Raw genomic sequence first — 71087 nt, 5'->3', positions numbered from 1 at the left:
ACTATGATCATGTGGGATTTATCCCAAGAATGCAAGGTTGGTACAGTATCTGCAAATCGATAAACGTGATATGCCACATAAAAAAAAATAAAGGATAAAAATCACATGATCCTATCAATAAATGCAGGAAAAGCATTTGGTAAAATTCAGCACCTATTTAGGTTAAAGACTCGGCAAAGTGGAAATGGAAGGAACATACCTCAACATAGTAAAGGCCGTATATGACAAACCCACAGCCAACATTGTATTCAATGGGCAAAAACTACATGCGTTTCCCTTAAGATTGGGAAAAAGACAGGGATGTCTGCTGTAACCACTCTTATTCAACATAACACTGGAAGTCTTAGCCACAGCAATCAGGGAGAAGAAATAAATGGCATCCAAATTGGAAAGGAAGAAGTAAAGCTGTCATTATTTGCAGATGACATGATATTGTATATAGGGCACGCTAAAGAGTCCACCAAAAAAACTACTAGAACTGATAAATGAATTCAGTAAAGTAGCAGAATACAAAGTAACTATCCAGAAGCCAGTCTCATTTTGATACACCAATAATGAACTATCAGAAAGGAAAACTAAGAAAACAATCCCATTCATAATTGCTTCAAAAAGAATAAAATACCTAGGAATAAATTTAACTAAGGATGTAAAAGACCTGTTCTTGGAAAATTATAAGATACTGAAGAAAGAAATCGAAGAAGATACAAATAAGTGGAAGCATATATCATGTTCGTTTACATGTCTGTACTACCCAAAATGATCTGTAGATTCAATGCAATTCCTATCAAGATATCCTCAGAGTTAACCATCCTAGGCCATAGACTTTATTTTATTTTAGAATCATGTAAACATGTTATGTAGTTATAAAAATCAAACTTAAAAATGAAAAAGTGATCCCCGAAGGTTGATTTCTGGCATGACAATGTAATGGTCCCACAGTGAAATTGGTAAAAATCTACTTAAAAAATTCAATTCTTTATAAATGGTCTGCAACAAATACTGCAATAAATACTGTTAATGAAGAAAACTTTATTCAAGAAAACCTACTAACACTCAGTGGGAACAGTGAGAGTCTGTGGCATCTGAACAACCCGCTCCCTTCCCCGTCCCCACTCAGAGGGACAGAAACCCCCCTACAGAGGAATGCAGCCAAAAACACAGGGCTGGCCCTGGCCGGTTGGCTCAGTGGTAGAGCGTCGGCCTGGCGTGCGGGAGTCCCAGGTTCGATTCCCGGCCAGGGCACACAGGAGAAGCGCCCATCTGCTTCCCCACCCCTCCCCCTCTCCTTCCTCTCTGTCTCTCTCTTCCCCTCCCGCAGCCAAGGCTCCATTGGAGCAAAGATGGCCCGGATGCTGGGGATGGCTCCTTGGCCTCTGCCCCAGGCGCTAGAGTGGCTCTGGTCGGGGCAGAGCAACGCCCCGGAGGGGCAGAGCGTCGCCCCCTGGTGGGCAGAGCATCGCCCCCTGGTGGGCAGAGCATCGCCCCTGGTGGGCGTGCCGGGTGGATCCTGGTCAGGCGCATGCGGGAGTCTGTCTGACTGTCTCTCCCCGTTTCCAGCTTCAGAAAAATACAAAAAAACAAAACAAAACACAGGGCTCCCGTCTTCCACCGGGCTCCTACTTGTGGGGCACAGGCTCCACCTTGGGTCTGGTACGCTGAGAATACTGAGATCTGATTCCCCTTATTATGGGGAATAAACATGCTATGCTACCGATTTACTGGCATTTGTTTGACTAGACATGAAATAGAGCTAAGTAAGAATATATTATATATATTATATATTATTTATATATCATATTAACAAAATATATATTATATATATATTAATATATATTAACAAAGTCGGTTTATAAAAGGACTCCTGTAAAACGTTAAATCCAGTTTGTTGCTCTTGCAACCATGACTCGATGTTACTAGTTTGGTAATCAGAGTTAGGTATTCTGTAACAAATCAATGGTATATAGTTCAGTGGTCCCCAACCTTTTTTGGGCCACGGATCGGTTTAATGTCAGAAAATATTTTTACGGACCAGCCTTTAGGGTGGGATGGATAAATGTATCACGTGACCGAGACAAGCATCAAGAGTGAGTCTTAGACGGATGTAACAGAGGGAATCTGGTCATTTTTAAAAAATAAAACATCGTTCAGACTTAAATATAAATAAAATGGAAATAATGTAAGTTATTTATTCTTTCTCTGCAGACCGGTACCAAATGGCCCACAGACTGGTACCGGTCCGTGGCCCAGGGGTTGGGGACCACTGATGTAATTAATCCTGTCCTTTCACCATAGGCTACGTTCTCCTTACAGTTGAAAACCTGCCCCTCTGGCTGATGCACAGCAAGGTGAACATCCGGCAGGAAGGATAAGCACAGGCTCCTGCCCGGATCCTCACTCCCACCACGCTGGGCTTGCAGCTCTGATTCTTACTTGCTCAAGGCCAAAAAGGGCAGCTTGACTGGGGGAATCTGTGGACACCTGTTCCATGAAACAAAAATTTTAATTTATAAGTCATTATTAGCTTCTGTTCCTGTAACGACCAAAGGGACGGACTCCAACATCCAGATATGCCAGCGCTGGAAGATGTGGGGCCTTCATCCATTAATCTGAACACATGGTGCTAAGTCCCCTCAGCAAAGAGCTCTCAACCCCCTCCTTTGGATTCCTTCGTTCTATTTTGTTAATTCCCTCCTCCTTCTCCCTCCTTATAAAAATCTCTGCCTGGCCTGACCTGTGGTGGCGCAGTGGATAAAGCGTCAACCTGGAAATGCTGAGGTCGCCAGTTTGAAATCCTGGGCTTACCCAGTCAAGGCACATATGGGAGTTGATGCTTCCAGCTCCTCCCCCCCTTCTCTCTCTCTCTCTCTCTCTCCTCTCTAAAAATGAATAAATAAAATTTAAAAAAAAATCTCTGCCTGCACCAAGACAAGGAGATGGGGGGGGGGGGGGTTTGTTTTGTATTTTTCTGAAGTAAGAAGCAGGGAGGCAGAGAGACAGACTCCTGCATGCACCCAACTGGGATCCACCCAGCATGCCCACCAGGGGGCGATGCTCGGCCCATCTGGGGCGTCGCTCTGCCACAATCAGAGCCATTCTAGCGCCTGAGGTGGAGGCCATGAAGCTGTCCTCAGCGCCTGGGCCAACTTTGCTCCAATGGAGCCTTGACTGTGGGAGGAGAAGAGAGAGACAGAGAGGAAGAAGAGGGGGAAGGGTGGAGAAGCAGATGGGCGCTTCTCCTGTATGCCCTGGCCAGGAATCGAACTGGGGATTCCCACATGCTAGGCTGATACTCTACCGCTGAGCCAACTGGCCAGGGCCGGAGATGGGGTTTTAAGGACAGGAGTTCCCCAGCCTTCTCAGGTGGCCAGCACTTGAATACAGTCTTTCCCTCTCTCTCCCCATCACCTGTGTCATGTAATTGGCTTTCATGGAAACAGGCAGCTGGAGCTGTGGGTCATTTTTCTGGTTTGACTTTCACCCAGATTCAGTCATAAAGCACAGGTTTCATGCTCAGACAAGCAGGCCAAGAATACCAATGCCTATAGAACAGATATTAAAGAAATAGAGAATAGAAAAACAGAAAATCAGTAAGCCCAAAAGTGGGTTCTTTGAAAAGAACAGCAAAGTTGACAAACCTTTAGCTAGATTAATAAGGAAAGGGAGAGAGAGAGAGAGAGAAGGCTCAAATGTAAGAAAGGACATTACTCCTCGCCTTACAAGAAACAAAAAGAATTATAAAGAAATATTATGAATACTTATATGCCAAGAAATTATATAACTTAGATAAAATGGACAAAATCTTTAAAAGATGCAAGCTCAATGAGTTGAGAAGAAATAACCAAATAGACCTAAACGAGGAGAGACTGAACTTGTAATTTAAAAAACTATTCACAAAGTTTATACCCCGCTGGTTTTGCTGATGAGTTTCCCCTCCAATTTTATAGAAATATAATTTAAATATAATATTGTATAATTTAAGGTATACAACATAATGATAGCGCATATGTACATACCGTGAAATGATTACCATTTTCTGGTGAATTTTACCAATCATTTAAAGAGGAATTAACACTAACTCTTCATAAACTCTTCCAGGATGTAAAAGAGGGGAAATGCTTCCCATTTTTTTCCCTCTAAAGTCAATATTATCCTGCTGCCAAAACCAGACAAATGCATTTTAAGAAATAAAAACTAACCTGCCCTGCGGCGACGCAGTGGAGAAAGCCTTGACCTGGGACACTAAGGTCACCAGATGGGAACCCCAGGCTTGACCGGTCAAGGCACACATGAGCAGCAACAACAACTACGAGTTGATGTTTCCTGTTCCACCCCATGCCTTTATCTGTCTCTATGCTTTCTCTAAAATCAACAAATAAAATTTTTTAAAAAGAAGAAGAAAAAGAAAAATTACACCAACACTCTTATCAGAGCGTCACTTTTCCGAAGTTAAGTGATAAAGGAAGCTTTCTTTGGCTCTGTTGGTGCACCGAATGAAGTCGGTATGGCGATGCAATATGCCAGTCACGGGAGAATCCAGTCGGACCGGGGTCTGATGCCTCTGGACATACAGTCTTGAGGGAAAGGTCAGAAAGAGCTCCTGACTCCGTGTTACAGTAAATGTCAGTCTGGGACTTTTGGACCTATAAACTCTATTTTGAATACAATTTATAGCTTCCTGTCTAAAACTTTCTTTTTTCTTTTTCCAAGTTGAGAGGAAGGGAGATAGAGAGACAGAGTCCAGCATGGGCCTGACTAGGATCCCTCCAGCAAGCCCAGTCTGGAGCTGATGCTCTCCCCATCTGGGGCCATACCCACAACCAAGCTATTTTTAGCACCTGAGGTAGAGGCTCCACAGAGCCATCCTCAGTGCCCAGGCTGATATGCTCAAACCAATCAAGCCATGGCTGCAGGAGGGGAAGAGAGAGAGAGAGAGAGACAGAGAGAGAGAGAGAGAGAGAGAAGGGGGAGGGGAGGAGGTGGAGAAGCACATGGTCACTTCTCCTGTGTGCTCTGACTGGGAATCGAACCCAGGACACCCACATGCCAGACCAACGCTCTACCGCTGAGAAAACCAACCAGGGCCTAAAATTTTCAAAGAAAGTTGTTTGGTAGTTTCAGATCAGTTCATTCATTTGGGAGGAGATGAAATGGCAACTGATTGTGGGGAGGCCACTCCAGAGAGCCAGGTTTTTCCAAGGAAGAAAGTCTTTGGCAAAGACTTCACAAAACTGAATCATTCTATGTTCAAAAGCATTCAGATGTCATTCCAACTGGAAAGAAGGGACCCATAGTCTGGCAAGAGGTTTCTTTTGATGATAACACGAGGCTTCAGCAAGGCACTGCAGTTCAAGTATGGAAACAGGAAGGAAGAGTGAACTGATGGACTAAGTGTGACCACAGCACCTGCTTCTCTGTGAGCCTTTCACTTGCTGGTTGATCGGATCCGTTAGGAACAAGATTAGATAGATGACTATACAATGCAACCTCTTGATTTTTAAAAAACACCTGCCGGTTTAAATTAATGCAATTAAATGTGTGTGTGTGTGTGTGTGTATACATATATATATACACATATGTATATGTATATATATGTGTGTGTATATATGTGTGTGTCTGTATATGTATATATATATATATATATGGATATACATGTATTCTGTTTGCAGTGGGTAATGAAATGGACCAAATCTTCTCCCTCCCACTTATAAATGTAGATGCAGAAACCCTCAGCGAAATACTAGCAAACCAAAATCTCTTCTTGAAAAAGGCACCTACATAAAACCCACAACTAACATTATCATACTTAGTGGTGACAAACCGAATGCCTTCCTCGTGAGATCATCTACTTAGGACACCCTCTTAAGATAGCCAAACTGCTGCCACTTGTAGTCAGTATGGTACTGAAGGTTCTATCTAGAGTAATTAGAAAAAAAACAAACAAACCAGAAATAAAAGACATTATTGGCCCAATGTGTGGACATCCAGGTTCAATCCCTGGTCACGGCACACATGAGAAGCAGCCATCTGCTATCTGCTTCTCTCTCCCTCCCTCTCCCCCTTCTTCCTCTCTTCCCCTCTCGTAGTCAGTGGCTCGACTGGTTAAAGTGTCGTCAGCCCCAGACAGATGGATCCCAGTTGGGGCGTATGCAGGAGTGTGTCTCTCTGTCTCCACTTCTCTCACTTAAAAAAAAAAAAAAAAAAGACATTCAGATTGTAAGAGAAAAAAATAAAATCATCTTTATTTGTGAATAACATAATTTTGTATGTTGAAAATTCTAAGGAACCCACTAAAACACTTAACTGAGCTCATTATGGTTGTAGGATACAAGGTCAATATGCAGAAATAAATATTTCTATATAGTAGCACTGAGCAAACAAAGAATGAAATTAAGAAAGTAATTCCATTTATGGTGAAATAAAATATAAAGTACTTAAGAAGAAATATAACAAAAGTGCAAAATGTGTACTCCAAAAACTCAAGACATTGTTCAAAGAAATGCAAGGAAACCAGAATAAATAAAAAGATACCCATGTTCCTGCATCAGGAGACGTAGGATCGTTAAAATGGCATTGTTCCCCAAATTGATCTACACATTCAACCCACCCCTCCCAGAACGGCAGCTGGCTTCTCTGTAGAAATTGACAAGCAGATCATAAAGTTCATGTGTAAACTCAAGAGACTCAGAATAGCTAAAATAATCTTGAAAAAGAAGAGCAAAGTTGGATGACTCACACCTTCTGATATCAAAACTTCCTATGGGGCCCTGGCCGGTTGGCTCAGCGGTAGAGCGTCGGCCTGGCGTGCGGGGGACCCGGGTTCGATTCCCGGCCAGGGCACATAGGAGAAGCGCCCATTTGCTCCTCCATCCCCCCCCCTCCTTCCTCTCTGTCTCTCTCTTCCCCTCCGCAGCCAAGGCTCCATTGGAGCAAAGATGGCCCGGGCGCTGGGGATGGCTCCTTGGCCTCTGCCCCAGACACTAGAGTGGCTCTGGGAGGGACAGAGCATCGCCCCTGGTGGGCGTACCGGGTGGATCCCGGTCGGGCACATGTGGGAGTCTGTCTGGCTGTCTCTCCCCGTTTCCAGCTTCAGAAAAATACAAAAAACAAACAAACAAAAAAAAAAAACAAAAAAAAAACTTCCTATGGGCCCTGGCTTGGTGTCTCAGTGGATAGAGTGTTATCCCTGTGCACTGAGGTCGCTGGTTCAATCCCTGGTCAGGCCAACGAGTTGATGCTTCTCTCTCTCCCGCTCTCTCTTCCCCCTTTCATCAGTGGAAAAATAAAAAAATAAAAAAACACTTACTACAAAGCAAGAGTAATCAAGACATAGTCCTACTAGCATAAAGCTAGACATGTTGGTCGATGGAAGGTCCAGTAATAAACCCATGTATATATGGTAAATTCAGTTTTTCAACAAGAGTGCCAACATAATTCAATGGGGAAACGATAGTCTTTTCAATGAATGGTGCTGAGACACTGGATAGCCACACACATAAAAATGAAATTGGATCCTTATCTCCTATCATACACAAAAATTAATTCAGAATTGACCAAAGACCTAAAATGTAAGAGCCCAAACTATAAAACCCTTAGAAGAAAACATCGGAGTAAATCTTCATGACCTTGAACTTGGCAATGGGTTCTTGGATATGGCACCAAAAACACAAGCAACAAAAGAGGTAGATAAATTGGACTTCATATAAATTTAATTAAAAAACATTTTCCCCTCCTCTCACTTGGAGAGGAGGGAAGATAAAGAGACAGACTCCCTCATGTGCCCCAACCAGGATCCACCTTGCAAACCCATCTGGGGCCAATACTCACAATCAAGCTATTGTTAGTGCCTGAGGCAGAGGCTCCACAGAGCCATTCTCAGTGCCCAGAGTGACGTATTCAAACCAGTTCAGCCAAGGCTGCAGGAAGAGAAGAGAGAGAGAGAGAGTGAGTGAGAAAGAGAAAGACTGAGAGAAAGAGGAGGAGGAGCAGTGTAAGAGCAGATCATCGCTTCTCCTGTGTTCCCTGATTGGGAATCGAACCCAGGACATCCACATACCATACCTACACTCCACCACTGAGCCAAACGGCCAGGACCAATTTAAAATTTTTGTGCTTCAAAAAACATTATCAAAAAAGTTGAAAAGGCAACCCATAGATGGGGAAAAAATATTTGCAAATCATATGTCTGGTAAAGGACTTATATCTAAAATCATATAAAGAGATCTTACAACTCAATAATAAATAACTCAATTTTTTAAGTGGACAGAAGAGATCTTATATTAAATGTTCTTACCAAAACAAAATAAAAATGAGCCGGGTGGATCCCGGTCGGGCGCATGCGGGAGTCTGTCTGACTGTCTCTCCCCGTTTCCAGCTTCAGAAAAATACAAAAAATAAAATAAAATAAAATAAAAACGAGTAAAGGGTCTGCAATCTTAGATACTTCATCAAATAAGATAGATGCGTGGCCAATGAGCACATGAAAGTCATTAGTCATCAGTGAAATGCAAATCAAAACCACAATGAGATACTAGTCTTTCACACCCAGTAGGATGACTAGAATCAAAAAGACAATCAGTAATAACAAATGTTGACAGGGGTGTAGAGAAAATAAAACCCTCATACACTGCCGGCAAGAATGTGTAAATTAGGCACAATTTGTATATTTAAAAAAAAAAATAGCATGAAGGCTACATTGGTAGCTTGGACTGGATACTGAACCAGGAAAAGGACATTAGTGAAAAAACCCGTGAAATCCAAATGAACTCCTAACTTAGTTCATGGTGTTGCTCCAACGCTAATCTCTCGGTGTTGACAAATGGACTGTGATTACGGAAGATGTTTACCTGAGGGATAGTAAAGCAATTTGCTGCACTGTCTTTGCAACTTGACTGTAGTCCTAAGCTTATCGTAGAAATGACAAGGTAGTAAATCAAACTTCATATATTTTCTCTAATTTTTGTTTGTTTTCTTTTCATGGAATTTAAAGCCTTTTCAAGGGCCAGGTCTATGGGCCTCTGTATTTACCCGGGTCTGCGGTGGCATTATCTGTGGGTGCTGTCACCACACTTCACCAGCGAGGCAGAGCTCCATGGGAAGTCGTGGAAGGGTGTCGCAAGGGCCCCGAGGCAGGGAGAGGCCCCTGTGGGCAGGCGGCCTTTGAGACTTATTTTCCATATGGAAATAATACAAGCACAAAGTCTTTTGTGTACTCACAACTCTCGGCCTGCTTTAACCCCAACCTACAGGTCTCCTGGTTTCTCTTCACTTTTCCAAGTACAACAACAGATTGTCCTTGAGAACCTGGGATATGCAAAGTATTCCATGGCCAGGGCTGATTAGCTGAATGTGATTAACAGGGCTACAAGTTCTGAGAAGCAAAACTTTGAAAAGGTAAAAGTACAGTTCAAAATGTATGAGTAGGTGATCCGAAGAAAGTTGGTGACATCCCGCCAAGTAAAATCTAGAGGCCACTGTTCCTTTTGTGCGTTCAGAGAGGAAGTCCTGTCACCCTGTCAGAGCTCTCCTTGTTCCTGCCCTTCAGAGTTCAGTGAATCTTATTTGCATCGAGTCTTTTTAAGTTTTCAATATGCTCTTACTTTCATTAGGTGTCCTACCAGCCGCAGTGACGTGAGAGGGTAGGTGCTTCCTGTCCGTCCTAGGAGAGGAGAATGGAGCCCTGGGGCCCCCTTGACCACTTTCCACGTTGGATTTGCATACAGTTCACCTGGGGATCCCCTGTCCATGAAAGTTGTGATTCAATGGCCTTGTGTGTGGGGCCTGAGATTCTGCTTTCCTACCGGGCTTCCAGGGTGTGGGTGGTCTTCTAGCCGCATGCTGAGTGATAGGAGATTACTCCTATAAGGCTTTGACCCAGGCTGGGGGTTCATCTCCACTGGTCCGCTTAACCCTGTGTGTACCTGGCAGCGCAGACGGGCTTTAAGTCATGTTTTAGCAAATGGAAGGGATCTCGCTTTGAAACGCACCCTGATGCTGTTCTCCATCAAGCGGGAATGACTCAAGATTTGGGGATGGTTTTCATTCCCGTGGCGTCCCCCTTCTTCGTGTAAACCACCTGTAATTGACGGGCGAAGAGGGCTGGAGGTAGGCAGAAACCGGCGCTGGGACTCCCGGTGCCTATCTTCACGATGCGGCTTTGGTTGGAAGTTGGGATCTAGCTCAATCCCAGATACATTTGAGCTTTGGCATCAGGTCCAAGGGCACTCCTGGGTGCCAGGAGCTGAGCACTCCTCTTCCCATGTCTGTGCAGATGGCATTTTCCCAGACAGGCCCTGGCAAACTCCCTTGCACAATGGATGAAATCCGGTTTGGTAATCCTGCCACATCCCAGATGTTAGTCAGTGTGGCGGGGCCTTAATGTGGAACACTCATTTCTGGAGAGAGAACAAGCTATCCCTTCCAGAGCCTAGACGCGGTGGCAGGACTACGGAGCCGTTCTGATTTCGGGGTCTGGTGCAGAGAAGGGCGCCCCGTGAGGCATGCTGGCCCTTTCCTGGGCCCTGGGTGACGCCTGGGGACAGAGGCCAGCTGACAGCCCCTAGGCCTCTGCTCTAAACAGCGAGTGTGGTTGTTTGCCTCTTCCCTGATAACCGGACGGACGGGCGCGGCGAGGTGTCAGCTTTCTTCCCAAGGCGCTTTCTGCTTTTCTTAGTGACGCTTATTATGAACGGTCCTCAAATACGACTAAAGGAGTAAATACCACTGTTGATCTATTTCTAAATGTCAGACCTATGCTGGAGCGCTGGTTTCACGGGCAGATTGAGTTCTGGTGCGAGCGCGGCCAGTACGCAGAGGTGGCCGGGACTGGAGGGAGTTGGGATAACTGTTCTATCAGGAGAGGGTGACTCTCCCGTCCTCAGTCCTCACTTTCCAGATTGTTCTGATATGAGGGGGCCTGCATCATTCTCTTTCACTTGATCACTCAGCTAGAATGGTGAGCTCCCTCAGCCTCGGGGGTGGGAGAGGCGATTTAAAAAAAAAAGACAGGCCTGACCTGTGGTGGCGCAGTGGATAAAGCATTGACCTGGAAATGCTGAGGTCGCCGGTTCAAAACCCGGGTTTGCCTGGTCGAGGCACATATGGGAGTTGATGCTTCCTGCTCCTCCCCCCCCTCTCCTCTAAAATGAATAAATAAATAAAAATAATTTAAAAAAATAAAAATAAATTTAAAAAAGAGTGAAACAGAAAACTATGGCATTTGTTCTTAAGGATTCCACACTCTGGCTGAAAAACGAAGAAGTAAAACTAGTAGACATGGCACGATAATAAAGGCTAACGAGTCGAGTCGTAGATCCCAAAGACAGTGTTTCTGATCACCGTGTCAAGGAAAAACTCACCGAGGAGGGGCAACTTGAGCTAGACTCGGAAGGATCGGTAGTATCGTGAGGAAGGGGCCATGAACCGAACGCTTGGAGGAAGGGCAGGGAGTCTCCACAGTGAAAGCAGACTCTCGGGCCTGGAACCGGCCTACAGGGAAGCTGCGGGGAGCCAGCCTGAAACGGTGGGCTGTCGCCGGGTTGCGAAACATCCTGAAAATCAAAGCTGAAGAGTCATTTCAGTCCCAGAGGCAGAGGGAAGCTGTAACTCTTCAGATTTGCCTTCAGAGAACACTCGTGGGGGTTCCTGAGATTATTATATCAGCTCTGGAAGTGAAAGACCTTCCTATATAATTCTTTGGCGCTCAAAACACGAAAGTGCCAGACTGGTCACCAGCAAACCAGTTTTCTAACCCTTGTCCTGCTACAGGCTCGTTGGTCCTGGGAAAGAGAAGTTCCGTAGGCCAGATTCTTCAAGTATAAAATAAAGAAATTAATCATTTCTTTTTTAAAATTGTTGTTTATTGATTTTAGAGAGGAAGGGGAACAAGAGAAATATTGATGTGTTGTTTCCACTTGTTGATGCATTTGTTGGTTGACTCTTGTATGTGCCCTGACCGGGGACAGAACCCACAACCTTGATGTAGTGGGACGATGCTCCCACCAGCTGAGCTACCCGACCAGGACCTAAGATCATTTCTAAAGTTCCTTCTAGCTCTGAAATCAATCATTCTCATTCTCCTGCTTGACTTCCTCCATAACACTGCAAAAAGAAGAAAACCCTGTTATAGACACAGTTTTAATTAACTTTGCAGATTTGTTCTAATTCTATCTGCACTGCAAAGTAGAAATTTGCATACTGGAAAAGCAGTCACACCTGATTTATCCACTGAGCCTTTGTTATAAAAGGCAGCTATGAAGGGCACAGAAAGGCATTTTTGACTCCTGGGTTATCAAATAAGTCTTATTTTTCAACAGGACAGATGAAAAAATTTTAGATGCAGTGAAATTATAGCAAAAATACTTTTCAAAAAGTGTACTCTTGAATGCTATAGCGGATTAGACTGGTGATTTGAGCATTGCTTTTCCGGGCTATACGGAATAGGCCAGTAGTAAATTTGTCACTTCAACTCATTTAAAAAAAAACTTGCATCCATAAAGGGACAAGTTTTATAATTTTTTTTCTCTTCCTTCTTTGAATTAACAGCATGAAAAAATATTGAGAGCTTTTCTAAAAACAGAAGCAAAGAGCTAATGAAACAGACATGTTGTGTGTGGTATTTTGCTGTCACTCCTGGGTTTCTTCTACGGGGTGGATTCAAAACACATTGTTTCTCGTTTCTACTCGACCTCAACCGGCTCTGTGAGGGCAGACACCCTTCATCTGGTTTACTTCTCCTTGGAAATACTTACCAAAATTATAGTCATTGTTCTTTCCCTGGCTCTACATTCGCAGCTCAGTCTCTGTACCCAGTACATGTTACCCAATAGTCATTGAATGAACTTTTTAATTTATCTATAAAGGGAGGCAGTTGGACAAAATTTCCCATGTCTTTTCATCTTTTTAAAAAAAATTTTTTTAAGCAAAGGAGAGAGAAAAAGACAGAGAGAGGGACAGACAGGAAGAGAGAGAGATGAGAAGCATCAACTCGTAGTCACAGCATCTTAGTTGTTCATTGATTGCTTTCTCATATGTGCCTTGACTGGGGGGCTCCAGCCAAGCCAGGACCCCTTGCTCAAGCCAGTGACCTTGGGCTCAAGCCAACGACCTTTGGGCTCAAGCCAGTGGCCATGGGGTCATGTCTATTATCTCACACTCAAGCCAGCGACCCCGTGCTGAAACTGGCTACCCCGCGCTCAAGCTGAGTGAGTTCATGCTCAGGCAACCTCGCGCTTTTGAACCTGGGTGCAGGGTCAACACTCTATCCACTGCGCCACTGCCTGGTCAGGCCCATCATTGATTCTAATATATATAAATTTACTTTGAGTTATCTAAGTCCAGATAGTTGAATTTTTCCATTCAGCTTAACTTGATAGCCTCTTATTGCACACTTATTTTTCCAAATAAGGATATTTTAATCTTTTTTTAAATTTTATTTTATTTTTTTGTATTTTTCTGAAGTTGGAAATGAGGAGGCAGACTCCTGCATGTGCCGGACTGGGATCCACCCGGAATGCCCACCAGGGGGCGATGCTCTGCCCATCTGGGGCATCCTCTGTTGCAACCAGAGCCATTCTAGCGCCTGAGGCAGGGGCCATAGAGCCATCCTCAGTGCTTGGGCCATCTTTGCTCTAATGGAGCCTTGGCTGCGGGAGGGGAAGAGAGAGACAGAGAAGGAGAGGGGGAGGGGTGGAGAAGCAGATGGGTGCTTCTCCTGTGTGTCCTGGACGGGAATCGAACCCGGGACTCCTGCACGCCAGGCTGACGCTCTACCACTGAGCCAACCAGCCAGGGCCGGATATTTTTATCTTAATTCAACTTGAAGATATAGCAGTACAAGCAGCTAGAGTAGGACTATGTTCAGACGAGGAAGAATTTTTTTTTGAGTGGTGTAGAATGTGTTGTTGAACCCAGCTCCTACTTCTTGAAGTTGTGGTTTGTGTCTGCAACAAATAATAAAAGTAACTAAAACGGTAGGTAGAGAAGAATGAGACTTCAGAAATTTTTTTTAGGCAAGAGGTAGAGAGATAGTGAGGTAGACTCCCACATGTACCCCAACCAGGATCCACCCTGCAACCTTGTCTTGGGCTGATGCTCAGTACCAAGCTATTTTTAGCACCTGAGGCTGCTGCATTCGGACCTGATCGAGCTATCCTCACTGCTTGGGGCCGTTCTTGAACCAACTGAGCCACTGGCTGCAGGACGGGTAGAGGGAGAGGAGGAAAGGGACGAGACGGGGGCGAGGGGGGGGGAGAAGCAGATAAGTGCTTCTCCTGTGTGCCCTGACTGGGAATCAAACCCAAGACATCCATAGGCCAGCCTGATGCTCTATCCACTGATCAACCAGCCAGGGCCCAAACAATTTCTAAGTATAAAATTTGTTCTAAATTTTAGATGCTAAAGCACAATAAAATTTTGTTGAACCTTCCAAGAACATAATCCAACAGTACGTGGTAATCTGTGCGACAGAACTCCAGCAGCCTCAGTGAGGAGAGAGAGCCCTGGCCCTGCAGTTGAGTGCACAGATTTTAAGTCAAAGGCCATCACAGTGCATCCTGTTACAATGAAAATCTTTTATTCTGGAAGCCCACTCAAATATTTTGAGGAACGTTATACACAACCCACCAGATACAATGAAATCCCAGGCAACCCTTTGAAATGTACTAAATTATAAAGAGTAATTCGATAATGTAATCTCAATAAAGCATTTATTCTCATACTGTGCAATATTAGATAACATATAAAATTCAGTTGGGAGCCCTGGCTGGATAGCTCAATTGGTAAGAGCACTGTCCCGAAGTACAGAGGCTGCTGGTTCGATCCCCGGTCAGAGCACTACAGGAACGGATCTGTGTTCCTGTCCCTCTCTCTCTCTCACTACCTTCTCTTTCTAAAATCAATATAAAGTTTTTAAAAATTCAACTTCAATTGGGAAAGGGAGGTCAAAAGAACTGTGCACCTGACCAGAGGTGGCATGGTGGATTGAGCGTTACCCTGGGATGCTACGGTCCCAGGTTTGAAACCCCAAGGTTGCCGACTTGAGCACAGGCTCACCAGTATGAACGTGGGCTCACTAGCGTGAACGCGGGGTCTGTGGCTTGAGCGTGGGTTCATAGACATGACCCCAAGGTCACTGGCTCGGCTGGAGCCTCTCGGTCAAGGCAAATATGAGAAGCCATCAGTGAACAAATAAAGTGCTGCAACGAGTTGATGCTTCTCATCTCTCTCCCTCCCTGTCCGTCTCTCTCGCTGAAAAACAAAAACAAAAAACTGTGCTCTTTCCTTGAACCAGACTGGATAAAACTGACATGTGGGTAACTCCTAGGTGGGGAAGTTCTTAATTCATTGCGCTTCACTCTGCTTTTATGTTTTCTTGCTATATATTGCCAGTTAAAAACTTAAATTTGTGTGTCTGGGTACTATTTATTTTATTTCAAGTACAACATAATATTAGGATTCTTTAAAATCATTTTCCATTAATTGTTAAAAAGTACACTCAGATAAGATTGCACAATCATTTTCTTATAGACAACATCAAATATTCAGGGAACTTTATTTTTAAAGAAAAAATCAAATAAGACAGTTTTCATTGACCCAAACATGCATAATCCATCCTTAATATAAAATGCACTCAATTGGAAAATCACATATGAAATACAAAGGGAATGCAATTTTACACATGTAAATGGTTGCTTGCTATAGCAAGTTAAGTCAAATTAATCAAGACATTGTACATTAAAAAGAAAAACCCACATCTTAAAGTCAATTATCTACAGTACACCAAGGGAAATTCTGATATGGAATGGTTTGACTCAAAGCAAAGAATAAGGCACCTGCTATAAATTTAGAATGATAATTTCATTTTTAATGTTACAACACAATCGAGTTAATCAAGACTTGTTGCAAAGAGGGAAACAAGTGTAGGGGTGGACTTCCTGGGTGACAAAAGCTGTAACAATGAAGATAAAAACCTGCTGGCCCAGGTCGGGTGACCCCTTCCCTATTCCAGAGCAGTCACATTCCCAGCAGCCCCCACCACCCCCTCCCCCACTCCGGGCGCCAGGAGCTCTTTGAGGTTCACGCTGTGTAGACTAGGTAGATTTCCCTTCTGTTCTTCTTAAAACAGCTTATTTTAAAAAGAAATATCCTGAGGCAATTAACAAAGCAAACGAGCAGCTTTCTGTCCAATGTATTAATACAGAGACACCTCCCAGGCTTTCTCATCACCTTACAGCTGGGTACTGAACTAGCCCACACCGGCAGTTTCAGCGGTACCAGAAAGCCCCGACCTGCCTCTCATTCCCCTCACCATGAGTAAAAAGAAAGTCCCATCAATCAGAACCCATGAGATCCTACAACAAAGGGAAAACTAAAGACTGCTTCATCTTTATCAGGAAATCCATTTCATTCCAGCCGATACATTAGTCTGATATATCTAGAACTCTAACAGAACTTAATTATAAACCTAGAAAAAGCATTTCCAAACCGAGTGTAACCTTTTAGTTGATGTGCCCTTTTGGTGTTAACAGTGCTAGTCACATGCTAAGATGTCTTCTGGCACATTGGACTCAGAGTATGCCCTCACAAGGCATCCATTTTTAGTAGTATTTTTCCCTAAAATGTTGTCTAGTATAGTAGACTGCTTTGATATATTAAAGTAAATCTGGTGAAATATAAGGTGACATAAACAAACCTTCCCTGACTTGACTCCACCATGACAGCTTTTAGTGAAACTGAAGTGACTGATATGTTACAAAACGCTCAATCAAGTTGTTTTCTTATGGCATCTAAGTTTAATATATTCATTCATGCAAATTCCAAGGTAGTGTAACAGAAATATTGTTAAAATAACATTGTGGCTAGAAGCATCTCCCTTTACATTGGGCATTTAGCTTTTAAAGTTTTCTAGGTGCTCAAGATTGTAGAAAAACTAGGCTAACTGTATAGCTATTCCATTAACAAGCACCTAATAACAGGAGTTTCATGACCCTGTATTCGGGAGTGTGCTTTCCAGATATTGTAATAAAGTGCCTAGCTATAAAAAAACGTAAGATTCCAAATTTTAAATTAAGCTAATTGCATTTTCACATTAGGGTTAACAAAATCTAGACCCTGCCTACATAGACTTAATCTAATTATCTATACTGTCTACTGTTTTAATAACCACATAAAGAAAAACTTATTCTTACATGACTGAATAAGCAGGGTCCACTACTGTAGCTTAACCATCAAATTTTATTGCTTTAATCATGTGGTGCTTTTGCAAGGCACTGTGGTATGGACTAGAAAACTTGGAATGACTTGTGAAGAAACCTTGGAATGACAGATGAATGATGATATGAAAACTCATTCTGAGGCAGGATGATTTACTGAATTGTTTTTAACCAGGGTATCAAACATCGGGAATGAGTTCAAGTTAAAATTCACAGGAGAATGGAAACATCGTAAGGTCAGTCACTTCACATGCCCATCCTGATACTTTGAATAATCTGGAAAATTGCTGAAAAGAGAAAGAGCAAATATTAAAACATGCTTTATACAAAATATGTCTGGCAAGGGGCAAATACTTATTAAGGTAGTTTGAGACCAAGAATACCCTTAAACAATTATTTGCAAATATTATGTAACTTCACTGTAATAAGAAATGAAGACAGGCCTACTGCAACAAACAATCGAATGCCCATATGTTATTTTTTTAAGTCTCAGCTTGAGTTTTATGTCCAAGTGTCCCAGAGTTTGAAAATAAGTGATCATTTTAGAAGGTACTTGCAAGTTCTAAAGCAAACAGGTTTTTCAAGCACAAAATTATTTTGGTTTATTGCTAAACATTAAGTGTCCTCTGAAGGCCTGACCTATATACTATATGCATGTTTGCTCTTTCTCACAAAGCTGAAGTTCAATAATCTTTAGGTTATATAAATATATAGTTTGGTTCTTGGCCACTTATCAGGAAAGCTTCTAATTAGTAAGTTTAGGAGACAGGGCAAATAAAATGTTTAAAAGAAACCTCAATAATTTTAGAATGTCAGAATATGAAAAGCAGAAACATGTACTTCAATTATCAACAGCTTATGTAAGATAACAAAGCGAAGAGGAAAGACATTCTGCAAACCATTTGCGGAGGCAGGAGTCTGTTACTCTTAGCAGCAGGCTGCCTGTAAACGAGTTTCTCTTACCATATGTCAAACCTTTATTAATCTAAAGACATTTGTCACATATCAAATTGCCACGTTTCTTCTATGATGAATCAATTCTTTGCACTAGCTTTGCCCTGTAAAATATACCCAGTTCTGATATAAAGATGTTAAGATTCTGGGACACGTTAAGTTCGACTAACCATATGGACATAACGTTCACGCGTTTCTTTTTTGTAAAGGAATTGATAATGAGATTGGCAAAACATTCTATCTCCTTTCGTGAGATGTTTCTGTTCTTTGTTTTGGTCTAAATTTTCTCCACCTTGACCATTACCAAGACCCTGACCTCCTTTTCGGATGTCCCGTGAGCACAAATCCAGCTGGGGGAAGTTTCTGGGGCACCCCCTCGGTGCATATGTGGGACAAGTACATCGGCTGAGATGAAACCTCTCAGTGGAGCTCCCGGCAGGTGGGTTGAGAGCTACGCGGTTAAGATTCACCACTGATGGGTCACCACGTCATCCCAAACCCGTCACCCAACCTCCAACCAACGGCAGCCCCCAACACTTACCAGAACCACAAACAACAAAAATGAAGAGAGCCAATAACCAGGGTCCTACGGACGCCTTCTCCTCGGGAGCATTTCTCTGCAAAAAGGAAAGCCCACCGTTTCCAATGCAGAAACCCAGCCCGGCCCGGGGCTGCCGGAGCCGCAGGCCGGGCCCAGTCCTTCCCCCCGGCGCCGGGCCGCCGCCCCGAGCCCCCCACGGCGCCCCGCAGCCCCGCTCCGCGGGGGGACCCCGCCGGGCCGCCCTCGCCTTACCGAGGTCTTGGCGACGTTGCCGCGCTGGGTGATGTTCTTGCTGTGCTTCTCGTTCGCCATGCGGATCCGCTGCTTGGCGACCATGTTCGCGGCGCCGCCACCTGCCCCAGGCGCTGCCGGGACTCGCTCGCTCGCTCGCTGCCCGTCGGCCGCTGCGGCGGCCCGCGCCCGGTGCCCGCGCCGCGGGAGGACGAGGCTCTCGGGCGGGCGCTGCCTCCGGCCCTGGGCCCGAGCGCGGCGGCTGCAGGCGCGGAGCGCGGGCGGGCGGGGGCCGCCGACCGACGGAGGGCGCCGCGCGGACCGGCTGGCGGGCGGGCGCGGGAGGAGGACAGCAGGCCGCCGGCACAGGCTCGCGCCGCCGCCGCCGGGAGCGTGGAGCCGAAGAGGAAGGAAGCGCAACGCAACAAGCAGACCTTGCAGCCCGTGCGCTCCGACTACTTGGGGCTCTGCTGCCAACGTCAGCACTGGGCGGACTCCGCCCCGCGGAAGTGCGGGCTCCGCCTGCCGAAGAAGGGGACGAGGGCGGGCGGGGGCGGGCGCGGGGACCCGAGCCCGGCCCTCCCAAGTTCTGCGGCGCGTGGCCCCAGAGCTGCGCGTGCGCGTCGGGGCTCCTTTTCTACGCCTCTCTCCAAACGGAAGTGAGTCGGCCCCGAGACCGGTGACCTCGGAAATACAAAATTGCTGTCTCCGCGTCTGAGTAGACGTGTAGCGGCAGGTTTTGGCCGTCGTGAACTCTGACCCGAAAGCTTGGGTTTCTCTTTCCGGGACAAGATGGCGCCGTCCACGCCGCTCCTAACAGGTGAGCTCTGAACGAGCAAAGACGGTTTCTTGAGAGCAGTTGTTTTGTGTGTCTTTGTCCATGGGGACGAGCTTAGAAGCCTTGAAGCCTGGCCGGCTTCTTCTTGTGGATTGCGGAAGAGTCGGAGGGCCTTTTGGGTTTCGTGCGGTAGCGTGGCACTCGGAAGTGAGGTCTCCCGCCCCTGGGCTTCTGCATTCCCCCTCCCATTTGCTCATCCATCATTCTTCCCGCTGCTTCGAGTTCTTCAGGAGTGGAGGAAGGAAGATAACAGAACGTGCTAGCTGAATTTGTTACCCTGGGTTTGCAGTACTCCTATTGCACGAACTTCTGTTGACAGACCTTTTTGACAGTGTGAAGCCATTTAGCTCTGTAATAAGGATAAAAGTACGAATACGTGACTCAGTCCGTGAGAATGACCATACTTTCTATTTAAGTAATAAAACCAAGTTTTGTACTCCTTGCTTGAATGAACTTTGTAGAACTGACTTGGAAGAGTGGAGCTGTGGAAGTATACTTTTTCACGGGATGAGAGTGTGGTCTGGGATGGTAGCAGTGAGCGTCCTAGAGACAATCCAGCAATGTTTGGTGTTGAAGTAGCTATGAGCATTTTAGAATTAGAATATGAGAGGATTGCTGAGATTGTGAAGCCGAGGCGGAGTGTATAATGTTGGAGACGGTATAAATAAACTTAGTCTTGGACAGTGTCAGGGAAGATTCTGGACTAGGATCATGGCTGGGAGTCCCTGTGAGTGTCAAGTAAGGAGCGGGGGAGTTGAGAAGGAAAAGAAGGCTTCGATTAAATACCCGACGACTTAACTCAAGTAGAAGGAAAAAGAAGTCATTAGGAGACAGGTCGTTTCCTTTGGTGGAAAGAGATTATTTGCCCCTGAGGCTAGAAAGGAAACTTCTTAGCTTTTGCAGTTTTTGCCATTCTGCATTTAAGATCTTTGTCATTACATACTGTGCTCACTCATATTCAGTCCATACCAGTTTATTCATCAGATATGTATCAAATACTGACTAAACTTTGTTAGAAAATATGCCAGGCAGATACTGTTAAAAGGCGTAATTGTGTAATTTGTAATGCATTTTTCTCTAGCTTAACAAGGGTAGCTTGTATACTATTCACAATGTTGACATACTAAATGCTTATTTGAACTCTAATTTTAAAAATTAGCACATTTTAAAAATCTGATAAATTTTCTTACTTTTTAAAAATATGAGCAGTGGTTCCTCACTGTTTACAGGGCAGATTTCATCCTGTTTGTGAGGTCGGTTCCTCGGTGGAAAATATCTTACACTGTTTAGTGTAGCATGTGGAATCCTTTATAACCTTTGAGTAGCTTTTGACATTTTGTTTCCTTGCCATTCCATCCTGGTTAGTGCTCCATCTCTACTGAACTGCTTATAAAACACTTGAACAACATTTCTGCAACCTAGGACTACCCTCTTTTTCTTTATTTGGCTAGCATCTTTTTATCTTTTAAGATTCACCTCAGACATTATTGCTTTGTGAAGCCTTTCCGTACTCTTCCCAGAAAGTCTTTCTTCAAGCTATCTTGTACCTCATATATACTTGAATTTCTTTTCTCACTTATCACATAGGATAACTAGTTAGTTAGCTGCTTTTCTCTCCTACAAAACATTGAACTCCTTGCCTGACCAGGAGGTGGCACAGTGGATAGAGTGTGGGACTGGGACGCGGAGGACCCAGGTTCGAGACCCTGAGGTCACTAGCTTGAGTGCGGGCTCATCGGGTTTGAGCAAGGCTCACCAGCTTGAGCCCAAGGTTGCTCCCTCGAGCAAGGGGTCACTTGGTCTGCTGTACCCCCCAGTCAAGGCACATATGAGAAATCAGTCAATGAACAACTAAGATGCCACAATGAATTGATGTTTCTCATCTCTCTCCCTTACTGTTTATCTGTCCCTCTCTCTGGCTCTCTCTGTCTCTGCCACACACACACACACACACACACAAAAACAAACCAAAAAAACCCTTTGAACTCCTTGATTGTAGGGGTAGAGTCTTATTCCTTTTTTTCAATACCGAGTACAGTGCCTGGTATACTCTAAAGCAGGGGTCCCCAAACTATGGCCCGTGGGCCACATGCGGCCCCCTGAGGCCATTTATCCGACCCCGCCGCACTTCCGGAAGGGGCACCTTTTTCATTGGTGGTCAGTGAGAGGAGCACATTGACCATCTCATTAGCCAAAAGCAGGCCCATAGTTCCCATTGAAATAATGGTCAGTTTGTTGATTTAAATTTACTTGTTCTTTAAATATTGTATTTGTTCCCGTTTTGTTTTTATACTTTAAAATAAGATATGTGCAGTATGCATAGGAATTTGTTCATAGTTTTTTTATAGTTCGGCCCTCCAACGGTCTGAGGGACAGTGACCTGGCCCCCTGTGTAAAAAGTTTGGGGACCCCTGCTCTAAAGGTTTAATGGAGGAATAAATTAATGAAAAATAAACACAGTATAGTCAAATTAACCAAGAATGACAACTTTTTTTTTTTTTTACAATGCTTAAAATCAAGAACTTTGTATGAGTTGAAAGGTTATGTAGTCAGCCTATGCCATCATTTTCTCATATTCATAGGAGCCCAGAGAGACTAAATGATTAAATTCTTTTGGCAATTGGTAGTCAGGATTATATTCAGTCATTCAACTTTATCGTCTTTTTTTTTTTTCCACTAAAACATACTGATTGTTGACAAAAGAAATGTTGAAACCTGTAGAGAATTTTTATAAGCATTTCAGCTGGACCTGGCCTGTGGCTCAGTGGATAGAGTGTCAGCCAGATGTATGGACGTCCCGGGTTCCATTCCCAGTTGGGGCACACTGGAGAAGCAGCCATCTGCTTCTCCCCCTTCCCTCTCCCCCTTCCCTCTCTCTTCTTCTCCCACGGCCAGTGGCTCAACTGGTTTGAGCATGGCCCCAGGTGCTAAAAATCTCAGTACTAGAGCATTGTCCCCCCGGATGGAGTTACTGGGTGGATGGATCCCGGTCTGGGAACATGCAGGAGTCTGCCTCACTATCTCCCCTCCTCTCACCTAAAAAAAAAAAAAAAAAGAGTTGGAGCCAAACTGACAACACATGCAGGGGAAGCAAGACCTCAAATGCTCCAGAGCAGAGGTTAGGAAACTTTTTGGCTGAGAGAGCCATGAACACCACATATTTTAAAATGTAATTCTGTGAGAGCCATACAACTACCCGTGTACGTTACGCATTATCCAATAAAAATTTGGTGTTGTCCCAGAGGACAGCTGTGATTGGCTCCAGCCACCCGCAACCATGAACATGAGCGGTAGGAAATGAATGGATTGTAATACATGAGAATGTTTTATATTTTTAACATTATTATTATTTTTATTAAAGATTTGTCTGCGAGCCAGATGCAGCCATCAAAAGAGCCACATCTGGCTCGCGAGCCATAGGTTCCCGACCCCTGCTCCAGAGACTAGTGTTGCAGCTTCTAGTATGCATTTGAAATTAAAGAAGGAGTTTAAGAAGGATTACTTGAAGGTGGGAGAAAGCAAGGTGGGGACTGGATTACAGGGTAGTTAACAAGGTTATCTGCTTCCTTAAGAGTGCTTATTCCAAAGCTGTGTTAACCTAGTTGCAGTGGACAGGGCTTGCTTAGGGCAAAGATGAACCTTGCACTGAAAACGAATAGACCTGGGAGGTGACTACCCACCATGACCTGCCCAGTTAGGAATTTATGATCGGATCACCCTCTGAGGTGACTTTCCATAGGACCGCTTATTTTTCGTCCACATGATTAATCTTTTAAACATTTTTATTATAGACATGTTAATTAGCAAATCGAATATTTTACTTCCAGAATATCTTTTAAACTTAGACCGTGGGATTTGGAGTTGTGAATAATTTGGAGATTACACAGTAAATTTTATTAGTCTCTACTTTTCAATGGAAATGGCAAAAAGCCAAAGCATGTGAAAAGATTAATTCAGAAAACTTGATGTAACCTCAAAGCTTCAGTATTGTCACATGTAGATACTTGAATGATTAAAAAAATCTGCTGTTTTTCATCCGGCACTCTTGACTTCTCCTTAATTAAAGTTGTCCTCAGGCTGACGTTCTGCACGGGAGCCGCAGGTGTGCGTGCGGCCGGTTCAGCAGCCCCGTGGGAAAGAGCACACTTCTGCCAGTCACAAGGCTGGACGTCTTTAGCGTGGCTTGGCCCTTGTTCATCTGTGAATCAGTCCATTTTTAATCAGATCACCGGGCCCAAATTACGTACTCACCCCTGGATGGTTCCAGTGGAGAATTAGAGTCACCTAGAAAGGGGGCCCTGGAAGCGAGGCACGGAAAACAGTAGTGGCCTTCCATGAAAACCATGACGTCATAATCAGCTTGCCTCGCTGAGGCCATTGAGTTCATTTATTAAAACCTGGGTCGTTTTCCTAAGTGGATAAATGTACTTCAGTGGGTGTAAAGGTTGGAAAGGGTATCTATTATCAATATAATAATCACCATATCCCCGGGATAGGGCCCATGTTTGTTGAAGCCTAGTCATTGTCTCATATTAACTCAGGCCTAGAGCAGGAAATTATATGTGAGTATCCTGGAAAGTTTTAAAAATATATTATGTATGTGCAATATTTAATATAATTACTGTTTTCAAACAGTTATTCTGTGTGAAACTCTGGCACTTAACTTGTTGCTTTAATGAAGGAACTGTTTGCATTATCTAGATGTTTCTTTCTAATAGAACAAACATATTGCCAGATTCCCTTTGACTAAAAAGAGAAATCATTAAAAACAAGAAATCATATTCAGTCTCAACGCACAGTCAAGCTGGCTCCACATTCTGGTCACTGTTCCACATTCAGTCACTGCGACTTAAGATCAATTCCTCATTGGAAAGTCCTATGTAGAAAAAAATTGTTTTAGTTATTGAAAGGAGTTTATTTTGAGTTTATGTTTATTTTTGCTTTCATGAACTTATAATACAGTTTGTCTTATGTTATGAACTCAGTTTTGTGTTTCTTCTCTTACGCTTTGTATATTTATTCAAATTTATACAAAAAGTTGCTCAAGCTGATTAAACCCAAAAAAGTATCTTTAGTGGTACCATGTCTTGTAGCACTTCCTCAGAGTTATGCTTCTATGAAGGGAGGTGTGAAGTAAAATATTTGTTTTAAATAGTCTTAGATGTTTGAGCTATAATGATTCGAGATATTTTTAGTGAATTCAGTTGATAATTAGTTCCCCTAAAATAGGCACATCTACAGTGTGTCTGTAAAGCCATGGTGCACTTTTGACCGGTCACAGGAAAGCAACAAAAGATGATAGAAATGTGAAATCTGCACCAAATAAAAGGAAAACTCTCCTAGTTTCATACCTATTCAGTGCAGTTCGATGTGGGCTCACGCACAGATGTTTTAGGGCTCCTTAGGTAGCTATCCCGTATAGCCTCTACAGACTCATCACTGACTGATGGCCTACCAGAACGGGGTTTCTCCACCAAACTGCCGGTTTCCTTCAACTGCTTATCCCACCGAGTAATGTTATTCCTATGTGGTGGCGCTTTGTTATAAACGCGCCAATATTCACGTTGCACTTTGGTCACGGATTCGAATTTAGCAAGCCACAGAACACACTGAACTTTCCTCTGTACCGTCCACATCTCGACTGGCATGGCCGTGGGCTGCTCCGCTGTATACACGGTGTTACATCGTCATCTGCGCATCCGCACATGCTGCCACATCATCCTACAGAAACTAGGAAGGTTTCCCTTTTATTTGATACAGATTTCACGTTTCTGTCATCTTTTGTTGCTTTCCTGTGACCGGTCAAAAGTGCCCCATGACTTTACGGACACACTGTATTATAAAGCAGCATGTAGCAAGAAGGTTGTCTAATATTAATGGATACTTTTGTCTCATAGAATATATTTTTTTACCTTAGTACAAAAATCTTGGTCTATTCAACTTTTGGTTTTAATTTATGTTGAAAAGCTTTCAAGTGGTTTAATTTCTTGCCGTTTTGTGAAGGAAGCATTACCCAGAACAATAGGCTTGTTAAAGGCCCTTTATTTTGCTATAATTAAGACTGTTGTGAAACCAGTAAAGAGTGTTTCCATGGACCCTTCTTCTAGCTTTCCGCAATGGTGTCTTATATAACCATTGTATATTATCATGACCAAGAAATTGGCACTGATACAGTAGTATTTGCTACACTGTAGTCCTTCTTAGGGTTTCACCAGTGTGTGTGTGTGTGTGTGTGTGTGTGTGTGTGTGTGTGCGCGCAGTTTAAGGAGATTTATCACGTGTAGATTCATGTAACTGTCGCTGTCAGAATATAAAACTGCTCCATTAACACAAGGAAGATACTGACCTTTGACTTGGTACCTTCTTCCAACTCTGCCCCTTGGCCACCGCTGATTTGTCCTCTGTCGTGGTGATTTTGTCATTTCAAGAGTGTTCTGTAAATGAAATCATAGAACATATAACGTTTGGGTTTTTGTTTTTAAAGTGTTCTTTATGTAGAATGTGAACATGTGCATGTAGAAAAGCAACCAATTGATTTGACTCCAGATCCTTCACTTCTCCGGGAACTGAAACCCGCGGGAGACTGCGCTCGAGCAGGAGAGACCTGACGTTGTGCACACTGACTTTTCTCTCAGGTGTTGCCTTTAGGATTTTGGGTCAGTCTACATGAAAGAGTGTGAGTTCAGTGGGGTTTCCCCCACTCCGGTCTGAGTTGGGACCGGGAGTCCAATCTCATTGCACTGGCAGGGGCAGTGTCTCGTGAGCACCGCTGCCCGGGACGGAGCTGCCCGGGACGGAGCTGCCCGGGTCCTAGACGGCTGTCAGTCCTCACCTGGCTCGGGGGCGGGGCTCTCCCTGCAGTCTCTCTTATAAAAGGCCTCACCTGCAAGTACCGTCAGTTGCATAAGACATTACATTTCAGCATATGGATTGGAGGGGTGGGGTACACAAACATTTAGTCGAGCAACGCCTTTGGGGACATCCACCTGTCTGAGTTTGGGATATGGGTATGAAATAGGAGTTTGGAAAAGGAGAGCCTTACACTGGTTGTTTCTCATACCCTGAGAGTTGCCAGGGCTGTGGCCAGAAGGCCAGCTCAGTGGGTTCAGAGGAACAGCTGCCACGTTAGTATAATGTCTGAAAACCGTGAGTGTTCCCGTAAGTTAGCATTGTGGTCCGTGATAACAGGAAACAGCAAGTCTGAGGACCGAGGTCACTGGTTCCAAGGGCCGTGGGAACACAGGCAGCTGACGGGGGAGAGCTTTATTTTTTCTGTTTTGTCGGCCACCTCAGGCACGTGTTCTTGGGCCGGTGGTGAAGTCAGTAGGATGGCGTGATCACGTCACCTGTGGCACACTCATTCCCCCCAGCTCTGTGGGGACGACACCGATGGTGTGCCCTTCTGTCTTCCTGAGCCTGCATGTGGCTTCCGAAAGCACTCCCAGGTGTCTCCAAGTGCCACTGCAGCCGGTGGGAGAGACTGCCAGACCGCTGCAGGGTGACAAAATGTTACGCAACCTAGGATTAAAGTGAGATCTGGTAACTGAGCTCCCGCATGTGGGAAATTCGTTTTTTTATTAATCCACCAAGTAAGTGTTTGTTAAAACCTTAATTACAGTATTAATAAAAGAATGGCCCGTATCATACGTGATATTGCAGAGAGGACTTGCTGATAAGAAATAGCACTGTTTTGCCTGTACAGTAAGAATAGTCACAAGGCTAAGAAGCGGTCGAGGATTTGGATGCTAAAGAATTGAACCTTGGCCCTGGCCAGTGGTGCAGTGGAGAGAGCGTGGTTCCAGAACCACGTTGGAGCCCAAGTCAGAACACGTGTGAGAATGAGAAGCAATCAGTGAGTGCACAGCGAAGCAGAACAAGTTGATGCTTCTCTCTTTCTCTCTCCCTCTCTCTCTGTCTTTCCCTCTCTGCCTTCCTCTCTTTCAAATCAACAGGGAAGAAAAGAATTGAACTTCACAGTTTTTAAATTTTCTAGGAAAACATTTTCTGGCACAAAACATTTTATAAACGTCGCTAGTTTTTAGGGTAGATATCTTTAATCTTTAGTGTTTCATGCAAGGTGTAGCAAGAGACGGCGGTTCTTTGAAATCGTCTTGAGTGCAATGATGGATTCATTTATTTAATTCCCTAATGCCTAGCACAGAAATCTATGCAGGGACCAGGTCATTAAGGACATTAGATTTTGATATATTGATATATACACAGAATACTTTGCTAGGCTCCATTTTATTCAAGGGCAAGCCACCCACAACAGTTTGACAGCTCATTCTAGTGTCCTGCCTACAGTATAAGGAGACATAGTAGCCAGTTGTATATTTGTGGATGTCTAACAAGAAACATGTGATTCATTTATGTGTTTACTTACTTTCCATCTCTCTACTGGAATGGAAGTTCCATGAGGATACAGTTTTATCTTGTTCATGAAGATAAAACAAGATGGTGTTTATCTTGTTTCATTCTAACTTTAAGTTATTGACTTTAGGAGGGTACGTTGTGTTACTTTTGATACCTGAAAATTGAGCCAATTAGTTCTCAGGTAGAACAGTAGCGATCTGAGAGGGTCCCTGGGGAAGGGAAGGGGAATGTGGGTTAAAGCAGGAGCCGGGAGCGGCCCCTCCCCAGGCTTTGCTTCTTCCGGGTCATCAGAAGAGCGTAAGGTTTGCAGACAGCTGGCAGAAAGGAAAGGGACCCGGCTGTAACTGGCTGTGCACCTCAGTGAAGCCTTTTCTTCATTTCAGCTTTTACGCTATTGCTGGTAACAAGAACTCTGGCTCATAAAAGAGTAACAGTCCGAAGTCCTGTCAGTTTTATATCTTACATCAGCGGTTCTCAACCTGTGGGTCGCAACCCGGCGACTGGGGTCGCGACCCACAGGTTGAGAACCGCTGTCTTACATATTGAACACTCCTTGTTTTCCGTTTGTGCTGCCCCAGCCCTAGTCCAAGTTTCCTTAATCTCTCTTGTGGAGCTACTTTAGAACCGTCTTGATTAGTCTCTTCACATCCACTCTTATCCCTTCCAGTTTATTCTCTAAACCAGCCTTTTCAAAACGCAGATCTGGCTTTGAAAGTCTGCTTAAACTCCCCCTGAAGTCTCGCACCGTTCTGCGGCTACAGACCAACACGGCCCGACCCAGGCCACGAGGTTCTGCTGGTCGGAGCCCTGTCTGTCCTCTGGCTCCAGCTCCTTCCAGCCACGCAGCTGTCCTTTCCCTCCCCGGATGCTCCGTCACCTCTCTTGCCGTGGAGGCATTGCTCGTGTTACTGTTCTCTTGGCTTTTGAACTGCTCTTCATTCGTCAGATCTCAGCACACAGATTGCTTCATCAAGGACATACGTGCTCCAGAATCTTTTTTGTTTTAAACCTTTTTTATTTTCAATTACGGTTGACATTATTTTATTAGTTTCAGGTGTACACCCCAGTGATTAGACATTATATAACTTACTAAGTGATCATCCCAATAAATCTCACACGCGCCTGACACCGTACATAATTATTAGAATATTTTTTATTATATTCCCTAGCTGTACTTTACATCCTTATGACTATTTGTAACTACCAGTTTGTACTTGTAAATCCTTTCACCTTTATTACCTAGCCCCACAATCCCCCACCATCCGGCAGCCATCAAAATGTTCTCTGGTCAGGTAGCGCAGTGGATAGAGTGTTGGCCTGGAACACAAAAGACCCAGGTTCAAAACCCCGAGGTCCCTGGCTTGAGTGTGGGCTCACCAACTTGAGTGCAGGGTCGTTGGCTTGAGCGTGGGATCATAGACATGACCCCATGGTCGCTGGCTTGAGCCCAAAGATCTCTGGCTTGAAGCCCAAGGTCACTGGCTTGGGTCCAAGGTCACTGGCTTGAGCAAGGGGTCACTCACTCTCCTGGATCTCCCCCCCCGCCCCCCGCCAGTCAAGGCACATATGAGAAAGTAATCAATGAACAACTAAGATGCCACAATGAATAATTGATGCTTCTCATCTCTCTCCTTTCCTGTCTGTCCCTCTCTTGCCTTCTCTCCCCCCCCCCCCCTTTCGCTAAAGGGAAAAAAATGTTCTCTGTATCTATCAGTATGTTTCTGTTCTGCTTGTTTGCTTATTTTGCTTTATAGATCAACTGTTGGTAGATATGTGTTTATTTCCATTTTATTATTCATTTTTTTATCTTTTCTTTTTTTTCTTCATCTTCTTAAAGAAGAGCCTTAACATCTCATTTACTACTAGCTTGGTGGTGATGAACTCCTTTAGTTTCTTCTTGTCTGGGGAGCTCTTTATCTGTCCTTTGATTCTAAATGACAGCTTTGCAGGGTAGAGTAATCTTGGCTTTAGGTCTTTGCTTTTCATCACTTTGAATATTTCTTGCCACTCCCTTCTGGCCTGCAAAGTTTCTGTTGAGACATCAGCTGATGGTCTTCTTGGAGCTTTCTTGTATTAACTAACTGCTTTTCTCTTGCTACTTTTAAAACTCTTTCTGTTATTAAGCATTTGCATTTAAATTATGATGAGTCTTGGTGTGGACCTCTCTGGGTTCATCTTGTTTGGGGCTCTCTACACTTCCTGATGTCTATTTCCTTCACCAGGTCAGGGCAGTTTGTCGTCCTTAGTTTTCAAGTAGGTTTTCAATTTCTTGTTCTTTCCCTTCTGGCCCCCGTGATGAGAATGTGGGTGTACTCGCAGTTGTTCCAGAGGCTCCCTACATTGTCCTCTTTTTTTTTGGCTGTTCTGATTGGATGATTCTTTGCTTCCTTTTCTTTCAGATAGCTGATTTGATTCTTGGCTCTATCTACTTGACTGTAGGGTCCCTGTAAATTATTCTTCATTTCAGTTAGTGAGTCCTTTATTACTGACTGGTTCTTTTTTATGTTGTTGAGGTTCTCGCTGAATTCACTGAGCATCCATATAACTCGTGTTTTGAACTCTGATCTAGTAGGTTGCTTCTCTCCATTTTGTTTGGATTTTTTTCTGGCATTTTGTCCTGTTCTTTCATTTAAGACATGTTGCGTTGTCTCTCATTTTAGCAGCCTCCCTGCGTTTGTTCTGTGGATTAGGCTGAGCTGCATCTCCCAGCTTGGTAGAGGGTCCAGGGGCACAGCCTCCGGGATCATCCAGGCTGGGGGCTCGAGGGGCACTCCCGGTGGGCTGTGTGCAGATGAGCCTTGTTGGCTGTTGGCATGTCGATGGGAAGGACCTGCCCCCAGTCCGATCAGCTACAAGGACTGGTGTGACCGCTGGCCTGCAACCACCATGGAGGCTCAGCTGTGCGGAATCCACCCCACAGAGCAGACTACTTCAGCAGGGCTCTGGTGCTGTTGAGTCCACCTCTTTTTTTTTTTTTTTTTTTCTTTTGGTGGCAGAGACAGAGTCAGAGAGAGGGACAGATACGGACAGACAGACAGGAAGGGAGGGAGATGAGAAACATCAGTTCTTCATTGCGGCTCCTTAGTTGTTCATTGATTGATTTCTCATACGTGATTTCTCGGGGGGCTACAGCAGACCAAGTGAGCCCTTGCTCGAGCCAGAGACCTTGGGCTCAAGCTAGTGAGCCTTGCTCAAATCAGGTGAGCCCACGCTCAAGCTGGCGACCTCAGGGTCTCGAACCTGGGTCCTCCACATCCCAGTCCGACGCTCTATCCACTGTGCCACTGCCTTGTCAGGCAAGTCCACCTCTTGAGTGTGTCACTGTGGGAGTGGTTGGGTGGTACTTTGACGTGGTCTAATGCTGTCCACTAGCAGTAGTAGCTCTGGGGCCTCCAGGGAGGTGCATACCAAGGTCAGCCACCACCTGTGTTCTGCCCCAGGCCACCTGGCATGAACTACAAAGCTATACACAGATGTCTGCTACTTTGCTGGGCTTGGAGGCGCCCAAGTGAGGCCAGGCTGTGAACCAACACCAGCTGCTGCTAGTGCCAGGCCTGGGCCACTTAGGAGAGGTGCAGGGCTCACTGAGGCCAGATGCTGCTTGTTTGAGAGGTTTTAGAAACATCTGAAGAATGAGCCAGGACAGGTTGTTCATATGGAAAAGCGACTGGAAACAGCATGGGTGGCCTGAAAGTTGGGTGGGGCAGGTCTCAGGATCAGCAGGGTGGGGCTCACAGTGTGGCCAGGTTGATGGAGATCGAAACATGGTGCCTGCCCGCCTGCTCTGTGGAGTGAGGGCTCAGCAAAGGAACAGTGGCCTCTGCCAGCACTTCTGTCTAGGAGGAAGCTGCCCTCGGCTTTTACTCAGCTGCAAGATAGTTCAGTTCCTCTTCTGTCCCCAGTGTTTTTCAAGCTGCTGTCCCAGCGCTGGAGCCCAGAGGGAGGGAGTCTGAGTAAGCCCATGTAGGGGGCCCTTTAAGAGGACCGCCTGCGACTCCAGCAGCCTCTCCCTCAGCCACAATCCCTGCTGGTTTTCACAGCCAGAAGTTATGGGAATGATTCTCTTCCTGGCTTTGGAACCCTAGGCTGGAGGAGCTGCTTTGGGGCCTTCACAGTGGAGATAGCCCTCCCGATTGTTATCTGCCGTGCCTGGGTGTGGGACCAGCCTGTTCCACATGTCCGCCCCTCTTACCGGTATCAGTGTGGCTGCTTCTTCATGTCCTTAGTTGTAGGACCTCCATTCAGCTAGGTGTCGGGTTGTTCTGTAGGTTAGTGTACTTCGATGTGTTTTAGAGGATGGGAGTACCACATTTACTTATGCCGCCATCTTGACCGGAAGTCATAACCTTCCATTTTTAAATCAGAACTCTTTTATTATTCACTCTATTTGTCCCTTGTATCTTTCCTTTGTAGCACTAAAAACAGTTAAAGAATTTCATGTGTGTGACTAATTATCTGGTTAATGAGGTCAGGGACAAGGCTGATTTTCCTTCCTGTTGTATCGCCAGTATTTCAGGGTAGAGTCTGGGAGGTCGTTTTTTCTCCCCCCACAATAAGAATTTATTTACTATTGAATGAATTTAGTCAGTTCAGCTTTAGATGCTTCTAATTCAGCCATTTGCGAAGAAGAATCTAGTTCTGTACTGTAGATATTTTTGCTTATTATATCGAATTTTGTTCACACAATATTTTAGGATATTGCTATCATTGGAGACTTCTGTCTAATCTCCCTTACCCTCTTAGTTTGAATAATTGTAAATATATTAAAAATGCCTTATGTTTTTAAGAACTTTGAATATATACTGTATGTTTGTTACTATTTTGTGTATATCACACAGCCACCCTCTGACCCAGTATTTTTACTTTTACAGATTAGGAAACAGATTAGAGGTGGCGATGTAGCCAGGGTTCCACAGCAAGGTCGGAGCAGACGTCTGCCTCTGAGTTCAGTCTTTTCTACTACAGCACAACTGCATTGTCACCAGTAGCAGTTAAAATTATTTTTATTTGCCCTGGCCGGTTGGCTCAGTGGTAGAGCGTCGGCCTGGCGTGCGGGGGACCTGGGTTCGATTCCCGGCCAGGGCACATAGGAGAAGTGCCCATTTGCTTCTCCACCCCCCCTCCTTCCTCTCTGTCTCTCTCTTCCCCTCCCGCAGCCGAGGCTCCATTGGAGCAAAGATGGCCCGGGCGCTGGGAATGGCTCCTTGGCCTCTGCCCCATGCGCTAGAGTGGCTCTGGTCGCAGCAGAGCGACGCCCTGGAGGGGCAGAGCATCGCCCCCTGGTGGGCAGAGCGTTGCCCCTGGTGGGCGTGCTGGGTGGATCCCGGTCGGGCGCATGCGGGAGTCTGTCTGACTGTCTCTCCCCGTTTCCAGCTTCAGAAAAATGCAAAAAAAAAAATAAATTATTTTTATTTGTAAAAAGTTACTTGGGAGAGTAAGCTGATACAAAGAAGATTGAATTTAGATTCAGCTTCTAATTCTGTGTCCAACACCCACACATTCCGAAGATGACATTAAAAAGGTGAAAAGATAATATCTCAGTGCACATGCTTACATTTCTTATAAAACAGAGGCCCTGGCCGGTTGGCTCAGCGGTAGAGCGTCGGCCTAGCGTGCGGAGGACCCGGGTTCGATTCCCGGCCAGGGCACACAGGAGAAGCGCCCATTTGCTTCTCCACCCCTCCGCCGCGCTTTCCTCTCTGTCTCTCTCTTCCCCTCCTGCAGCCAAGGCTCCATTGGAGCAAAGATGGCCCGGGCGCTGGGGATGGCTCCTTGGCCTCTGCCTCAGGCACTAGAGTGGCTCTGGTCGCAATATGGCGACGCCCAGGATGGGCAGAGCATCGCCCCCTGGTGGGCAGAGCGTCGCCCCTGGTGGGGCGCATGCGGGAGTCTGTCTGACTGTCTCTCCCCGTTTCCAGCTTCAGAAATGAAAAAAAACAAAAAACAAAAACAAAACAAACAAAAAAAAAAAACAGAGAAAAGTGGATTTACTGAAGTAGTCTCCTTAGAAACTAAATTGATATGTTTATAGGAAAAGGAATAAGAGAGGTATTTACCTGTCTTCACTTTGGGCTGCTTTAACAAACTAGGTAGATTGTAAACAATAGAAACGGATTTCTCATGGTTCTGGAGCGTGACGTCTGAGAGAAAGGTGCCAGCATGGGCTGGTGAGCACCCTTTTCCAGGGCACAGGCTGCCAACCTCTTATTGTGGCAGAGAGAGCGCTAGGCAGCTCTCTGGGCTCTTCTTAAAAGGGCACTAATCCTATTTATGAGAATTCCATCCTCATGATCTAATTACCTCGCAAAGGCCCCACCTTCAAAGATCAAATTGTGATTAGGGTTTCTTTCTTTCTTCCCCTGTCCCCCTTTAATATTTTATTTATTGGCCCTGGCTGATTGACTCGGTGGTAGAGCATTGGTCTGCTGGTGTGGATGTCCTGGGTTCAATTCCCAGTCAGGGCACACAGGAGAAAAGCAACCAAATGCTCCTCTGTCCCTCCCCCTCCCCTTCTCTCTCTCTCTCTCTCTCTCTCTCTTTCTCTCTCTCTCTTCCCCTCCTGCAACCATGGCTCGATTGGTTCAAGCACATTGGCCTGGATGCTGAGGATAGCTCTGTGAAGCCTCCACCCTAGGCACTAAAAATAGCTCGGTTGCAAACATGGCCCCCAGTGGGCAGAGGATCGGCCTCAGTGGGGTTGCTGGGTGGATCCCAGTCGGCACACATGCGGGAGTTTGTCTCTCTATCTCTCCTCCACTCATTTGGACAAGAAGAAAGAAAAAAAAAAAAAAGACTTCATTTATTCATTTTAGAGAGAGAAGGGGGGTAGCAGGAAGCATCGACTCATAGCTGCCTCCTGTGTGTACCTCAACCAGGCAGGCCTGGGGCTTCAAACCAACAGCCCCAGCATCCCAGGTTAACGCTCTGTCCACTGCACCACCACAGATCAGGCTGGGTTTAGAGTGTCAACTTGAGGACTTGGGGGCGGCACAAACATTCAGTCTATTGCATTACCTATTTATTCTCACCAGTTACATGATTTGATGCAGGAGGGTAAGAAAAATACCCTCTTTTAATGCTAACATTCTATAGTTCTAAGAGATTTTAATATTTTCATTAATATTTTGACTGGAAGCTTTTTGTTTTTTAAGATATTTGTGATAACTGAGTATTTATTAACAAAATCATGGTGGTTCTTTCTGTTTTCGTTTCTTTAGTCCGCGGATCAGAAGGACTGTACATGGTGAATGGACCACCACAGTTTACAGAAAGTACAGTGTTGCCAAGGTATGGTTTATTTTGTTGAGTGACATTAGTGGGAACTATATAATACATTCTACATTATTTTATCGTTATATTCTGAAAAAAGAGAAAGAACAAGCTAGTTTTGGGGACATATTGTATGTAGTGTTAAGAGAAGATGTAAAGAATGCATATACTCTATCAAGAAAAGTGATCTTTAGATGTGAAAATACTAGCTTAAGCATGTTTAAAAGAAAAAGCGTACACTGTAGTGTCATTGAGTTCAGGCTGCTAGCTTAGAAGAATTTTGTCTCAGGGAATGAAGAAAACTTCCACATGTGGTAGCCAGACCACTGCTCGTGATTTTCATGAAATTACAGCATAAAAAAGGTATAAAAAAAGGAAGGAAATATGAAAAAAATATACAAAATGTACAGCTAAATGAGTATAGATATATTTGTCTCAAAAAGAAACAATAACTGGGTAAACCAAACACAAATCATCTATAGCAGTGGTGGTCAACCTGGTCCCTACCGCCCACTAGGGGGCGTTCCAGCTTTCATGGTGGGTGGTAGCGGAGCAACCGAAGTATAAATAAAAAGATAGATTTAACTATAGTAAGTTGTTTTATAAAGATTTATTCTGCCAAACTTAGCGAAAATCCAACATAAAGTACTTGGTAAGTAATTATTATTATATGCTTTAACTTGCTGTAACTCTGCTTTATAAATTTTATAAAGTAAAGTTACTTCCCTACTTTATAAATCACCATTACTGTGGAACCGGTGGGCGGTTAGAAAATTTTACTAACAGAGATACAAAAGTGGGCGGTAGGTATAAAAAGGTTGACCACCCCTGATCCATAGGGTGAAACGGACATAGCACACAAGGGACATGTCTGTGAGTGAACTTGGGTATATATAGTTTTGACTTTGGACCATGTTACTGTTTTATATTTTAAAAAATTAAAATGGAAAACGGAAACAGGGAGCTTTGCTTTATATTAAGTTGGTGGCATAACCATATGATGACCTGAAAAAAATCTTAAATTCATTCGGTGGTTTTGTTTTTTTATTAATAAATAGATAACTGATACTATCATTTTAAATCTATTGTAGGATGAAACAAACAATGTCATTAGGAACCAAGATATTCAGCATAACAGTGAAGGGATAGACTTGTGTGTGTCAGTATAAACTCATGGTTTTTTTCTGCATAAAATCTCGTGTAATTCTTAGTTCTGTCTGCTATAAAGGTCTAGAAGCAGTGAATACTCCTGCTTCCCAGCTTGTGATTTCTAAATACCGTTCCTCACTAAAGGAGCCAGTTCCTTGGAGAAGTAGCTGACTCCAGGTCTAGGGCAGAAAACATACAAATCGAGCTAGAGACGTCTAGTGTCAGAAAGTAAGGAAAAGGTTAATGGAGTTTTGTTCAAGGGCTGCAGGAGTCAACCTGAAGGGGCTCATACCAGCCTAAGATGGGAACGTTTGAGCATTAAGAATTATGACTAACGGGATTAAGACATGTCAAATATATAAAGATGCCCCTCAGAATCCCCCTTTCTCCAAAACTTATTGGTCCACATTGGAGACTGATGTGTTCTTGCTCATTGCTTTAAAAGCTGATCAATGGAAAGGAATCGGCCTTACCTGTATAAACTTACCTTTCCTGTATAAACTTCTTCAGAGTAACCAAATTGGTGATAAGAAGAACTTCCTTCTGGAAGAATTCCAGTTAATGCAGAAGGAATGATGGGCTAGATAATCAGTGTTTTGTATTCTGAGGAAATCGCGGGGCAGTGCCGTTCTAAAGAGTCTCTGCACCAGTGGTTCCCAGCCGCAGCGCCGTTCTAGAGTCCCTGCGCCAGTGGTTCCCAGCCGCAGTGCCGTTCTAAAGAGTCCCTGTGCCAGTGGTTCCCACCCGCAGTGCCGTTCTAGAGTCCCTGCGCCAGTGGTTCCCAGCCGCAGTGCCGTTCTAGAGTCCCTGCGCCAGTGGTTCCCACCCGCAGTGCCGTTCTAGAGTCCCTGCGCCAGTGGTTCCCAGCCGCAGTGCTGTTCTAAAGAGTCCTTGCGCCAGTGGTTCCCAGCCGCAGTGCCGTTCTAAAGAGTCCCTGCGCCAGTGGTTCCCAGCCGCAGTGCCGTTCTAAAGAGTCCCTGCGCCAGTGGTTCCCACCCGCAGTGCCGTTCTAGAGTCCCTGCGCCAGTGGTTCCCTGCCGCAGTGCTGTTCTAAAGAGTCCCTGCGCCAGTGGTTCCCAGCCGCAGTGCCGTTCTAGAGTCCCTGCGCCAGTGGTTCCCTGCCGCAGTGCCGTTCTAAAGAGTCCCTGCGCCAGTGGTTCCCAGCCGCAGTGCCGTTCTAGAGTCCCTGCGCCAGTGGTTCCCTGCCGCAGTGCTGTTCTAAAGAGTCCCTGCGCCAGTGGTTCCCAGCCGCAGTGCAGTTCTAAGGAGTCCCTGCGCCAGTGGTTCCCAGCCGCAGTGCTGTTCTAAAGAGTCCCTGCGCCAGTGGTTCCCAGCCGCAGTGCTGTTCTAAAGAGTCCCTGCGCCAGTGGTTCCCAGCCGCAGTGCCGTTCTAAAGAGTCCCTGCGCCAGTGCTTCTCAGACTCCAGCGGGCATCAGATTGCCTGGAGAGCTGTTAAAGCACAGATTGCTCTTCTCTGCTCAGATTCTCTGGTTTATTAAATGTGAGGTGGGGACCAGGGAGTGGAATTTTTAACAAGTTCCCAGGTAATGCTAATGCTGCAGGTCTGGGGACCCCACTATGAGAAGCACCGATCTAGACAAATGATCATTAAAAGATGTCGAAAGTGGGGGATGAACTGTTGGTGAGGAATTGCATAATCAGCCTGACATCACCTGAATGTGTTGATCAGTTTTCATCAGACTCAGTTCTCTAGAATCTTGATACAGGCCGTACGGGCCCAAGACAAGCCCTGTGGGTATCACCTTGAACCCGCGCAGGATGGGGCGTCTCAGCTCCTGCCCAGCTCCCTGAGTCAGAATCTCTACTCTAACCAGACCTGTGGCTGATCTGTGTGCACATTAACGTGTGAAAAGCACTATAGAAAACAAGGATTGGCCCTGGCTGGTTGGCTCAGTGGTAGAGCATAGGCCTGGCATGTGGATGTCCCGAGTTTGAATCCCGGTTGGGGCACACAGGAGCGGTGACCATCTGCTTCTCCACCTCTCCCTCTCTCTCCATCTCTCTCCCTCTTTTTCCTTCCCTTCCTCTTCCTCCCTCTCCCTCCCTCTCTCACAACCATGTTTCAATTGGCACTGAGGATGGCTCCATGGAGCCTCCGGCTCAGGTGCTAAAAATATCTCAGTTGCAAGCATGGCCCCAGATGAGCAGAGCATCGGCCCCAGACGGGGGTTGCTGGTGGATCCTGGTCAGAGTGCATGTGGGAGTCTGTCTTTCTATCTCCACTCTTCTCACTGGGAAAAGAAGGGAAAAAAAGGAAGAAGAAAGAAAACAGGGGTCCATGCCAAAGCTTTTGTGCTGCACTCCGTTGCAGTCCACAATCCGAGGCATCAAGAATGGGAGGAAAGAAAATGAGTAAAGAAATGAAAGCAGATATAACGCGGCATGTGCTGAGCTGCCCGCAGACTCCCACAGTACACCAGGGCGCTTAGTCACGCGGAGTGTGTCCAGAGAGCTGTGCGGAGCCTCTTCGCCCCCAGTTGGTTGTGTGCAGAGGAAGGGTAGGGGATTATCTGCGGCCGCAGCTTCCCTTGGTCTGGTGGGGTTGGCTCTGCGAGCCCGAGCTCCTCTTCCTGTTACTGCAGTTGGCAGAATGGAAGCCGTGCTGAAATCCGGGCCTCCCTCCTGGCGAGGCTGAGACAAGCGCTTGGCGGTGTGAGATGTGGCCGCAGGGTCTCCTCACGGAAACGCTGCCACCCGGAGCGGGCACAGTCAGGTGACTCTGAGGAGGCTCTGAGTGAGTGAGTGCAGTCTCAGCATCGGAGAGGAGAACCAGGAGGCGTCGCCTGCCTTCGGGGGCTGGCAGTAGGAGCTACATGGTACTTACCTTCTTCGAAGGTAAAAATTTTAAATAAAGAAAACTGGCCTGACCAGGTGGTGGTGCAGTGGATAGAGCATTGACCTGGGATGCAGAGGACCCGGGTTCGAAACCCCAAGCACAGGCTCACCAGTTTGAGCATGGGGTCGCTAGCTTGAGCGTGGGATTGTAGCCATGTCCCCATGGACGCTGGTTTGAGCCCAAAGGTCGCTGGCTTGAAGCCCACAGTTGCTGGCTCGAGCAAGGGGTCACTCGGTCTGCTGTAGTCCCCCAATCAAGGCACATATGAGAAAGCAATCACTGAAAAACTAAGGTGCTGCAACTATGAGTTGATGCTTCTCATCTCTCTCCCTTCCTGTCTGTCCCTCTGTCTCTCTCTGTCTCTCTCTTTCTGTCCCTCTCTAAAAAACAAAAAAAAAAACAAAACTGGCTCTAGTCAAGCTTTCGGATAAATGGCTCTCAAATTTGGTTGCATATTAGAATGACCTGAGGAGCTTTTAAAAAACTGAGATACTCAAGTACTGGGTATTAAATGATAGTAAGGAATTGCTGTTAATTATGTAAGATGAAGTGGCATGGTGGTGATTATGTTTTTTAAAATGCCTCGCCTGACCAGGCAGTGGCGCAGTGGATAGAGCGTCGGACTGGGATGTGGAGGACCCAGGTTCGAGACCCCAAGGTCGCCAGCTTGAACGCAGGGTCATCTGGTTTGAGCAAAGCTCACCAGCTTGGACCCAAGGTCGCTGTCTTGAGCAAGGGGTTACTCAGTCTGCTGAAGGCCCACGGTCAAGGCACATATGAGAAAGCAATCAATGAACTACTAAAGTGTTGCAACGAAAAACTAATGATTGATGCTTCTCATCTCTCTCTGTTCCTGTCTGTCCCTATCTATCCCTCTCTCTGATTCTCTCTCTGTCTCTGTAAAAAATAAATAAATAAAAATGCCCTCATCAGTTAGTGATGTGTAGTGAAATACAGCAAAAAGTGATGTGAGATCTGGTTTTGCTTGAAAATATTCTGTCATTAAATATAAAAGTAGGGAGTAAATTAAACAAAACGGGCCGTGAGTTAATAATTATTTAAGCTCGGTAATAGGTACACGGGTGGGTTATTGTACTCTTTCTTTGTTTTTTTGTATATTTGAAGTTTTTCATTTAAAAGAGACAAAATTTCCTAATTGCTAGGATTGAGAAAGGAATTCAGTTCTGGATTACTACAGTTGCTTTCAACCTTAAACACAATCCTGGAATAAGTTATTAAAAGGACATCTTATAATCAGGATGTAAGGGGGAGATTATTAGAATCAAAGTGAGCTTGCTAAGAACAAATGGTTTTAAGCTTATCTCATTTCCTTTCTGAGTAGGATTTCTAGACACATCAGAGTAGACCCAAGAGCGTGCTTTTGGCAAAGGTCTGAGAAGTGATGCAGTCTTTTGGTTCGGTGATGATAAAGACAGTTGTCGTTGGTGCAGAGCTGTGAAATCAGCTGATTCATGAGTTGATTTTCGTTTGAAGGAAGGACTGTTGGTGAGCCGCAGGACCTTGTTCAGAGCTCATTTAGTGTTCTTAGCACTTAATTTAGATGATAGTTTAAGATGATGTTTTATGAGAAAGCTAGGAATAACTAAGAAAAGTCAAGGTGTCATTAGATCTCAGCAGGCTGGAACGTAGGCCCAAACCTGAATGAATTGAATGTGATAGTTGTGAAGTCCCACCTCCAGAGGCAGGAATGAGTTACACAATATAGGAGAGAGAACATCTTGGTCATAGCTGTTTAGTATAAGGGAGAAAAAATAATGTTTTGGTAACCACTGAGTATAAGCTGCTATTATTGTGTGATTGCAGAAACACAGATGTCATCTTCAGATGAATTAGTGCACAGACAGAAACCAATTCAAAAGGAAAGTATTTGTTAGTGCTCAGTGCACTGTTATTTAGTAATTCCAATATTTATTAGCCATGAAGTTCTAATGCTTTGACTACATGTGGACATGTCCCTGTATACACAGACACGTTTCCATTGGGTCTTTGCTGTCCCTGGGAAATGTAATCATAGTCACCATCTCCAATTGAAAGATACAGTACTTAGAATTTTGATCATTTGATAACATATTGCCAAGAAGTCTGTTTTCCACAGGTCTGTTTTTGTACAGAATCCTGCATCTGCATTTAATGTAAAGACCTGCATTTAATGTAATGTTTTAGTTCCTGTCTCTACACATGAGAAATTGATGGAAGGTATTTGTCCTTCAAATCCAGGGGCAGTTGGTCACTTGAGGATATTCTGTTCGCCACTGCGAGTGGTCTTGGGCCTTCTTCACAGCCTCCCTTTGGAAGTCCTTTGGCCTTCTCAGTTTCAGGGCTGACAGCTGGCAACCTCCGCTTACATTTTTAGGATTGTCGTACAAAGATATTCACCCAAAAGGGCTATTTTTCTTTCCTAATATTGACCTGTTGGTATAAACTCAGTTTCCAAATTATTTTACAGTGGTCGTTGGCACCGCATTTTAAGAAATAAAGTATTTTGTTAGACAAAAGCATTTTGGAATTATTTTCTAAAATTTACGTAACTTCTCAGCCATTAAATTATTAATGGTAAGATTGTGAATTTTTAATGTTTTTCTTTTTGAAAAGCATTAATGCTTATTAATTTGAACTTTTTTTTATTGTCCTTTTCAGGGAATCTGGGAAAAACTGCAAAGCCTACACATTTAGTAAGGATGGGACCTTGTTTGCCTGGGGCAACGGAGAAAAGTTAGTGCTGGTTTGTATATGGGGATGTGTGTCATGCATGTAAAGCATCACTGGCATTATTTGAGTAATGCGTATTTGGGTGTCATTAATAAAGTCCACTTTCAATGACATGATGAGGTTAAGCGTTATCTCCGACAAAACTTCCATGGAATACCTTCAAAGTTGTTGGGTTCTGTTTCTGTGCCAGGATTCATTTGAGTTATCCAGTTACTTCTAATTAAGAAGCAACCTGAAAAAGGGCAGTTAATTGAATGCTAATAACCTGAGAGGTTGTTTTAAACAGCGTTCCAGGTTATTGGTTAGGATTTCTTAAGTTCTGCACTAACTCAGAGAATAATTTTTTGCTTGTTAACCTTAGATTTAGATTCTTTTTATCTTTGCTGTTAAATAACATTGCAGTTATTGCTATTAGTGTTTTTATATGAAAGTATATGTTTTGTAAGTTACTCAAATATGTTTAATATAGTCTTATTCCATAAAACAGTAATATTTTTAAATTAGCGTTACAAAAAAATTTTTGATTAAATGCTCATAATTTTACTAAGAAAACCAGTTCTTTTAATTTTTTCCATAGACAGGATAACATTTCAGTTCACACAACCAGGAAAATGTCCATGTATTTGTTGTGTGGCATAAAGTTGTTTTTTGTTCGTTTGTTTTTAACCAGGTATCTTAGGTTTCTTTAAAGGGGAAAATACATTAGTTTCGAAAGTACATTTTAAATTATTTTTACAAGTGGTAATGTAGTCTGGTCTTTCAAATATCAGGTCAGATTGGACTAAACACATTTTTGAAAATTAATACTAAAAAATTCAACTATAAGCTGGCAGAATTAGGTTTTTTTTAGAATTAGTTTTTTTAAATGATAATGTTCATTTATTTTTTAATTTTATTATTGATTTTAGAAAGAGGAAGGGAGAGACAGAAAGAAAGAAAGAAAGACATTGATTTCTTATTCCACTTATGCATTCACTGGTTGATTCTTGTACATGCTCTAAAGGGGATAGAACCCACAACCTTGGCATTTTGGGATGATGCTCTAACCAATGGAGCTACCTGGCAAGGGCAGAATTAGCTTTTATAATTTAAAATATTGCTCAGTTTTTATACTTTTTAAAATATTAAATCCAACCAATGAACTACTACTCTCAAATTCTTAAGTGTGAGATCATGTTGACTCTTATCTCCAGTGTTGACAGTTTCAATCTCAGCCTCAATGAAAGGCTGTATTCCCAAATTTTCTTCTTTTATTACTATTTATTTTATTTTGGTGAGCTGATTTTGGGTATTTGGCTTTTTTTTTTTTAATTCACATTTCAGTTTATAATATTTGAGTGACAGGTTAATAGAAATGTACTATCTAATGCCGTGATGGCGAACCTTTTTCTAAAAACCGCCCACTTTTGCAGTGCTGGTCAACCTGGTTCCTCCAGCCCACTAGTGGGCTTTCCAACTTTCATGGTGGGCTGTAGCGGAGCAACCAAACAGCTCAGCGATTGCCCACCATGAAAGCTGGACCACCCACTAGTGGGCCAGAGGGACCAGGTTGACCAGCACTGCAAAAGTGGGCGGGATTTTTTTGGGGTTTTTTTTTTTTTGTATTTTTCTGAAGTTGGAAACGGGGAGGCAGTCAGACAGACTCTCGCATGCACCCGACCTGGATCCACCTGGCACTCCCACCAGGGGGTGATGCTCTGCCCATCTGGGGCGTTGCTCTGTTGCATCCAGAGCCATTCTAGTGCCTGAGGCACAGGCCATGAAGCCATCCTCAGTGTCGGGGCCAACTTTGCTTCAGTTGGCTGCAAGAGGGGAAGAGAGAGACAGAGAGGAAGGAGAGGAGGAGGGGTAGAGAAGCAGATGGGCTCTTCTCCTGTGTGCCCTGGCTGGGAATCGAACCCGGGACTCCTGCACGCCAGGCCGACGCTCTACCACTGAGCTAACTGGCCCTGGCCAGTGGACGGTTTTTATAAAAAGGTTCGCCATCACGGATCTATTGGGACCTATCATGCTTCTTTTCATTGTCTGTTATCTTTTATGGTAGCCTTGTTCTTGGACTTTGTTGAATAAATCTGTTTACCTTGGCAAATGTTGTAATTATTTTATTACTTCATGTCTCCATTTGGCTTTCTATTGGATTCGACTCCGAATTCTTGTACTGTGTTCCCTTATGTTATGTCTGTCTTTTTAGTAGATATTTTCTGTACCTGGATCTAGCATTTATTTCTTTAAAGTGCTGTGGTCACAAAGATAGTGTTCCTGGGACAAGAAGAACAGATGTAGTTACTGTGGTCTTTGCTGAGTTCATGGTTAACTAATTCAAAAACTATAACTGATTTTTCTTTAAATATGTGATATTTTAAAATTTAAAATAGCCCTGGCTGGTGGCTCAGTGGATAGAGCGTTGCCGTATGGACACCCTGGGTTCGATTCCTGGTCACAGAGTGTTGGCATATGGACATCCCAGGTTCAATTCCGGGTCAGGGCGCACAAGAGAAGCGACCACCTGCTTCTCTCCCTCTTCCCCTCCCATAACAAGTGGCTCAAGCTCAATTCCTTCAAGCATCAGTTCCGGGCACTGAAAATAGCTCCTTGGTCAGAGTGTCAGCCTCAGGCACTAAAAATAGCTGGGTTGATTCAAGCATGGGCCCCAGAGTGGGGTTGCCGGATGGATCCTGGTTGAGCTCATGCAAAAGTCTGTCACACGATCTCCCCTCCTCTCACTTAAATTTTTTTTTAAATAAACACCCTTCATTTAACAAAGAATAGCTATTTAAAAGTTATGAACTACAGAAAAGAGAGCTTTGAATAATTGAGAAATATATAATTTACAGTAAGTTGTAAAAAATGCTGTGTGTCTGTGTGTTAAAACAATATGCAGTAATCTTGCATTCTTACCAATTCCTGCTTATCCTAAACCCACTGTCCTCAAAATTGAGTAGAATAAAGTAACTTTAAGCGATTTCTGGACTAAGATGGATTATCTATTTTTTTAAAAATATTATTTATTTATTTATTTTAGAGAGGAGAGAGAGAGAGAGAGAAGGGGGAGGAGCAGAAAACAACTCCCATTTGTGCCTTGACCAGGCAGTTCCAGGGTTTCGAACTGGCGACCTCAGCGTTTCTAGGTTGACACTTGACCCACTGCGCCACCACAGGTCGGGCGATTATCTATTTTTTTAACCCCAAAGAGTACATGATAGCAAGTCACCCCGCTGGTGTTAAATGTCGGCTGTCTTTTCTCAGTAGTATGATCTTGGGCAAATCATTGACTTTTTCTAAGCTTCATTTTCACCATTTGTGAAGTGGAAGTGGTAATCCTTATAAAACTGTTGTGAGAATAAGATGAGAAAATGTACATAAAGTGGTGAGACCAGAACGTGGTACATAGAAAGCCTCCAAAAAGATGGAAACTGCTTTTTATTACATATTTATTACATAATTATTGTCATCTCTACTGCATCGTACCATAGTAATCCTCCAGTCTGTCAAATGGAGACTGCTTCCGAGATGTTAATACTATCAGACGTCTCTTTGCTGATTTCCTTGGCTGCTTGCTACAGCTTCCATTTACTCAGAATGTAAAATGCCCTTTGTCTCTGTGATGTGAGAACTCAGAGGCAGCTTTCTATAAGACAGAAGGAAGGCTTTTACCAGGAACCAAATCTGCCAGCACCATGACCGTGGACTTCTTAGCCTCAAGAACTTGAGAAATAAATGCCTGTTGGTTAAGCTAAGAAGAAAAAAATAATAAAATAAATATACTTTTGTTTTAGCTCCTCTGTTTTCTCTTTGGTTTGATATACCTTAGCTTGTCTGTAGGTAGGTTAGCTCTGTTCACTTAAATGCCTCTTGTTTCCTTTTCAGCTGAAGCTGGAATCATCAAATGTGTCTTCTAATTCCATATTATTTCCCAACAGCCTGATGATATAGGGGTCTTTTGGTAAAATATAAAGGCAAGGAAGCAGAGAGACAGGCTCCCTCATGTGCCCTGACCATGATCCATCCAGCAAGCCCACTACCGGGTGATGCTCTGCCCATCTGGGGCCGCAGATCCATTGCTTGGCAACCAAGCTATTTTAGGGCCTGAAGCAAGGCCATGGAGCCATCCTTAGCACCCAGGGTCATTGCTCGAACCAGTGGAGCTATGGCTGCAGGAAGGGAAGGAGAGGTGGAGAAGCAGATGGTCATTTCTCCTGTGTGCCCTGATCAGGAATCAAACCCAGGACTTACACATGCTGGGCCAGCACTCTACCCCTGAGCCAACCTGCTAGGGCCTATATTTTTCATTTCAGGAGTCTATCGGATATTTTCTAGAACTAACTGAAAATTGATTTATGAAAAATGAACACTTAAAAAAGTGAACTGTATTTGAAAAGAGGAATGTAGAACGTCAGTCCGGCGTGTGGAAGTCCCGGGTTTGATTCCTGATCAGGGCACACAGGAGAAGCGCCCATCTGCTTCTCCACCCTACCCCCTCTCCTCTCTGTCTCTCTCTTCCCCTCCTGCAGCCAAGGCTCCATTGGAGCAAAGTTGGTCCCGGCGCTGAGAATGGCTCCATGGCCTCTGCCTCAGGCGCTAGAATGGCTCTGGTTGTAACGGAGCAACAGACCAGATGGGCAGAGCATTGCCCCCTGGTGGGCATGCGGGTGGATCTCAGTTGGGCCCATGGGGGAGTCTGTCTCTCTGCCTCCCCACTTCTCACTTCAGAAAAATACAAAAAAAAAAAAAAAAGAGAAGAGGAATGAATGTTTTTGATAGTGCTGGCTATTGTGAAACAGTATGTTGTTGCTGAAGTAATTTCTTTTGAAACCAGAGTCAATATTATCAATGTCGCTCACAAGGAACTACTGCACTCCTTCGACCTCCCAAAGGCAGTTTGCCTTGAATTCTCACCAAAAAACACTGTCCTGGCAACATGGCAGCCTTACACTAGTAAGTATTTTGCAATTATCAAAATATTCTAACAGGATAAATTCAATTCGATAGGGAAAGAAGAGAGTTTATAACCCAATAATATAAAATAATTAATCTTTATGATAGTAAATGGTGTGTGAATATTTTTAATCAACAATGACTCTTATGTGCCCCAAATATAATGAACTTTTAAATAATTTCAGGGTATAGTAAGTTAATGGAAAGATCTCTTGTGAGACAGAGGGAAAGAAAAAGCCAAGGGAAAACTTGTAAAGTAAATAACCACTGGATAGAGAAGTTCTCAAAAATTCAAAATAATAACCTTTAAAATAAACTTTTAAAAAAGCATTTTAACTAATCATCATACATGGAAGAGGAAGTACAGGAGACTCATCACCTAAGAAATGAGTGTGGTATAATCAAGAACGGGAAATGGGGTACCCACCCAACACTTTAGAGATAAAATAGTATGTGAACATTTAATGTAGCTGGGCTTTGGCAGATGAGTCATAAAATACTGTGAATTGCTATAGGGGTTTGAAAAACATGTTCTAATTAGAGGGTATTGTTAAATAAATATATGATAATAGTTCCTCGCTGGATTGTAAACCTTCTGGGTTTATTCTTCCAAACTGCATGGACTCGAATGAATCCTCTTTTTCCAAGTAAATCAAAGGAAAATTGAGAATCAGGAGTGGTTTTATGTAACCGTGTGTGTGTGACTTACAGATACAAGCTTTCGTAGTAACACACTCTAACCCACTTAACATCAAACCTTGTCAAGCTTAATAAAGAAGAAATCTCGCCTGACCTGTGGTGGCGCAGTGGATAAAGCGTCGACCTGGAAATGCTGAGGTCGCCAGTTCGAAACCCTGGGCTTGCCTGGTCAAGGCACATATGGGAGTTGATGCTTCCAGCTCCTCCCCCCTTCTCTCGCTCTGTTTCTCTCTCTCTTCTTCTCTCTCTCCTTTCTAAAATGAATAAGTAAAAAAAAAAAAAAAAAGAAGAAGAAGAAATCTCTTTTGTAGTCTTAAAATCAGTAGTAGTTATTTCAGAAATGCTGGGCTTTTTCTCCGATATGGCTGTAGGAATGGATGAGTCTCCACAATTGAAGATAATGGGAAGGTTGATTTAAAGCATCTCTTATTTAATCTGTATAACTCATTTAAATTTTTCTCTAAGAACAAAATCTTTTTTACTAGTGCTGGGAGACAATTACAATAAAAAATTTTTGTTTTTATTGCAGCTTCTAAAGATGGCACAGCTGGGATTCCCAACCTACAGCTTTACGATGTGAAAACTGGGGCCTGTTTGAAGTCTTTCATCCAGAAAAAGATACAAAGTTGGTAAGTGAGTACTATAAGTACTTACTATTTACAATATGTTTTAAATACTTTCATTGTAAAGTACTTGTTTCTTTGGTATTGGTTTAGAAAAGAACTTGTCAGACCAAAATCTAGATCGTCAAGCACTTTGTAGAAATGTAATAAACATTTGATCTTCCTTTTGTTTGGGATTTGACTGAAAAGGAATAATATTTTTCTTCTGTTACATATGCTGACTAAAAGTATTATAAGTAGAAAGAAGTACTAAAAGTATTATAAATATTAAAAGTAAATAAGTAAAAAGTATATAAGTAAGTGACTTAACATCGTAACTATTTTTCCTTAAAGAATAAGCAGTATCACAAACTTTTTGTTAACATGTAATGTCACGTTCTGCCTAAAACTTTTTTATATTCTTTGTTTTCAATGTAGGTGTCCATCCTGGTCAGAGGATGAAGCTATTTGTGCCCGAAATGTCAACAATGAAGTTCACTTCTTTGAAAATAACAATTTCAGTATGGAAAGATTAATGGCATTATTTTTTACTTAAATGTGTATGGTTTTTATTGCCTTATATGGTATAATAGAGCTCTCCAAAATACTGTTAATATATTATTAATACATTGCCATAGATCAGTGATAGTCAACCTGGTCCCTACCACCCACTAGGGGGCGTTCCAGCTTTCATGGTGGGCGGTAGCGAAGCAACCAAAGTACAAATAAAAAGATAGATTTAACTATAGTAAGATGTTTTATAAAGACTTATTCAGCCAAACTTAGTGAAAATCCAACATAAAGTATTTGGTAAGTAATTATTATTATATGCTTTAACTTGCTGTAACTCTGCTTAATAAATTTTATAAAGTAAAGTGACTTCCCTACTTTATAAATCACCATTACTATGGAACCTAAGGGAGGTTAGAAAATTTTACTACTAACAGAGATACAAAAGTGGGCAGTAGGTATAAAAAGGTTGACTACCCCTGCTGTAGATTAATGTATATACTATATATGTAAGCATAAAATATATATTAATAATTACTGTTATATTAATTCATTTGAATAACTTATAAATCTAAATGCTAGTGAAATTTTATACCTCAAAGATTTTCTTTTATGATAACTATTAAATTTCTATTAAGCTAAGACTTTTAAAGATCTCTTTCTGAATTTACTTCCTATTGAAATTCTGTGATACAAATGTTTTATTTTATAGAATTTCAAATACAAAATTAGACACCATAAGGTTTCTCACACTGCAATCGATTTCTATTGCGTTTAACTTTCTTTAAAGCCACAGGCTCCCTCTTCATCTCTCCCCCCCCCCCCCCCCGGTTTATTACTTAAATGAGGTTGTCCTGTATATTTTCTTATTGTTTGAATTGCATCCCATCCTCTAATTTAACATGTTCACCTGCCCCCTGAAAGTAACTGATTTGGATCTGGAGTTGGTCAGCTCCAGGTTCTTCTTTTTGGGGGGAGATGAGGGTAAGAATATGTCATAAGGTAGAAATGAATTCTTTTCTCAAGAAGCACATTCTGTCTTACTGCCTTTCACTTCGTAGGGTTAGCTGACATTAATGTTCACTACCTAGAGTCATTATTTCATGAAGGTTACAAATTGGTGCTGTTCTGATTACCTTCCCCCCTTTTCATGTATTAGCTGCACTACTTCTATAAAGAGACATTTCTCATCTACTGTGGGTTACTTAGTACCACTTATATGGGATAGGCAAGATACATATTCTTTTCCTTTGTCACTTTTAATATAATGAGTTCTTTCTCTAGTAATCTCCATTGCAGCCGATTTCGTTTCCTCCCTCCCACTTTTATGAACTATGGATTTAAACAGTTAGGATGTGTTTCAATGCATTGCAGTTATCATTCTTACCAGCTCAAATTATCTCATCATTGGTCAATTAGTCTTTAGTAGCTTTTTTGCAGTATGGTAAGACAGGCTGTTCTAAGATTATCTTGTATGTCACTTCCTGCAAAACACCTAGAATCAGTCAGTTCTCCAAGAGACTCTGGTTTCTTTTAGTGGAAAATGTTATTTAGAGACCACAATCTGGGTGTAAGGTGTTCTTATTGCTACTGTGTTTAATCATTGTTTCTAGGCCCTTTTTCTCTCTCTCTCTCTCTTCTCTCTTTTATATCTTACATCTATGTCTTTTTGTTTTGTTTTCTTTTCCAACTCCAGGCATTCTGGTTCTGCGGGACACCAGGGGTGACAGGTCAAGAATTTCACATTCACATAATCATTCATTTGCTCTGTTGCACATCGGCAACATAGTATTCTTAGAAGAGCAGTACCAACAGTAGTACCAGTAACAGGACAACTGAAAATAATTTAAAGCTTTTCAGTTGCTTTTGTCCTTAGAGTATCTGTCCCATTAGTGACCGTACACTATTGAGTGTGAAAGTAGAGTAGGAATTTATAACTGTTCAGATGTACTAAAGATGGCATGCAGGCTAATTATGAGCACAATTCATGTCATCTTGATGGCTGCACCCTTCATTTTCCTGCTTTTGGGACTCATTCCAGCCCCCACTGATTTGGGGTTCACTTGCTGGCTTGTCTTTCTTCCTCTTTCTGAGCCAAAGCAAGGCTACTTTTGAACAGCTGTTGATCTCCTCATTTGAGCAAAGGAAAAGTAATAGCTCTGATCCCATTAACGAGGGGGCAGTGCTGTTTATAACCTGGGTTCTGACTGCCTGGCACAGAGTTAGTGCTCAGTACCAGCCACTGTTACCCTTCTCGCGATCATCATTGTCATAAAATTAACTATAGAATATCTATATCCACGCTCTGTATTAGCAGGCGAACGTCATCTTTTCCATCTAATGGGCTCTAAAACTACTTCATTTTAGTGATTAAAGAGAAGAGAACTGACATTTATTGAATACCAACTATGTGCCTGGCACTGTGCTCTTGAAAAATCAGTCACTGGGAATTAGGTGTGTAATCTCATCGCTTGCCCGAGCGTGCACAGCTAGTAAGCGACTGAGCAGGAATTCAAGGGTAGGTCGTCTTGCTCCTCCTGCCTCACGCTTTTTCCACTATGTCGCTCTGCCTCACGAGACTAGAGTGAGCAGTATCAGTGTGTAGTTAACCTTTTATAATGCATTCAGAATTTAACATATGACTTAGCGTTTCTCATCAATCTAACACCATTTCCTTTTTTTTTTAAAGATACAATTGCAAATAAACTGCATTTGCAAAAAATTAATGATTTTGTGCTATCACCGGGGCCCTCACCATACAAGGTAATAACTGTGTTTTTGTTTGCTCCTTTGGAATATCGTAAGATGAACCTCCTTCTTAGTTTTTAGTGATGTTCGTCGCAGTTTATGTGCTTCAGAAAATAAAATGAGTTCTGTCTGTGTATCTCAGGTGGCTGTTTATGTTCCAGGAAGCAAAGGCGCGCCTTCATTTGTTAGATTGTATCAGTATCCCAACTTTGATGGACCACAGGCAGCCTTAGCCAATAAAAGTTTCTTTAAAGCGGATAAGGTTACAATGCTGTGGAATAAAAAAGGTATGAAGACATATTTTATCCCGCATTTTGTTTATCAAGCATTGAATTAAACCTGTACTCCTGTGTGGGGGGAGAAAGTACCTGCTTGTTTAATGAAAATGGACCTGGCTCTCTTAACATCGTTGAATATATTGTTGTAATCGCCATTGGGTTAATTTGTGTTTTAAATCTAGCGAAGGTTTTTCCTGTTACAGCTACCGCTGTGTTGGTCATAGCCAGTACAGATGTTGACAAGACAGGAGCCTCTTACTACGGGGAACAGACGCTGCACTACATGGCGACCAATGGGGAGAGCGCGGTCGTGCAGCTCCGTGAGTATGTCGGCGGCGGTCCCCTCCGCGCTCGTCCTCCACAGAAGCGGCCCCCCCCCCCCCCCCCCCCGCCCCGTGATAAGCAGTGTGCCTGCCTGGAGGTCACTCTGGTCGGTTAGTGGGAAACCTGCCGGGGGGAGGCCCTTCATCACTGTTGCCCTCCCGGGACTGACCAACCTGAGCAGGGCAGTAAGTGGATCTGGTGAGTTCAGCACTGAATTCACAGCGGGAGAGTGTTACAGCACTTCCTCTTTTGTTTGGATGTGCTAAATTAATTGTACTATTACAGGTTTAAAAAGTCTAGCAATCCCCTAATTTTTTCATTTTGAATTGAACGTGTAAAAAAAGAAAAATCTGTGTATTCCACTGAAGTCAGAAACAAAACCAGGATGACGCCCCCCCTTCCCACTATTACTTGACATCCTGAAAGATCTAGTCGGTGTAACGGATCCAAAGATAAAGTGTACAGTTCTGAAAGGACAGAACAGAACCTCTCTGAGCCTAGGGGAGTCACAGTATGAACAGCAGTCCTTTAAAAAACACAGTGAAAGCAAAGATTTCATGTGGAGCAACAAAGTAACAAGAAGCGCAGTGTAGGTCTCGGGGAGGAAACTTCAGAAACTTCTGAGGCACCAATTATGACCTTTAATAAGAATTTTATCAAGATGTCATTTCTCTCCAAATTGATCTAAAAATGAAATTAAAGAGCCAGTAGATACATATTTTTTAAGCTAGGTGAGCTAATTTTAAAGTTGATACTGAAAGATAAATGTGCGAGAATATTTTGAAAACTGCAAAAAAAAAAAAAAGACTAGGGTAGGGGAGTCTGGTACTCCTGGATAGTAAGATGTAAGGCAGTTGTAATTAAGACGCTTGGTTCTGGCTGGAGGGTAGAGCACTTAGTGAGCAGAGCAGGACCCAGGAAGAGCGCCCCCTTCTGGAGCCGCGGGGCCGGGGCCCTGGAGACAGCGCGGGAGTCGGGGCTGGAGAACACCAACTTTTCAGTATGTGCCTGGGACACCTGTCTGGCTGTTTGGAACAAAAAGCTAATAATGCTGCCTCTTCAGCAAAATAAAATCCAGTTTGGGCCAAAAAAACAAATTACACCTAAAACTACAGAACTAGAGAGGCAAATATTTCAGGGTTTTTTTTTTCTTTTTTTTTAAATTTTTTTTTTTAAGGTTTTTTTTTCTAATCTCAAAGTGGAAAAAGATTTTCCAAACAAGGCAGAAGTCATAAGGGAAAAATTATGAATTTGAATATATAAAAAGTGTAGAGTTCTACATTGGGGGAAGAAAAGAGTTCATAAATTAAGCAAAACAAAAAGTGGAAATTTTTTTTTGACAGAAAAATAGTATGAGAAAAGATGACTTTTGTTAATATAGCTGGTAAATCAATGAAAGACCCATCACTGAAGAGAAAGAGCCATGGGACAGTAAAAAAAAATAGTCCACGGGCCCTGGCCGGTTGGCTCAGTGGTAGAGCGTCGGCCTGGTGTGCAGGAGTCCCGGGTTCGATTCCCGGCCAGGGCACACAGGAGAAGCGCCCATCTACTTCTCCACCCCTCTCCCTCTCCTTCCTCTCTGTCTCTCTCTTCCACTCCTGCAGCCAAGGCTCCATTGGAGCAAAGTTGGCCCGGGCGCTGAGGATGGCTCTGTGGCCTCTGCCTCAGGCGCTAGAATGGCTCTGGTTGCAACAGAGCAATGCCCCCCCCCCCCCCGTGGGCATGCCAGGTGGATCCCGGTCGGGCGCATGCGGGAGTCTGACTGCCTCCCCGTTTCCAGCTTCAGAAAAATACAAAAAAATAAAAATAGTCCACAGATAAAGAAATTATGAGTACATATATTTAAAAAGTGCTTAGTTCATAGAGATCGGAAGGAAAACAAGATGGAGTTTTTCACCTCGGTAGGTTGGCGGAGGTAAGGATTGGACCCACACAGCGTGACTGGAGTGAGGGGTTCTGTACTGTCAGAAATGATCGATGTAGATCGGCGCAAGTCCTGGAAGGACGTTCTGGCAGAATGTCATCAAGTGAGTGTCATCAACTGCCGCCCTCTGACCGGCAGTTACGCTGTGCAGATGTTTTGTGAACACACACAGTGGAGAATGTGCAGCAAGGTTTGTCCTGGGACACAGGGCAGCTGAGGAAGAGTGAGGCCGACCGTGATGTGCATACGTGGAAAAATCTCTAAGAAAGGGTTAGAATGAAACAGCAAAGGTTTGAAGCTTTGGGGGCTTTTCCTGTGATTAGGAGAGAAAGGTTTAATTTCAACAAAAATATTTCAAAAGCATATGCAAGAAATATACCAGAGGGTTGCTTTGTGTAGAGGGACTTGTTTTTGTGGCATGTCTTTATTTTTGTTTTATTTTATTTTTAGATAATGACCTTTTTTTATTTTAGTTTTTTTATTGATTGATTTAAAGAGAGAGAGGAAGGGACACAGAGAGACATCAATTTATTGTTCCACTTATTTATGCATTTATTGGTTGATTCTTATATGTGTCCTGACTGGGGATCAAACACACAACCTTGGTGTATCATATCAGGATGATGCTTGAACCAACTTATCTACCTGTCCAGGGCTGTTTTATTTTTAAATTGATTTTGGGAAGAGAGAGAAAGAGAAACATTGGTTTGTTGTTCCACTTATCCGTGCATTCATTGATTGATTCTTGTGTGTGCCTTGACTGAGTACTGAATCCAGAACCTTGGTGTATCTGGATGATGCTCTAACCCACTGAGCTACCCGACCAGGACTGCAGCATATGTTTTTATTACTATGTGTGCATATACTGCTACCTAGTTCAGTAAAAACTACTTTGTTAATAACTGGTAGTAATAACCTATGCTAATATGAGCTCACATTGTCAAAATGTAAAAAAGTTAAGATTAGCGATTCTTAAGTAAATTTGTGATTATACATTTTCATAGTGTATAATGTAAAAATTTAATTGTAACATACTATGAAATTTTTGGATTTTCTTCTTTTACTGTTTGACATGTTTGGGTGTTCTGTGATTACAATTTGTGCTAATAAATATATTCATATAATTCTTTATTGTTGATACTAGTTTTTATGTTATTTTTTTTAGCAAAAAATGGCCCCATTTACGATGTAGCTTGGAATTCTAGTTCTGCTGAGTTCTGTGCTGTGTACGGTTTCATGCCTGCCAAAGCGACAGTTTTCAACTTGAAATGTGACCCCGTGTTTGACTTCGGAACCGGTCCTCGTAACGCAGCCTACTACAGCCCCCACGGACAGATCCTGGTGCTGGCCGGGTTCGGGAACCTGCGGGGACAGATGGAAGTGTGGGATGTGAAGAACTACAGACTCATCTCGAAACCCGTGGCCTCTGACGCTACGTATTTTGCTTGGTGCCCAGACGGCGAGCACATTTTAACCGCCACGTGCGCGCCCAGGTTGCGTGTCAGTAACGGGTTCAAGGTCTGGCACTACACCGGCGCTGTCCTGCACAAGTACGAGGTGCCGGCACAGGCGGAGCTGTGGCAGGTCTCCTGGCAGCCGTTTCTAGATGGAGTCTTTCCAGCTAAAACAATAACGTACCAGGCCGTTCCGAGCGACATACCCAGTGAGGAACCGAAAGCTGCGACAGCCTACCGACCCCCAGCTCTGAGAAACAAACCGGGCGCCAGTTCCAAACTGGTGAGTCACGTGTTCCTGCTGTGGCCGGAAACGATTTTCCAGTGCGTGGGTCCTCTGGGCCGGTCTTTCTCTCGGGCAGGCACGCTCGTGTGTCCCTTAGGACCTGATCAGAACAGGAACTCTTCAGAACCTGTTGCTGAAAGTGGGACCAGCTCCCATTCGTTGACAGAGTAGTTAATTTGAAACGTCACATTTTGCACGTCTGAGAATGACTGCAGTGTCACAGTGTCTTTGTAGATCATGGGCTAAAATTCAGACGCCCGCTGGGTCAGGCTGGTCGTGGAGGAAGGATTTGTACATGCCGACCTGTGGTGGTCCTTTGTTAGAAAGGTGACGATATGATAGGCACCAGCTGGGACTGTTCCAAGTAAACGGGATATGTATAATGTGACTTAATTACTAGACACTTAGGGAGGATATTCCTTCTTATTTTTTTTATTTTTATTTATTTATTTATTTTTTACAGAGACAATGAGTCAGAGAGAGGGATAGACAGGGACAGACAGACAGGAAGGGAGAAAGATGAGAAGCATCAATCATTAGTTTTTCATTGCGCGTTGCAACACCTTAGTTGTTCATTGATTGCTTTCTCATCTCACATGTGCCTTGACCGCAGGCCTTCAGCAGACCGAATAACCCCTTTCTGGAGCCAGCGACCTTGGGTTCAAGCTGGTGGGCTTTACCTCAAACCAGATGAGCCTGCACTCAAGCTGGCGACCTCGGGGCCTCGAACCTGGGTCCTCTGCATCCCAGTCCGACGCTCTATCCATTGCGCTACTGCCTGGTCAGGCGGGAGGATATTTCAGAGGATAAAATACTGCCTTGCCTTCCTTGTACTTCTGACGCTCTCAAACGAAAGTGCAACCTCCTCCTCCTTGAAAAGTAGCAGTGGCTGTACCTGCTTGAAGTGTTCTGTGTATAAACGGCTTTGTTGTAGTAAGTTATTTAGTAAATATATGTAAAAGCTTATTTAACAAATTAAGCCCTATTTATGTTTTTACATCAAAAAAGAGAGTATAGTGTATTCTTTAGATTTGTCCTGTGTATATTGAAATTTTTTTTCCCTAAGATAAAAACAGGAGTAACCTCACCCTATCTTGCTATTTAAATCTGCATAAGATAGCTCAAGAGGAAAAACTTCTGAAATGGTGTATAGTTTTATTCTCTGGCTCATAAAGCTAGTTTTGGGGGGATTTGGGGGGAGTCTGTTTTGTTAGTGGAGGAAGCTAGAGAAATTAATGTAGAATGATTATAGTTTGGAAATGATAAAACTAGGTAGGAACTTAACCTTTCTTTTTGTGTGTGTGTGTATTTTTCTGAAGCTGGAAACAGGGAGAGACAGTCAGACAGACTCCCACATGCGCCCGACCGGGATCCACCCGGCACGCCCACCAGGGGCAACGCTCTGCCCACCAGAGGGCAATGCTCTGCCCCTCCGGGGCGTCACTCTGCCGCGACCAGAGCCACTCTAGGCACCTGGGGCAGAGGCCTAGGAGCCATCCCCAGCGCCCGGGCCATCTTTGCTCCAATGGAGCCTTGGCTGCAGGAGGGGAAGAGAGAGACAGAGGAAGGAGGGGGGTTGGACAAGCAAATGGGCGCTTCTCCTATGTGCCCTGGCCGGGAATCGAACCCGGGTCCCCCGCATGCCAGGCCGACGCTCTACTGCTAAGCCAACCAGCCAGGGCAGGAGCTTAACCTTTCTCTGTGACATGGTAATTATGGGATCCTAACAAATCATTTTAGCCAAAGTAACCACTAATGAGACATTTTTGTATCTAATTTCAGGACTTGGGTAAATGGCAAACAAAATTCTGTCAAGAAATTACTAAATAAAGATGTTCTTGTCAATAATGTCACAAAAGAAGAAGGGGTGTTACATGTCAGAAAGAAAAAAAGTTGGAATTTTTTTCCCTGAAGAAAACAATTACTTTTTTAATAAGTAAAAATGTATATCTAAATTATACTTAAAGCAGTATTTCTTGGCTTTCCAAAAAACCTTCACTTTCATTATGTGTTCAGCAAAACAGTCACATAATATTTAATACAACTAAAGAATCAAATTTTATTAATAAGGATGAAATTAGGTACAGTGGGCATGTAGTACTAAAGCCAGAAAAGGTCATGACCCCATAGTAGCTGTGTGGATTGTTTGTTTTTGTCTGTGTGTTCTTGTTGTTGTTGTTTTGTCTTAAATGAAAGTCTGTCAGTGGCTACATGGAGCTCAGGGTGCAGAAGAAATCTGTAATTCATTCTTCCTACTTGCATCATTTTTAATTACCTTGTCATTTTTTTTTTAAAGTTCTCATGAGTAGAAACCAAAGCAAGGTGCTATAGAAGAGCCCACTATGAAAGACTTGTGATGTGTAAAGCAAGTGTTCAGCACTAATTATATAGTATATCCTAACTCCTGTTGTATGCAGTGGAGACCAGAAAAAAAGAGAAAAAGAAGTGACAGAGGCTTGGCCTCCAAGTGTCTCTGTTCCACAAGTGAGGGTTTTATACACAGGCTGAGGCAACAGTAGGTTTACAGTTGTTTGTATGGAAAATAATGCGGTCATTAATAAAGAATAAACTGTTTCACGCGCTCACAACTGTAACCCTACTCTCACCACCCCGTGTGCTCATTTGTCAAGTGGGACATGTGTACATGCAGACGTTGATGACCTGAAGTCATTCATGCAGCTCTAAGATGAGTCACTATGTTCTCTTACTTACTCCTGTGTATTTGCAGTGTGTGAGCCCTGCTGTTTCCTCACTGCCCTTACAAGTGCAGCGCAGATCTGAGACTAGTACTCAGGAAACTTCATGGAGCTCGGCCCTTTGGCTGTGCCCAGTGTAACAGAGTCTGAGAGACAGTTAACACGAAGATAACAGCAATGACCAGAGAATCAGTTGGTAGACGAGTTTTTTTGTTTTGGGTGAGAACGTTGCCGTTCCACTCTCTCAGCAAATGTCAGTTATACGGTACAGTGTTATTTACTGTAGTGTACGGTACAGAGCATTAGACTCTCCTTGATCCTGTACTTCCCTCACCCTCTTTCTGTCGTGCAATATAGTTGATAGCTGATATATACATATCCAATGAGGGAAATGATTGTCTGTCTTCATTGTATAATCTGACAAGCTTTTTAGTTTTTTGTAGGCCACTTCATTATGTTAATCTAGGATTTATAATTATGCAATTGCTTATCCCTTCCTGTTGGATCTGTTTCTTTTACATCTGTTTAAGCTTTTTTTTAGCAAGGGAGATAGGAAGCATCAGCTCATAGTTGCGTCACTTCTCATATGTGCCTTGACTGGGGCGGGAGGCGGAGAGGGGCTGCAGCTGAGCCAGTGACCCCTTGCTCAAATCAGCAGCCTTGATTGGGCTCAAGCCAGTGACCTCAGGATCACATTGATGATCCAGCACTCAAGCTGCTGACCCCTTGTTCAAGCCAGATGAGCCTGCTCTCAAGCCGGCGGCCTCAGGGTTTCAAACCTGGGTCTCGTCATCCCAGGTCGATGTTCTATCCACTGTGCCACCTCTGGTCAGGCAGTTGGCATGTTTTGTTTTGTTTTGTTTTGTTTTTAGGAGAGGTCAGTTTTCCTTTTTATTTTTATTTTACAGAGACAGAGAGAGAGTCAGAGAGAGGGATAGACAGGGACAGACAGACAGGAACAGAGAGAGATGAGAAGCATCAATCATCAGTTTTTCATTGAGCATTGCGACACCTTAATTGTTCATTGATTGCTCTCCCATACATGCCTTGACCGCGGGCCTTCAACAGACCAAGTAACCCCTTGCTGGAGCCAGCGACCTTGGGCTCAAGCTGGCGACCTCAGGGTCTCGAACCTGGGTCCTCTGCATCCCAGTCTGACGTTCTATCCACTGCGCCACCGCCCAGTCAGGCTGGTCAGGCAGTTTAAGTTTTTCTATTTGCTTTTATTTTTAATCTCCTAATCCCTGATTTTGCAAGTAGAGATCAAACAAATTTATTTATTTTTATTAAGTGGGAGGGAGGGAGGCAGAGACAGACTGCTGCATGCACCCCGACTGGGATCCATTCAGCAAGCCCCTACCAGGCAATGTTCTGCCGGGCTTGGCCACAGCTCCGTTGCTCAGCAACCAAGCTATTTTGTCACCTGAGTCCAAGGACGTAGAGCCATCCTCAGCAGGGGGGCGGGGTGGGGGGCAACTTTGCTCAAACCATTCCAGCCATGGCTGCGGGAGGGGAAGAGAGAGAGAGAGAGAAAGAGAGAGAGGTGGCGGGGAGACCAGATGGTCGCTTCTCCTGTGTGCCCTGATTGGGAATCGAATCTGGGACATCCACATGCCAGGCCAACGCTCTACCACTGAGCCCACCAGTCAGGGCCCAAACAAATCATTCTTAATGCAAAATAAACAAATGAAGAAATGGGGTTTCTGTTGTAGTAGTCGATCCAAAAAGATTTGTCGAATAAACTGTTGTTGGTATCTAATTGCATATGAATCGCGTCTCAGTAATATACTAAAAATTATTCCATTGTTCAATCAGAACTGGAGTGACTGTTGCCAGGTGTTATGTAAGAGGTACCTATCAACTAATTGGAAGATCCTCATTGCATCCATCCTGACCATTGGAGTGTGCCTACTACTCCAGTTTGGAAATATTTTTGCTAGAGATCTGAAATTTGACAAAATAAGTTTATCCCTTACTAGCAAAGTCGTGTAATTTGTTGTATGAATTTTTAAAAACATGGACTGTACTTTAAAGTCGTTTATTTCACATTTTCCACAGCATGAGGAGGAACCACCTCAGAACATGAAGCCGCAGCCGGGAAACGAGAAGGCGATGTCTAAGACAGCCCTCAAAAATCAGAGGCGACACGAGGCCAAGAGAGCCGCCAAGCAGGTACTCGCCGCTGGCTCTTCAGAACAGGCCGGGAAGCTGGCCTTCAGCCGCAAGTCTGTCGTCCTAGAGATCTGACTGTTAGGTTCTAAAACGAAGTTGGACTTAGACTTAGTCAGAATGTCTTTCTTTTGTGTTCGACTGTGAATTTTTAAGTGTTCTAATGTATAGAGGAGGTTGAGGAGATAGATGCATCTGACCCGCAAACCCGAAACCCTCGTGGGATTACGTAGGCTGTTGCTTGCTGTGGACCTTTGTGGTTCAACCCTTGTGAAGTGGGCTAGTTTGCTTTCTTGAAAACGTCAAGTGTCGTCACTCAGCATCGTATTGCTGTAGGAAATTATTCAGTTGGGAATCTAAATACCTAAAGTACCCAAACAATGGAATTGTTCTGAAATAATTGGATATATGGTTTTGTAGTTGCAAAACTAGACCAGGCCGGGACTCTGGGGGGTGAGGTCCGGTGACGACACAGTTGAGATTCAGACAGTGCGGCCTGGCTGGCAGTACTTGAATTTGCGTATGTGTTTTGGTAGGCAGCTGTTTTAAGGTGTAGAATTGCCTTGTGTAACCATATTCTGCTAAAATCTGCACTTAAAAAAATCAGTGTGCTCTTTTGTAGTTACTAGATTCCACCCACAAATATCATTAAATGGCTCAGGTTTAGTCGGTTATTTTGAGCAAAATAATCGACTCCGTGTATTAGACTTGTGGAAAAGCGGGACTTGTCCTTTCATCACCGTGGGTAGCGACCTCTGCTGGCCCCGAGTGTCACAAGTTGGCCGTATCTTTATAACCCTAGTAGGTGAGATTCCTTCTTAGTCTTTCTCTAGCTAATATCTTTTTAGCTAATATAATTGACAGATATAATTTTCAAAGTGTATAGCATGATGATTTCATATACATACATATGGTGGCAGGATTCCCACAATCGAATTAATTAAATTAAAGGTCCATCACCTCACATTCATCTCTTTGGGGTGATGAAAACACCAAGTTCTACTCTCAACAAATTTTAATGCTACAATACTGCACTGTCAACAGTCGTCACTGCGTGCTACGGCAGCCCTCAGGGACAGTCTAGGGACAGCCCTATCAGCCCTTGTGTCAGCTTCTCCCCTTCCCCACCCGTCCCACAGCCACCACCCTGCTACGGCAGCCCTCAGGGACAGTCTAGGGACAGTCCTGTCAGCCCTCAGGGACAAGCTAGGGACAGTCCTGTCAGCCCTTGTGTCAGCTTCTCCCCTTCCCCCACCCCGCCCCACAGCCACCACCCTGCGCTGCCTTTCTCAGTCTCACTTTGTTTTAGCTTGCACACGCACAGCGACACGGTATGCATGATTTCTCTGTCTTATTTCATTTAGCATGATGCCCCTGCTTCGTTCATGTTGGTGCACATGGCAGAATGTCTCTTTTGTAAAAAGATGTATATCTATGCAGAGATCGTATATATCACTTAGCTGGTTTTCATACCTGCCCGTTGCGAGCAAGGCTGCAGTGAACCTGGGAATGCAGGAAATCTCTTTGCGATAGTGACTTTGTTTCCTTTGTCTGTATACCCGGAAATGGGGTCGCCGGCCCATATGATAGCTCGTTCTCTCTAATTTCTTGAGGAACCTCTATATTATTTTCCAGAGCAGTTGTACAGGGTTCTTTCTGATAGAGATTTAAGGGCCTTCTGAAACTCATCTACCTTAGAATCCTAGGCTCTAGTGGTAGTTTCCTTTTATCAGATCTTCAGTATGATTATCACTGGTCCTGTGCTAGGGTGTCCCTTTGTAATAAAATATTGGGGTTGTGTGTGTGTGTGTGTATTTTTCTGATAAAATTTTCATCAGAGGTCATGGAGTCAGTATCTCTTATTTATAAAAATCAGTATTAAAAGAGTTGGACTTTCTGTGGCTTTTTTGAAAAAACACAAAAATAAAAACACAGTTAGTGCCATTCATGTAAAACATAGTAATTGCAGAAACAAGCCCCGCACCCCACCCGGTACAGCCATGCACACACCCACGCGTGTTACAGACCAAAGGTAGTACCATGACTAGTCCATCGTCTGTGGAGCTGCGCTCTGCGCGTCTGCCCAGTGATGGCGAAGGTCCTCTGCTCGCAGGATAACGCTGGCAGGAGGCAGTTTTGAGACGACAGGCTGGACTAGTACAAGTGGTGGCCGTGGGATAGAACAGAGGCAGATTACCGTGGCGGCATTGCCTGGACCACACCTTCTCAGCCCTGACTCTGAATTGAGTGACCAGAGCAAAAGGAGTCAGGTGCATCTAGTCCAACCAAGACCTGCTCTAAACTGGAGGTAGTTCTATAAAGCTTATCAGTGATACCAAAATAACAAACCCAAAATTTTAATTTTACCTTATCCATATCCTTTCCAGAGAATTACCAGAATTTTTTTTTAATTTATTTTATTTTTTACAGAGACAGAGAGTGAGTCAGAGAGAGGGATAGACAGGGACAGACAGACAGGAACGAAGAGAGATGAGACGCATCAATCATTAGTTTTTCATTGTGCGTTGCAACACCTTAGTTGTTTATTGATTGCTTTCTCATATGTGCCTTGACCGCGGGCCTTCAGCAGACCGAGTAACCCCTTGCTGGAGCCAGCGCCCTTGGGTCCAAGCTGGTGTGATTTTGCTCAAACCAGATGAGCCCGCGCTCAAGCTGGTGACCTCGGGGTCTTGAACCTGGGTCCTCTGCATCCCAGTCCAACACTCTATCCACTGCGCCACTGCCTGGTCAGGCGAGAATTACCAGAATTTAAGTATAATTATATGCAGCCCTTTTAACTCAATGTTGGTTATTTAAAATGATAGAAAATTCAATTTCATATTTAGCTTAACTTTAATAGTTTTTTACATTTATAACATTAACCTTCCTTTGTAGTAGAAAAAACTCATGTTCTCTCAACTCATTATAACTACAATTAAATTTTTTTTAATCTGATGTCAAAAGCAAATTTAATAAGCATAATATCTCTCTTCTTTTATCTCTTCTTTAGTTTTTTTATCATGAAAAATACCAAACAGTATATTGTGAGAGGAGGCTCCTTATGAGTCGAAGCTGAACAGTTTCTCCGAATCCTCTGTGAAAGTGCTCACTGTGACTTTCCACACAGAAGGAGGTGTGGGATCAACGTTTGCCGCAGAGAGTACAAAAAGGTGCCGCTAGCGTGACTTGAAAAAGAAAAAGCGACTCTGGTTTTGCACTCTCTAAAATCCCTCGGGCGCACAGTTTCCGATTTGGGAATCTAGGAGTGACACCTGTTCCAACTCCCCCCTCCCCCCTTCTCTGAGAATTCAGATGATTCTGTGCAGAACTCAGAGATCAGAGGATTTGGATGCTTGGGGTTTATGTATTCCACGGGAACTCTGTAAAGAACTAGAATCCCTACCTGGAGGGCAATCAAGCCTCTGGTTTAATTTCTTGATTTTAGAGAGAAAGAAACACAGACTGGTGGTTCCACTTGTTTACGCATTCGTTGGTTGCTTCTTGTACGTGCCCTGACGGGCTCCTTGGCCTATCAGGATAGCGCTCTACTAAATGAGCCACCTGGTCGTGAGAGGGAAGTAAACACTTGTCAGAATGTATGTCTTGTCTTAAATACAAAAAGAATGTCATTCTCCTTCTCTTTCATTTATTTAGCGTGTGTAGTAGAGCACACTTTATTCTGGGGCCACAAGTAGCACAGTGAACGAGGAAGCCTCAGGGCCGGTCTAATGGAGGGGTAGTGTGCAAGGTCTGATCGTGAAGCACATGGAACAGTCAACAGGAGTAGTGTGCACAGAGACCAGGAAACCAGACTTTATTGCCTTGGAGGGGAAATGAATGTGGCTCAGAGTCCGTCGGTGAGGAGGGGTGAGGCTAGAAAGGTGGTCTGAGGTCTGATCGTGAAGCACATGGAACAGTCAACAGGAGAGGTGTGCACAGAGACCAAGAAACCAGACTTTATTGCCTTGGAGGGGAAATGAATGTGGCTCAGAGTCCGTCTGGTGAGGAGGGGTGAGGCTAGAAAGGTGGTCTGAGGTCTGATCACACTGGGAGCAATGTAGTTTCCTTTTCAGGGGAGAGGCGTTTTCGGTGGCACTTTGGTGCGGAGTTTGATTGACCTGATTATAGAGAGATCTCTGTAGCACTTGTCCTGTAGCGCCATCCTTACAGGCACTTGATCATGCGTCCCTGTTACCATTCTGGAGGACACAAGAGTGAGGCTCACGTACCTTCATCAGACAAGCCCTCTCACATTTCCCAGTCATATAATAGCATCTCCCAAAATATCTAGAAATTTTGAATGTTTACTGGCTGATACACGTACCTCCTGATTTATCTTCTAAGGTGACTTCATTTCATTGTCTTTTTATTCTAACATAATATTGAAAAAAAAATTTATTTTTTTATGTTACTTTAAATCTAGGTCTGTCAGTGTTCCCTGTGACAAATATCACAGTACAAACCATGTGGATGTCATTAACTCTCATATGTTTTTAAGCCACATTGTCCTTCTCGTGGAATGATGTCACATACTTCGTGGGGCCTTCAACTCAGACCCTCTTTTTATATAGGATGTAGCAGAAAAGATAAAATTATATTTTATCTTTTATTCTCCATTTGGTTTCTGCATTTTCTATACCAATACCATTTTGGTTGAAACACTTGGCCCTGGCCAGTTGGCTCAGTGGTAGGGCGTCGGCCTGGCGTGCGGGGTACCCAGGTTCGATTCCCGGCCAGGGCACACAGGAGAAGCGCCCATTTGCTTCTCCACCCCCCCTCCTTCCTCTCTGTCTCTCTCTTCCCCTCCCACAGCCAAAGCTTCATTGGAGCAAAGATGGCCCGGGCGCTGGGGATGGCTCCTTGGCCTCTGCCCCAGGCGCTAGAGTGGCTCTGGTCGCGGCAGAGCGATGCCCCGGAGGGGCAGAGCATCGCCCCCTGGTGGGCAGAGCGTCGCCCCCTGGTGGGCGTGCCGGGTGGATCCCGGTCGGGCGCATGCGGGAGTCTGTCTGACTGTCTCTCCCCGTTTCCAGCTTCAGAAAAATACAAAAAAAAAAAGAAACACTTTAATGTTTTCACTTTAGAAAATTGAATATTTGAAAATATTTTCTGCAGGAAGCAAAAAGTGACAAGAGCCCAGATTTGGCACCTGCTCCTGCCCCACAGAGCTCGGCACGAAGTACCGTCAGTCAGTCAACTTCCGGAGACCCTGAGGCGGACAGAAAAATCCGGAACCTGAAGAAGGTGAGGTGAAATACGGGTCAGATGCGTTCCCGGAAAGAAATGAGTGAGCATCATCTGCAGAGAGTCGTATTTAGATGTCTAAAGATGGGCATCTCAGAAGCTTATGGCTGCCGGGATCGTGGCTTTCTCACTGGGAAACACGGCAACGAGCGGCACTGGCTGAAGTTCTAGTCACAAATTCTCATGATTGTTAGTCTCTTTATTATTGATTTTGGGGGTAAGAAGAAATAATGTACATTTGTACAGAGATATGCTGAACACTTTTATACTCAGTAATTCATTAGACACGTGTGAGACAGGTAGGAACAGACCTTTACCCCAGTTTTAAAGATGAGGAAACAGAGACAAAACGAAGTTTATTAGCTTGTCAAATTGCCACCGGTTTGTGGAGGTAAACCAGGCCTCCAGCACCCTTCGCAGCTGCACCTGTTAAGTTTGTGTGAGCGCCAAAGATGTCATCCAGGCACAGTGAGGCGCAAAAATAATGGTAAAATTGGTGACATATTTACATACATACATATGTTCATATATACATATACAGAAAACTATGACATTCATTAAAAGCTTGGAAAAGCCCTGGGCGGTTGGCTCAGTGGTAGAGCGTCGGCCTGGTGTGTAGAGGTCCCAGGTTCGATTCCCGGCCAGGGCACACAGGAGAAGCGCCCATCTGCTTCTCCACCCCTCCCCCTCTCCTTCCTCTCTGTCTCTCTCTTCCCTTCCCGCAGCCGAGGCTCCATTGGAGCAAAGATGGCCCGGGCGCTGGGGATGGCTCCTTGGCCTCTGCCTCAGGCGCTAGAGTGGCTCTGGTTGCGGCAGAGCGACGTCCCGGAGGGGCAGAGCATCGCCCCCTGGTGGGCAGAGCGTTGCCCCCTGATGGGCATGCCGGGTGGATCCCGGTTGGGCGCATGCAGGAGTCTGTCTAAACTGTCTCTCCCCGTTTCTAGCTTCAGAAAAATACAAAAAAAAAAAAAAAAGCTTGGAAAAGATTAAGTTTACATTCAGTATTAGATGAGGTTCAGGTATACGTCCTAGTGCTTAGACATTTATATAACTTGCGAAGTGGTTTCCCCAGGAAGTCTAGCACCACCTGACACCATACGTAGTAATTACAATATTATTAACTATATTCCCAATGCTGTACTTTACATCCTCCCGTATTCTTAACATACCTGATTTTACATTTAAATTTAAAAACATTTAAACAAACATTTAAACATCCTTAGCATTTTAACAAACTATTCTTTTTATTTTATTTTATTTATTTTTCTTAAGTGAGAAGTGGGGAGGCAGAGAGACAGACTCCTGCATGTACCCCAACCGGGATCCACCAAGCAAGCCCTGTATGGGGCAATGCTCTGCCCATTTGGGGCCACTGCTCCATTGCTCAGCAACCAAGCCATTTCAGTGCCTGGGTTGAGGCCAGTGAGTCAACCTCACTACCCAGGTCCAGCTTGCTTCAACCGAGCCATGGCTGTGGAAGGAGAAGAGAGAGAGAGAGAGAGAGAAGGGAGAATGGGAAGGGTGGAGAAGCAGATGATCGCTTCTCCTGGGTGCCCTGACCAGGAATCAAACCTAGGACATCAACATACCAGGCCAACACTCTACCACTGAGCCAACCAGCCAGGGCTTAACAGGCTATTCTTAATACAAATGTAAGATAATTGATTTTCCTTCTTCACGTTTCACCTTCATATGATTGAGTTGTTATTTAAGGAAATTTGCATTCGAAAATGACTTATTCTTCCTTTCTCTTGACTTATAATGTATTTACTGTTTGCAGAAACTGAAAGCAATTGAACAACTGAAGGAACAGGCAGCAACCGGAAAGCAGCTAGAAAAGAATCAGGTCTCGTCTGCGTTTTCCATTTGGGCTCAGTCATGACTACCCTTCCCCCTTTCTATTATAAGCGATTGTTTCATTCGGTGAAAGAGCCCATGGATTTTAAATGCTTCTTTTGGAAGTTGTATGCCATATGATTTTTTTTAATGGTTTCACTCTTAAACATGGAGGGATGAGTGGGGGGACATGATGTAGGTCATGGTCAATAAGAAAGTCACTGTATCTAACGGGTGGATTAATACGAGTGTTTCTTATGTGGACGAGCAGTCTGCCTTCCTGTATCTCAGGTTGCACGCTCTGTTCTTGTCCGTCTCCCCCTCCTCTCCTCAGCACTTCTAAGCCCAGGTGTAGAGGGGAGCGTTTACTTGACCTAAAGGAACGCAATGAGACAGTTTCTGTCCTTTGTTGCCTGGATCCACACCAGATGACAAATTGTTTCTAATCTACACTTTGAGATCAGTGTTTAGCAGTGGATCCGACCAAGTGGCAGAAATACTCTCTTTGGTTTCTTCTATGCTCTTTTGGCTATAAAGCCAATAATTACTTTATTTCTAATAACTTGATTGTTTTAAACTTTTCTAGTTGGAGAAAATTCAAAAAGAGAAAGCCCTTCTCCAGGAGCTGGAAGATTTGGAATTGGGTATTTAAAGAGTCACAGAAAGCAAGCTGGTTACCAGAAATCAATGAAAACACATCTTCTATTAAGTTCATTGGTATATACAGAATATTCACGTGTCCACACTTACCACCCATCTCTGATTTTAACCATTTTTCCAAGATTCTGCATATATGCGAAATTATTTAATAATGTCTATTAAAATTTTTGCATCCTGTTTCATTTTAACATATGATATAAGAAAGAGACACATGAATTTTCTCGCTAAGTTTGACAGATTGAAAGACAAATATTGTTTTATAATAGGGGATAATATTACTATATAAATGAATAAAGACATTTTAAATTTAATCAGTTTTGGCTTTATAAGTTTCTCACTCAAGAAGTCTTGTATTAATTTAGGTGGCAAATTTGGGTAAATTGTCTTTTGAACGTATAATATGTCTGTCTTTATCCTAAAATATTACTTTAAAGAAATCCTTAAAAATCAGGTTATAGTAATTGTATTAAATTGTTTCTATTATATGGATTATTTGAAGTAAATTATTTTTAGTTCTAAAGTAAAGCCTTTTAAAAATAGAAAATAGTAAAACATTTTATTTTGCTATTTCAAATAATAAAACTAGTGATTTGAGGATACGGTCCTTTCCAGTGTAAACTGTGCTTGTTTGGTTGTCTGTCCACGTGATGAAGAGAAGGTACACGGCTAATCCACGCATTTGACTGTCAAGAGGATGAAGTCAGTACTCACCCTCTGATTGCTTCGGTTGTCTTTTCATGTGATAGAGAAGAGATACAATGATAATCAAGACATTTGGCTATTGAAACCAACTTACATTTGGTTTTGGAATCCATCACAATTATTTTCATCAAGTTTACATTTGAGACTATTTTTATTTCATTTGAGTTGATAGAGGTTTTCATTTTCCAGAGCTAATGTTTAAACTGACAGATGAAGGGAAAGAATCTAGAAACACCTTGAGAGACAAACACAAACAGATAACTGAGTTCACGGATGCCCCAAAGTTTGTTAAGATTTAGTAACGACCTGATGCATTAAATTTCAGTGGTATTTTATTAAGTATGTAGAGTGTTTGTGTGACACACATGCATACTTGTGTACATATAATTGCTTTCAACATTAATTTATTTCTGATAATAGAAACTGACACAAATAGATTGCTTTTCAATATATTACTTTAGAAATTGTTTTTCTAATAAAATATTTAATAATTCATTCTGACACAGGGTGATATATTTTTTTTTTTTTTTGGCTTGGCAGTTTAACAAATTGCATTACTCTTGGTTGTTCATTGATTGCCTCTCATACGTGCCTGAGGGCGCTCCAGTGAGCCAGTGACCCCTTGCCCAAGCCACCGACCTTGGGCCCAAGCCACCGACCTTGGGCCCAAGCCAGCGACCTCGGGGCTTCCGACCTTGGTCCTCTGCGTCCCAGGCCAACACTCTATCCACTGCGTCACTGCCTGGTCAGACTGCACCTTTTTTTTGTTTTTGTTTTTTAAGCTACTTGACCAATTCATTGTTCCAGTGTTTGCTGGGTATAGTGCCGGTTACAGAGAAAATACAGAGTACCCTTTCGTAATGTCGAGTTGTTTCTGAATGTGAGATTGGCTCAGGAAATGAAATGTAAGAAAACTAAAGACACTTGAGAATTGGTACCACAAGATGTGGCCTGGCGTCTTCATTCATTCAGACTCCCGTAACAAAATCCCACAGACCTGATGGCTTATAAACACATCTATTTCTCACCGTTCTGGGGGCTGGGGGGTTCAAGACCAAAGCCCCTGCAGATTGGTGTCTGGGGAGGTCCTGCCTTCCGGTTTGTAGCCATCCTGCTATGCAGGCAAGCAGGGGAGGGAGCCCTCTGGGCTCTCTTTTATAAGGGTGCTGGTCCCATTCATTAAGCTCTGCCCTCATGACCTAATCACCTCCAAATACCATCACTTTGGGAATTAAGTTTCGGCATAAACTTTGGTAAGACAAAAACATTTAATTAGTCTTTAGCACCAGGGGAAATCATTAAAACAAAGCATTCAGTTGTGTTTTTTTATTAAGTGAGAGGAGGAGAGACAGACTCACAACCAGAATCCAACCAGCAAACCCCACCCCACCCCACCCACCCCCGCCGCCAGAGCCGATGCTCAAATCATCCTAACTATTATCAGCACCTAAGGCTAATGCCTAGACCAATGAGCTATCCTCAATGCCTGGGCTGACACTCGAACCAATGGAGCCACTGGCTGCAGGAGGGGAAGGAGAAGAGAAGGAGAGGGAGGGGAAGAGAAACAGATGGTCACTTTGTGTGCTCTGACCGAGAAACCCAGGACATCCCTATGCTGGGTCAATGCTCTATCCATGAGCCAACCAGCCAGGGCCACATTCATTATACAGTATATTCACTTTTAAAATACTGGAGATTTTAATCTAATATTTCTAGTTTTTTATCTCCTAGGTATGTGGGGGTATTATACTTCCACATCCTCTTGAAGTAAGGTGTGGTTAAGTGACACTTCAGCCACTGAAATGTTAGGGAGAAGTGAAGTGTGTCATTTCCGGGCAAAAGTATTGAAGAGCCCGTGTGTGATCCTTCACGC

The 71087-nt window shown here is 43.7% G+C and overlaps 2 protein-coding genes across 10 annotated transcripts; one reads left to right on the top strand and one right to left on the bottom strand.

Annotated features, from left to right (window-relative positions):
• Window positions 1-15528: 15528 nt before the first annotated feature.
• Window positions 15529-19438, bottom strand: SERP1 (stress associated endoplasmic reticulum protein 1). The gene is made up of 3 exons (XM_066347854.1): window positions 18955-19438; window positions 18703-18778; window positions 15529-17494 (listed from the first exon to the last, which is right to left on the bottom strand). Exons 1-3 carry the CDS (start codon window positions 19036-19038, stop codon window positions 17454-17456), a joined length of 201 nt encoding a protein of 66 aa, XP_066203951.1. The 5' UTR covers window positions 19039-19438; the 3' UTR covers window positions 15529-17453.
• Window positions 19439-19598: 160 nt separating this feature from the next.
• EIF2A (eukaryotic translation initiation factor 2A) lies at window positions 19599-69709 on the top strand. Of its 9 annotated transcripts, none has more exons than XM_066347845.1 (14): window positions 19599-19753; window positions 35362-35431; window positions 42079-42153; window positions 46967-47085; window positions 48314-48413; window positions 48825-48907; window positions 51586-51659; window positions 51787-51931; window positions 52126-52242; window positions 55336-55907; window positions 60665-60778; window positions 65888-66016; window positions 67797-67862; window positions 68439-69709. In XM_066347845.1, the coding sequence occupies exons 1-14, from the start codon at window positions 19726-19728 to the stop codon at window positions 68502-68504; spliced, it is 1758 nt and encodes a 585-aa protein (XP_066203942.1). In that variant the 5' UTR covers window positions 19599-19725; the 3' UTR covers window positions 68505-69709. The 9 variants fall into 9 exon arrangements, with proteins under 9 accessions (XP_066203942.1, XP_066203947.1, XP_066203945.1 ...); XM_066347848.1 differs by lacking the exon at window positions 19599-19753 and adding an exon at window positions 20034-20052; XM_066347849.1 differs by lacking the exon at window positions 19599-19753 and adding an exon at window positions 26388-26406.
• Window positions 69710-71087: the final 1378 nt, after the last annotated feature.

This window comes from Saccopteryx leptura, chromosome 8 (assembly GCF_036850995.1).
Source record: "Saccopteryx leptura isolate mSacLep1 chromosome 8, mSacLep1_pri_phased_curated, whole genome shotgun sequence".
Taxonomy (NCBI): Eukaryota; Metazoa; Chordata; class Mammalia; order Chiroptera; family Emballonuridae; genus Saccopteryx; species Saccopteryx leptura.
The sequence above is the reverse complement of the archived record's forward strand: the minus strand, read 5'-3'. Positions and strand labels throughout refer to the sequence as shown.

Bases quoted from the DNA above. Each gene is read 5' to 3' on its own strand.
- EIF2A (XM_066347844.1), top strand. From the start codon at position 27,327: ATGTGGGAAATTCGTTTTTTTATTAATCCACCAA. The intron at 35,432-42,078 runs GTATGGTTTATT...TGTCCTTTTCAG, and splicing joins GAAAGTACAGTGTTGCCAAG to GGAATCTGGGAAAAACTGCA. The intron at 51,660-51,786 runs GTAATAACTGTG...TGTGTATCTCAG, and splicing joins CGGGGCCCTCACCATACAAG to GTGGCTGTTTATGTTCCAGG.
- SERP1 (XM_066347854.1), bottom strand. From the start codon at position 19,038: ATGGTCGCCAAGCAGCGGATCCGCATGGCGAACGAGAAGCACAGCAAG. The intron at 18,779-18,954 runs GTAAGGCGAGGG...TCCTTTTTGCAG, and splicing joins GCAACGTCGCCAAGACCTCG to AGAAATGCTCCCGAGGAGAA. The intron at 17,495-18,702 runs GTAAGTGTTGGG...TTCTCTTTTCAG, and splicing joins TTTTGTTGTTTGTGGTTCTG to CAATTTTCCAGATTATTCAA.